We start from the raw sequence: 72,089 nt of genomic DNA on the forward strand, positions 1-72,089 counted from the left end.
AGCAAGATCTTCATGCTCTTGAACGATTGAGGTGCTCCGAAAAAAGAATCACGGAAGAATATAATGAAGGTTTAACTGAATTAAATGAGATGCTTTCAGACTCTGAACAATCTAGTGCTGTTGAGGTCACTTCAGACGACACTCCAACTGATGATGAAGAGCCTAAGCCAAAGAGGAGGAAAGTAGCTATTAATCATGTGGTTGATGACACTATGGCAAAGCAATACCAGCATGTTCGACTTACTTTGCGAAATGTTCGCAGTGAATTTTATGAAACCTTGGACAAACTAAAAAGTGTTTATCATATGTCTCAGTTCCAAGCAGAGGCAGCTATCGTGGAAACAGCAAACAAGATGTTTGGAAGAACTTGGAAGTTTCATGGTAGTGACCCGGATCAACTCGATTTGGACACTTTGCCGGACAGACATATTATAAGGAAAACCGGCAAAAGCATCGAAACAATGGCTCTTGATTCCATTGTTCAAGAAATTATGTTTTCTGAGAATAATGCAGCCATTACATATGCTAATGACGGATCAAAAAAACAAGGAGCTGGTTCTTTCATTGTACAGGGAATAATAATAAATGGAAAATATAGAGCACTGCCTACCTTGTCCATTGTTTCAGAAAGCAGAGCTAATTTGGCAGACTTGAAAATGAATACACTACGGATCCTCTCTGTGGCTAGTGATGTGGAGGCTAAAGATATATATGAAAAGATTGACTTTGTGTTGACTGATCAAACTTCACATAATTTTCAAGTGGACCACACAGTGGCTGAAAAGTTTCAAACAAAAAAACTACCTGATCATGTCTTCTGCAATGTTCATCCAAGCTTGATGTTCAATCGTGAAATAAGTAAGCACTGGGCAAGTTTGGAAAACGCAATTGGAAGAGACAAAATTTATGCAAACTTTCTTGTTAATGCAACCTCATCAGCAAGAAGTGTCACTGAACAAGCTCTTAATTGCATAACAAGGCTAATTAATCATGATTTTGATCACAAACCATGGAATAAAGCCAGAGACTTTGACCTTCACATTGCCCCAAGAAAAAATCTATCAGTAAGCCTCAAAGATGAAAGATTTAATCGTTTGACTTTGTCCTGCGCTATTGTATTGTATCATATGGAAGACGTAGCTGATTTTTTGCGTAAATTTTGTCATGTTTCAAATCAGCTAGCATGCATTGTTAGGTCTTTCCTTGACATCGAATTTTTAGAGGTTATGTTTTGTATTGGAGCTCTTCTGGGTTTACATCTGGTTGAACCTTTTTTGTCACTCACTCTGTCCCAAACTACCACATACTCTAAACTAACACCTGCATTCCATCAACTTTATGAGGATCTGAACAACACAAATCCTGAAAAGCTATTCGATCTTGATAACCCTGCATTCCAATTCGTGTCATCCGATCGTTTTCATGCCACAAAGTACAGCCCAGAAATATGTGCAAGCATTGCACAAGTGACATCCACATACAAAGCACAACTTAAAAGCATGTTACAAGTTCTTCTTCCAACTATCGCTGAAGCATTCCAGAGACAAAAAGGAAACATTTTTGGATTCGGAGATCATAACCCAAAGGCAAATATATCCTTAGCCCACATGGATCAGGAAAAACTGGAAAAAGTGCCTATCCACAACATTGACTCTGAGAGAAGTGTTGGGTTCATTAACTATGAACTATCTCGCAGAGGGGCCAGAGAACTACCAGCAGCCTCTTCATCACAAGTAAAAAATAAATCCCAAGATCTAATTGAAAGTATGCCTTCTGGATCTTTCAAACGTTATACCAAAAAAACTATCCTTATTCCCGAATTGCAGCTAGAGTGGAGAAAACTTCAAGATAACTTGCAGAAAACGATATCAGAAAACAAAATGTCCGCTAATATTGCACTAGACCAAAGACGCCAAAAAGATCTTGCAGCTCTCAAATCCTTAGGTGGACCGTTTACTTCACCAATGGAGCTCGACAATTACGCAAATTCAATTCAAGCAGAAAGGACCAAGACAGACAGATTGTACAGGGAAATACGTTACGCCAGGGACACATCGTTATCCATTCCCAAAACTAGCGATATTTTTAAGCTGAAAAAAGGACACAAGAAGCTTCCACTTCACACATACATAACAAACTTGAAACTATACCTTGAAAATATGGTATCAAAGACTGATGTGACAATGGAAGACTTCAGTGAAGCAATCACAACAATTGTGACTGAATCAAAAAAGTAGTGTTTAGTCACTGTTTACGTACCACAAACAGTAAAAATTTTGAAAAATTCCAAAACTTTCAACCCCTATGTTCAAGGGGGTAAACGTTATTTTTACGCGTTAAAAGTAAGATGGTTGGTGTTTTTACATGTTTCTCCATATTTTTAGGGGGTTAGAGCATAACTTTTGGTCTAAGTCCCCCCCCTACTTAAATGTACCAAATGTAACTGAACTTTTAAAGCCAGGATTGGACTCGTTACCCATTTAAGAACTCACCGTTAGCTTTTATTTTATTGCGAAGGCCATCATCCTCGAAGACGAGGGATAGTCATTACCAGGCGCGGATTTATAGGAGGCCCAAGGGGCCCGCCCCCCCCCCCCCCCCCGAAATTTTGTGAGGAGTTGTTGAAATTGTATGTTTCTGCATCAAATGGTTTGATATGCTTCTAAACAGCTGATATTATTCCCACGGCGGACTTAACTTATCCCGGGGGGGGGGGGGAATAATTTTTTGGTATTATTATGGTTGAAATTACCCATCGATCAGACTCCGTTATTTTCTTTCATACAACTTCAAATACATTTTAATAGTAACATTTGTTGGAGCTGATTCAGCTGAAACCAACGCTGAACCAAATGACGTCAGTTGAAACAATCTGATACCTTGAATGGCTGTTTTATAGTTTTTTAGTCTTCATTGTAATTTCAATCAATTGCCGTAGGCTATATGCCTGTAAACATACAAATATCCAATTGGTCATGGACACTGCATACAGGGTTTTAAACCAGATTTCAAGTTTACTTTGCATGCTTAGCAATTTTTGTTCCAGCTAAATTTATTTTTAAACATTAACAATTGATGAAAATGGCTGTTTTAATGGCTATTTTGTAGCATATCGTATCGGCTTGGACAACTGGATAATTCTAATTGTCTAATTCGATAAATTAGAGCGAAATATCGGTAATTCTAATCTAATTCGGTAAAAACTTGTTTGCTCCAGTTGTAATTCTTATCCAATCTCCAGTTTTGCTAAAACTTTTTTGGCAAATGGAAGGATACTGCGCTCTTATCGACGTTATACAAAGAAAATGTAATAAAACGATCAAGATCAAAGTGTCATTCCATTTCTTGAGCAGCAAAGTCGTGAAAAATTCGATTAATTCATCAATTCACTGGCGTTACAATGTATATTATGACGTTTACAAGTAATTTTGGCGCTGTGATGGTGGAATAACACTTTGATTTCGAGTTGCCACATTGGCGTTTTTATCCAACAAAAAAGATATGTGCCAACTAATTCTAATCTAGCTTAAATTCTACACTAATTTGTGAAAACTTGGGTAACTCTAATCCTAGTCTAATTTGTAAAAGCTTACATTACTCTAATTCTAATTCTAATTTAATTTCGAAAGACTACAAAAATTTTAGTTGTCCAAGCCTGTATCGTATGTCGTAGCATCATTGTTCGTGACTGTTTTATCTTTTTCTTTCTTTTAACTGATTTTCAAATTTTCTGGCCCCCCAAAAAAAACTCCTAGATCCCCGCGCCTGGAAATCACATATCAAAAACCAAAACGTTTTTTGTAGGCTATAGTTTTTTTTCTCCGAACACCACCTTTACAGATTTACCTCATATTTTTACTTTTAAATGTTCTAAGGCAGGAGTGTCCAAAGTCGACCCGAGTAGCTTCCTTGTTTCAGCTGCTTTGATAGTCAGTCATGCTGACTGAGCAAAACATAGGAAATAAGGCTGGTTATCAATTTTAACAGCTTCCAGTCTCTGATAGTATGGCAAAACATTTTATAATCTAAGATTTGTTGAATTTAGAAGTATCAATGGACTTAAAGATGTTGATGAAAGCTTTGCACAATAAGCTATAAGTTGATATTTGCCCTGTGTGGCCCCAATCTACCAAATCCACAACATGCGTGTACTGCAAATACGAAATCTTCTGTCTGGTATACTGCTTGTCTCTTATTGTCATCTTTTTCTCAGTTATTTTGGTTTATATACAAAGCATCCATTGGATACAACGGAATTAATCAAGAAAATTGAAATTCGACGTTTCAATGCAAAAAATAAAACTAAAAAATTTGATTTCGTCCATCGTCTGAGGAACACCCATTTTGCGGTGAGTTGAGTTATCGTTTTTCTTTCTCTTAGGTTTGCTGATTCAACTTTGCGATAAAAACTAACCTTGTGAAGTGTAGCCTCTACATCGAATAAATGGAGAGGTTGAAGCTTTCATCAAGCAAAGAAAATAACAAACTCAGGGAAAGATCATTTCTTGAGAATAGGGATTTTCAGTTAAATGATTTTTATATTTATTGATATATTTATTCTAGAATCGAATAAAATCTGATGTTGCAATCTCTCAACCAACAAACGTTCCAGTAGTGACAGACAAATACGAGCATCTTATCGATTGGACTTTTCCTTTGAAATTTTCTGTGAAATCTCCTAAACCTGCTTTTAAGCTGGGTAAGCTGAAAGGATCAGCTGATTTTATCATAGGAATTCCATCAGTAAAGGTAAACTTAAAATACTATTCAGCCGATATTGCAGTCACATATTATATTTACAGCCTTTCTTACGTACTGACTACTGAGTGAAGGCTACAGTTATTACTTAGCCGTAAAACACTGTCATACCACTGTTACAAAAAGTGCAATACTTATTGCACCTTAAGAACATCAAAACTCAGCTGCAACGATGTTTTTAGTCATCTGTTACGAAAATAATCAAGAAGCGTTTCTCATGCATAGAGATAAACCACCAAAACGACAAGCAAATAAAAAGTATGCTTCAAACAAGCTTTGTATTGTCCAGATTCGTGACGTTTTATTATTTGTATGATATGATTTTGGTTAGACGGACAACTTTGTAAGAAATCATATTTCATCACAATAGTATACGTATTTTTATAAGTTATTCAGTAAAATCATTTTTTATAGGCACGTTTAACCATAAATTTATTAAAAACTAATTCAAACCTGCATTCAAAAAATGACAAAACTACGTTAGGCTATATAATTTTTTTTTAAATTCCAAAAAGTTTGGATTTAAGTTTGTAACCAAGTAGGCTACTGTAAGACTATCTGTAAGCTTTTACAAAATGTAGTTGTAGTTTATTGTATAGCTAATGAGTTAGATTTAAACGCATTGTTGGCCTTCTTGTCCCTCAGCAAAATACCCGCAGCGTAAACATAAACTCAGGTGAGTGGCGTTACGGATATAAGTTTTCAAGTGGTTTTCATTGTATTTCTCACACGTCACACGAAAACCCCTAATTGTGAAGACGACTCAGTGCATGCTCAATTGCTCATCTTCATTTACTTTAACCGAAATTTGATATGGTCTACTTTAACAGTTTACATTTTGAGTTTAGCATAGGGCCGCTTGTTTTTACCAATCCACCATTTTGTTGTGTTTTAGTACGCTAGTGCTAGGAAACCCATGTAAAAACGCTTAATTAGCTTCAAAGCTATTAAGTTCAAGCTCTAACTCAAACCTTATCAAGTTGTAATTTTGATGCTATAGCTTTAAATCCATCAACCATTCATTTACTGGCTCTGACTTTAGATAAAATTCATTCGTTTTCCGATTTAGCCAATTAGCTATAGGCTATAGCCATATTTAGCCTAGATAAAGTGAGGAAAATACTTACCGCAAATGTGACTATAAGACGGCATATTTTACTCTACTTTACTCTACTTATTTTACTTACTGGAGTTTTTTATTTGGATAAATCATAAGAAAATGATATTTTAACTTACGGTTATTTCCAGCGCTAATAGATTACTTGGTTACCGCGGTAAACCAACACTATTCACTGAATAGAATAAATAGAAAGAAATTTTAATTCCTTGTTTTCGAAACCTACCTTATTTTACTTGCAGTTCATGCTTCTCCATCTTCCTTGCTAATTCTATGGTCATGTGTAATGGTTTACTGGTTACCGCTGTGCCATATTTGAAACAGAAAAGCATTAATCCTTTGTTATTTGCTGCACTATGTGCAACCAGCTTCTCCGCAATATGAAAAAACTCATTTGTTTTGTTATTGTCAGCTTTTGTAGCCTGTTTTCAAATCAAAATGAATAATGTCTTTTAGAAGGCTAATTTTTTTTACACAATCGTGACAAAACTACTACAAATGTACTGCACTTTACACTCTAGTTACTCTACCGTAGACTACTACCTACTGTATATCAAGCCAAATATTTAAGATTATTGCAATTTTGTCAACACCATAATAATTCTATTTAGAGAGATCGTGGTGATTATTTGATGGATACACTCCATTCTTTGGTTAACAATCGTAGATCTAAAACTGCGTCGTTCAAGATTGTTATTTTTCTTGGAGAAGTAAATCTCACTTACGTGAAAGAAAGAAGCCAGCAAGTATACAATTCCTTCACAACAGAGTTTGACAAGGGAAGAATGCAGGTGTGAGATTTTTTGCCTTAGAGCAGAGGTCACCAAACTACGGCCCGCGGGCCGGAACCGACCCGCGAACTGATTTCATCCGGCCCGCCACGTGCTGCGGAAACAAGAGCTGCGCTACAACTGTTAAAGAAAAAAGTGAAAAAGTTTTTTGTTAAAATTGTTCGTTCTTATAGGTCGTTGTTGTAGCCTATGTTGAATTTGTAGTTGGTGTTCAGCTTACATGTTGGTGTTCTGTTTTTATTATTAGGCCACCACAAGTGGGGACAGCCCAGGCCAAATTTGGAAAGATGTAGGCCTAATGTTTTTTCAAGAGCACGATGCTCTGTAGTGTATCACAGCAGGGGATAACTTTTCCAGCAACATTTCGATTTTCATCACAACTTTGCTATTCCACCGCTGACTTTGTTATTTATTGTGCTGAATTCAAGTCAATGGAGATTCTAAATAGTTAGATTCTAAATAGTTATTTTCGCAATTTGTATCCGGCCCGCAGCTGTTAATCTTGCAGCAATCCGGCTCTCAGAGAAAAAAGTTTGGTGACCCCTGCCTTAGAGCAATGGATTTTAATTGTAGTCACAAGAGTCGCATGCGGTCTTTGCAAATTAATATCTTGGCACACATGTATTTAAGTTTTATCGATTTCATCTTCATGTCTGGTTAAACGTAGCCTACTGTACGGTAATTATTCAGATTTTTACATACTAATAGCCTATACGTATAGGGCTATAGGCAATCGAAGACCTGAATTGCAGAACTGCTTTAGTCACATTTTGTGGAAATTTAGTTATCAGTAGGGCAACCAAAAGTCAATAAAGTCAAAATTTTTTTGCCTTGTTCAAAGTTTATAAAACGTCCACAAACTAAATTTCAGGCTGACACGAAGAGAGGTTTCAAAGTTATTAAGTAAAAAAAAAGTCAAAATTCATGGTTAGGTCAAAATTTTCTTTTAACGTAGTTTTTCTTCTCTCTATTGATAGTTTATTAAATCTACACAGATACTGATTTTTTGTTGCAATTTCTGTTGCTATTCTGACGTAATAATCGATTTGTTGCAATTTCTGAGGTAATAATCTTGTTTCGCCCACTACTGACGATTGAATATTAGCCAGCTACCCGGCTGTTGATGAGTTGGTTGCCAGGGTTAAAGCAGTGACTATTAATAACAGGTCAAGAAGAGCTAGTTTAACTTCCATTGGCCAACCTCCACAGCCAAATGTAACTAGATGGGCCTTTGGTTGAAAGCTGCTTTCTATTATTCAAGAAGTCTACCAAAAGTAAGAAATATTGTGGAAGACTTCCATGATGGTGGATTGGTGGTGTCTTGCTGCGGCGTGCTCAAGATGCTGTAAAAGCTCCCAATTTAGCTACTCACTTTGTAGAAATAGAGGAGCAGTACAGTGCACTGTTTGATATAATTCAGAAGATGGAAAACAGCCGTTACACCATTCAAGAAGCTTACCAGAAAATGAGGTCTCTTAACTTTGGTGTTGATGGCTGCCAAATTGGAAAATATATTCAAGCAAGAATCTTAAGGAGTGGCATCAAGTGCATTGTGAAAATGGGACGAGATGATATTTCACCACATTTTTATAGCCGGCTGAGGAATTCCCAAGCAACTTCTGTATCAGTAGAGAGAAGCTTCCCTATTTTAGGAAAAATTTTGGCGAGAGACAGAAACTTCAAAGGCGATAATGTGAAACATTACTTGATGTTGAAGTATAATAGTGCAGAACCCCCTCAGTAATTTCGGGATATTTGGACACTCCATATTTATCTTTTGCAGTTTTTTGAGTGACTTTCATTACCTGTTCGTTAGCTGTGGTGTCGTTGAGTCTTCCACATTTTTCTCATATTTCAATAGAAAAGAAGCTATCCTTACCTAACGGTTTGATTTCTAAATTTCACGTTTGAGTTGCAAACGAAGAAAGTTATTGGCCAAAATTAAGTCAAAATTTGTAAATTATAAAGTCAAAATTTCAAGTTTTTAGGTCAAAAAATTGGTTGCCCTAGTTATCAGCAAAACATTTTGTATGGTGGACGGTGATCAATGCTTGTCCTCGTGCAAAATTTGATATAGAAATCTGCTTAATTTCGTTAAAGCACACGCTGGTGTTTGCATAAAAACAAAAGATTAAACAACCTTGAAAAAACTTTAACTTGTTTTATCTCAAAGGTCGTATTTTGAAGTTTGTGTAATATTGTTGTTCAACTCAGGTTTTCAATTGTTGTTGAAATTACTTCAATTCGTAGCAATGTGTTATGACTGTGGCCTGGTTGTAACGCATTTTGTCTTTGATATTTTATTTTAAGTTTAATCGCCTGATAATTTCTTCAAGGCTTTTTGTGCCGTCGACCGCATGGTCGAGTTGATACTTTTTGTTTATTTGGCTGTGTAGCCTAGTAGCCTAGCCAAACAAGGAAACCAACCGCAGATAGACCAACAGTGTTGCAGCTTTATTCTACAATATACCCTAACAGAAAACATCTGTATAACGTAGTCACGTATATTACAGTACATTGCAGGGTTTCCAAAGATGCGGTCCGCAAACCATTTGTGGTCCGTGACGACTACGCAGGTGGTCCGTAACGATAGAACAAAAAATATAAACAAATTCACACGTATATTGTATTACATTGCACAGAAAGGCTACGTGCACTGTCAAAATAATTAATTGCCAATATAAATACAACTAAGTTATTGGTCCAGAGTTACCATGGACTCTGACATATGAGTTTGCCTGTCACAAATAGCTCTGAGAATTGATAAAGTGTGCAATAAAATACAGCCCCATCCGTAATTTATAAACCGAATGTGGAACTCGCATTGGAATGCTTCCCTTCACTTCTTCGTATTTTATTGATTATCCTTCCAGGCTGGTTGAACGGAATAGTTGATGTAAAATATGATTGGGCAGTAACGTAAACAGGGAGGTCTAGGAGGTACTTTTGAATCCGACCCGGCATGATTTTAGGGTCCAGTAACCTTTCTAACAGTCCCGGGAATTAAAGAAACCACTGCGTATTGTTTGGATATAATGCATCTTCTTAGAAATGTCTTGATTTGGGACCCGAAGATTTTCTTGCTACCTGGCCCAAATTATTCTCTCAACGGTCCTGTGATTGGGGCATACGCAAAAACAAATTCACTAATAGTGATAGGCTACATTGTACTAATAAGTTTGAGAAACCCTATAGGCTAATGCAGTAGGCTACTTCACATCTCTAAATTGAGTACAGTCTACTGGCAACACTTTAACAAAGTTAAGCATTTTTGTAAAAGTATATACCAAAAGTTTAACAAACAAATAAAGCATGCAAAAAAGCTTGTGAAAAATACTTGAATGGCGAGTGCACTTCAATCGAAAAATTGTATAATCTCAGTCCAAGAGAAACACATCAAAGAATCAAGACGTTAACTGCAGGGCACAATTCTACGTCAAAGTCAGGATTTTTTAAGAGTAAAACAGGTGAAATACTAATGGAAGAAAATGAAATAGGCCTACAACAGGAGTATTTATCTGATTTATATGATGATCCAGATCGAACTGTAAAACCTTTCAAATTTCGTGAAGCATTGTCAGGACCAAAGATTCTAAAAAGTGAAATTGAACATACCATAAAACATACTAAATTGAATAAGGCTGCGGGGCCAGAAGAGATCAGTAGGCTACTGGGATGCTAAAAACACTGGAACATGTAGGTGTGGATGCATTGCATGCACTCTTCAATAACATAGCCTATATGATTCCGGAGAGATGCCTTTGCCTACCGATATGTGGTCACAGTGGAAAACCATATATCTCCGTGGGAAACTTGCAACATAAAATTCCCAAATTCTTCGTCTGTATGCGATGACACCGAAGAAACATACTTCTGAAAGCCTCTTCACGAATTGTATTTCAGAAAGCACAGCAACACTGGCTGTTACAAAAATAGAGCAACACGGTACGCTCTAACAAAAAACAACTTGTCACCACAAAACAGATTTCTGGATAAAAGACAGAAATTTCGTCTAATTGGTAAGCACAAGCAAAACAGTTTTAATATTCGACCAACCTTTCCAGCGACAATTCTAAAATGATGAAACTCTTTGAGATATTTCAAAGGCACATAACTTGCGTCTGTGACGTAACAGTCGATATGTATTGTGAAGCAATTCCACAGGTGTTAAAAAGAAATGATGCAATGTTCACAGGTGTTACAAAAGAATGATGAAATCTCTGCTCATTTTTTAGCAATATTCCATGACGTAAGACGCCAGGTTAAGTAGACTTGAACGGTTTTATGTGACGTTTGATTGGGGAACGATTGTCCGTAACAAGATGAACAAATCAATTTTATAGCATTACCTAAAAAAGAGGAGAACAAAGGAATGTGAAAACCACCGCACAATCAGCTTGACATCACATATTACAAAAATTCTACTACGCATTATCATGAACCGAGTCAAGAACAAATTCAACAATGAAATTGCTGAAGAACAATACGGATTCATTCCAGACCGCGGTACAAGAAATGCTGTAGCCTAGTCCAGTGGCGGATTCAGAACGTAATTTATGGGTGGGCCTAGGAAATATCTTGGTGGGCCTTCACCAGTAATGCCACGGCGGTCCAGGCATACAACAACGTAGTGTTACCGGAGCTTCTACACAAGGCAGGAGTCTCCTAAGTTTCGAGTTAAAAAGTCGATTATGTCATCATAATCCGAACTGTCAAATGAGTTGTCTTTCAAAAGACAAAAGTGTCAAGTTGTTAAGGCGTCAAGTCAGCATGGATAATCTCAAGCGCGTTTGGATCCTGTTTGCAGGGCGTAGCAACAAAGACCGTGGCCCTCTCCGAACATAAGTCCGGGGCCCCTTCCAACGCAGAAACTGAAATGTGGTATTTATTTTACACAACATGCAGGGTTCATATTATGCATACGCAGTAGAGGGCACAGTTCCGCTAACCGCTAATTGCGAAGCTAACGCTTTGGTTAGCGCGGTGGTTCCCAACCGGGGGGGAATTCCCCACTAGGGGGGAGTTTTGCAATTTTAAGGGGAAAATTTTGTTTTAGGATTGTAAACCTTTTTAAGCCTAGTAAGTTGGCCTAGACTAGAGCGTTAAGAGGAAATTATTATTAGATTAACTCCCGATTATTTAAGCAACTGTGTGCTGACATGGCTGCAGACCATCACGTAGACCTACTTCTGTTTCATGCAAATACTCGATGGCTTTCAAGAGGAAACGTAACTAAGCGAGTGTTTGAGCTTAAATTATTTTTTGACCTTTAAATAAACCTGGAATTTGTTTCATTGCTGTATGATGACAGATGGATTAGATTCCTTGCTTGTTTGGTTGAGGTCCATTGAATAAACTAAACGTATTCAATCAATATACGGTATTCAATCGTCATCTCCGTTTAAACCAGATTGCGCATCGACATGGGTTATCTGTATCCATGAGCCATTGACATGATATTGATACCATGTGAATTTACAAACTGTACTGCTTCCATGCTGGCTCAAGGCAGGTTGGAAGAGAATGGTTCATTTATGCCAGTGTCAATAGAAGATTGTCTTAGGTGCTAGAAGGCTCTGCTGTTCTGGTCGCGGGGTGACTACGTTTTGTCTGGCCTCTACTTTTCGACCAGTCTGGCTTGGGTGGCTCTTCCAGGAGCAGATGCCAATACCACTCAGCATTTAAAGATGCTTTGGAAGCTTTCACCAGCAAGCTTGATAATTGAAAGAGAAAAGTTAGAATGAACGATGGAACATGTTACCATCATGTTTAAAGAATTATCATCGGTGCTGGTTGTTGACAGCAAAGAACAAGTTCTTCCAGAGTTGGAAAAAGAATTGATTTTGTAACATCTTACAGCATTAGAACTGGAATTCATTCGATATTTTCCTGAAATTTATGACGATGAGCTTGATTTAATACGAAATTCATTCATATTGTTGATGGAAAAACTTCCCGATAAATTGCAGGATGAATTTTTAAAACTTAAATCCGATTCTCGCGCAAGAGACTTATTCAGAGAAAAATCAATCACTGGATTTTGGTCATTAATGTGTACTCGTGTAATTCCTATCCCAAAGTGGCAGAGAAAGCTATGCCTATTCGAAGTATTCTTCCGTTTGCTTCCACTTATCTATGCGGATCAGGTTTTTTAACTCTTGCAAATGAAAACAAACAGAGAAACAGATTGGACGTGGAGAATGATATTCGTTGTGCTCTTCCAACACTCTTCCACCACATTCGTGAGTTATCGAAACAAAAAATCGCAAGCTTCACACAGACTGATGCACTGACTTGTATTCTGAATTTGAATAAAATACTTTTCAGAAACGTTCTTCATTAATTAAATTATTTAAGTATGAAAAAAAATATTAAAGCCTAAAAAGCTTATTACTAGTGAAAGTTTAGTTTATCCTCCAAGACTTAGATTAAAGTATTAATGTAAACGAGTTTTTAACAAACTAAATTTATAGGGGGAAATTTAGATTTGAATATCGACTAAAAGGGTCTACCGGATAAAAAAAAATTGGGAACCACTGGGTTAGCGGATTAGCATTTTAGCTAATGTTTAGAAATTTTAACGGACTCGTTAGCGAAAGTAAATTTATTGGAAATCCGCTGATTTCTTTGTTGAAAGTTAATTTTTACATTATCTGCGCCCACCACTGTGTGTACATAGGTCTACAGTGACAGTGTTTACATATATTCCATATAATTACGCAAAGCGCTTCTTTCGAGCCTTGTTCTGCGCAAATTGTAGTGGGTCATAGTCCAGGGATTTGGCAATCTTGTTTTCGATGGTAATTGCAACAGCAGAGAGCCTGTCATCTGTCACGGTTAAGCGCAGAATATTCTTGATCAGTTTCATTTTGCTGATCGTCCGTTCAGCACTGGCGACATAGTAACTGGTGTGGTCGGTCAGAAGAATTCTGATGCAAATGCAAAGATTCGGATATATCTCCTGAAGGCTGTTCTTGTACGTTAAAAAAATGCTTGCCGTGACAAGTCCTCTCTCTTTCTCGATGACATAAATAAAAGGATTCAATTCCATCATTAGTTCGTTAGTATAAATGTCTCCCATTTTTCTTTTATTTTTTTTGCAGTGATTGTCCAGTTTCATTAGTGAATGGAATAATTTCCTGGCACCTAGTGAATAGAATAATTTCCTGGCAACAAGACTTCAACAATCGGAAAACTTCACTCTGCCAATCTCGGTAACCGGCCCTGCGTCAAGAGCCTCTACAAGTATATGAAACTACTAGGAATAACCAATCAAGGCTTTGTCAGTCCGAGGATAAAGATTCAAAACCAACCAACCCAACCATTTTCTCTGAGACGCTTCTTCAGGCTGCTAGCGTTGTACAGAAATTCAAACAACTTGTACTACCACTCCACGAGTTGGTTAAAGCGCAAGAAACAGAAGACATGGCCTGATCAGTGAGAACAAGAAAAAATTGGATTTGAATTTTTCTTCAGCAGAAAGACGACTCGAATCATCAGCACATTCGTAACCAAACATTCTCTTCCTACGTCGTACCATGTTTTTTTTTAAACACCTGCTCAATACCAATAAGCTCTGCTATTTCGCGTGCATTTGTGACCACGTGGTTAGCCTATATCCTGTATTTCGATAGTCTTCCAAAAACTTCGGCGGATGGGCCCTCATTCGTTGCGGCGCCCCCTCCGATCGGAGGGTTCGGAGGGCGGTTGCTACGCCTCTGCCTGTTTGTTGCGGAGAAAAGTCTCTCAACGCTGCAGGACGTGGAAGACAGTGTTATGATGGTCTTTAAAACCCTGTTCCTGTTCGGGAAAATGTCAGTAGGGCAGCTGTCCAGTAGGCTACTTCCATTAATGTGGGAAAGTTTTCCCTATCCATTTTCCGTCTAATGTGTTGAATCAATACAGCATGTTCAGCATCTGCGATCTCAATGCCATACAGTGCACATGGACCATTTAGAATATTTTTTTCGCCAAAGTGGCAGATCCAGGTGCGAAAGAGGCCGCTGCTCTCATTAATCTATACGTGTCGTCCATAAACTCCGTTATCTGCCGGTCAAGAATAAAGTTCCACAACGCCCTTAAATCTTCATTGCTCTTGACAGCCGACGTTTTTCCCAGCGTTGTGGTGACAACAAACTTGTGAAACTTCGAAGGCAGCTTGCGTTCACGAGAAGCAGTCACGTCCACGCCTTTTGTGTAAATTGTTTATGGGCTGTTAAAGTGGTATCATGCTGTGAAATATCATGCCACAGACTATTCAGTGCCACTTGGTTGTTCTAGTGTTAAACATTAGTATGTTTTTTTTTTCATGAATCTAATTTTGAGTGGGCCCACTGTCAATCTGGTTGGGCCTGTACCAATCAGGCCCACCCGGTAGATCCGCCCCTGTAGCCTACTTGTATTAAAAAATATCGCACAAAAATCATTTGAAATGAAGAAAGATTTGTACATCGATTTCATTGAAGAAAGCTTTCGACCGAGTGAAACATACCAAATTACTGGAAATGCCAGATAACATTGGAATTGACGAAAAGAGTCTACGTATTATTCAAAACCTTTACGTTTGTCGTCGTGTGAGCCTCTGGGGCCGAGGGTCTATCCTTTTACCACCCCAGATTCACGATGTTCCCGGACTACACTGGAAGACTGCTAGAGAGCAGCCAGTCTTTGGTTTCATCATCCATGACACGCAGACCTTCCGCTTCATTAGGTGGCTTGAAGAAGGAGCAGTCATTGATGATGTGGTCTGCGGTCTGTCCTCGGCACCACTTCACAGGAGGAGGAGGAAGAGGCCATTCTCCATGACGCATGGTTGAGCGGAAAAGCCCGACGCCCGTACGGAGACGATTGAGGTGCACCCATGCCTGTCTTGGCAGTGATAGACCAATGGGGCGTGTGACGGCGATGAACGAATAGAGTCTGGTGGCGGTTGACTTCCACCCAGAACTATATTTATGGTCCGCCCAAGCAGCCGCAGAGATGTCCTGTACATCAGCCTCGTTCATGAGGTTTTCGTAGATCAAAATGCCAATAAAGCTCAATCACAACATCAGCGATTTGGATATCAACCAAGAGAGGCGTTAGACAAGGATGCGTACTCTCTCCAAGCCTTTTTTCATCATACAGTGAGGTCATCCTCCGATGTCTTGAAGATAAAGCTGGCGTAAATATTGGGGAAACTAACTTGAATAATCTGAGGTATGCTGATGACACTGTCTTGGTGGCTGATTTGGAAAAAAAACTACAAAATTTGTTAACCAAAGTAAATGAAAGAAGTAAAGAATTTGTTAACAGTCTGATTAACAGTCTCATCGCTTGACACGGACATTGACAAGCTCAGTGGAATATGCAAATCTGTGAAGCATTGGGTATATTTTCTGAAAGTTTTTATTGCACCAAAACGATAGTATATCTTCAGGTGTCATAGATTTTGGGAATTTTGTAGTTATTGCTGTTAACAGCTTAACTCACTGGCATCAATGCTTGACTGGCTGGCAATGCCTGCTTGATTGCACCAACCTATTGCAAAATTTGCAACAAGCTCTTGCGACGACTTTGCAAATGCAAGTCCGTATTTCCAGAAGAGCTCATCAAACATGTGGTTTTAATGCATCAGAGCGACTTTGTCGTTGATTATCTTTATTAAAAAAAAAGAAAAACTTCCAAAACTTTTAAAAAACTATAAGAACCCGTAAAAGCTGCGCCACAGACGACTACCTACTTCGCCCAGTGACGATCGGTGAGGGAAAGCTCCTTATACTAGGTTTAACTGCTTATTATTTTCATTACGTCTATTTTAACTTGAAAATTACTGTATTCGTAACTAGAATTACTCGTAACGCTTGTGAGTAGTCTAAGTCCTCACCAAACCGCATGTCTTGCCTATAAATGTCAATTAACGCAAACGCTCCTGTCAGAAACAACCACTGAGGCTCCAGGGCAGCAACTTTCACAGTTGCTTTCCCCACGTTCAAAAACGTCAAAAAACGCCTTCGTTTTATCCAATCCTCACTCATTTTGCAAAACGTCACCAGCTGCTTAGCCAATCAGATGTGTTATGGTTAGAGTTGCTTTCCCAGTGACGTCAATGCGTACATTCGCTAGACTAACTCGTCATACGCACAGAATGGTCTCTCGTCACGGTACACGCACAGCATCATAAAGGCGAAAAGATTGTTGCTGTTTTTTGATGTCTCTTCGCCATGTACTTTAGCCTACTGTACTAGCTGTCATAGTCATGCCTTTGCCCTTTTTACAGCGTTGATATAACGTTACTTCGCCAATGAACGTTCAGGTGCGGATGCAATATTTAGTTCGTTAAGTATCTAATCTATACGAAGGAGGCAAACTTATCCAGCTTTTTGTACAAATTGCTTGCGGTTGTAATGTTTAGGCCTAAGTGTTAGTTTTTGTAGTGTAGGCCTAACTGAATATCTGAGAATGAACATTCATGACGAATTAAATATTTAGACAACTATTATTCCATGTCTGACACTGGATTTTGGTCCTGCAACGTTAAAATTAAGATTGTTCATGACTTCTAAACATTAAATGGATGTATGATTACGACATAGGCGAAGCACAATTTGACAGATTTTTATTTTTGATTTGTTTTGGAAGTGCTCTCAGAGCTCACCAAATTGGAAGTGTTTTTCAAAAATTTCTGGAGGAGGCCCCCAGACGCCCCGCTTCAGCTTCACTGGGACGCCGAGTGCCGAAGTCGACAACAACATTTTTTCCTTGTACATTTTTACTAACAAAAAAGAATTTCATAAATGCAAACGTTTTGTAAAGAAAACGTTGAGCTTGTTCAGCTCAATAGCTCAGTTGGTTAGCGCGTGATTTCTGGAATGAAGAAGCTTCAAGATCAAGCGGCACTGGTTCGAATCTCGGGGTGTGCGCTGGAGCAACGCATTTCAGGACTGCTCTTCATTCAGCGGCACCTAATGGATGAAATAACTCCCCGGCAACAACACTTCAACAATCGGAAACTTCACTCTGTCAATCTCGGTAACCGGCCCTGCGTCAAAAGCCTCTACAACTATGCGAAACTACCAGGAATAATCCATCAAGGCTTTGTCAGTCCGAAAATAAAGATTCAAAACCAAACCAAACATATTTGTGTGAGCAGACGTTCTCGGTAATGAACTTAAACTAGAACCGCTTGAGATCAAAACTGAGCCACTGCTGCATGCGTGATGAATTATGCTTGCTCACCACAAACCTCGAACCAAATTTGACCTAGGTGATGGGTATTGAAATCGATAGCCACTTTAACAAGTCGAAATTCTGCCACTGAAATTGACTAGAATGAAACCGCCAACCAATCATAAGCTACGGTTTAGTGACGTAAAAAATGGCGAAAAGAAGATCATAGAAAGCAAATTAAGTGATGGATTTTTTGTCAGCTGGTTGGCTTAGGGGTTAGGGTTAGAGCTAGAAAGTAGTCATTTCATTGACGCGTGTTCGATTCTCACCACTGCTATTGCTCTTTTTCTTCTGTAATTACCAAATAAAGTTCAAAACAAGCATTAACTCTCTGGATGAGTGCTAGAAGGGTCACAATTGGACGGTAGCCTCTTATAACACGTTCTGATTGGTTGGCGGTTGCATTGTAGTCAATTTCAGTGGCAGAATTTCGACTTGTTAAAGTGGCTACCGTTACGTAATATTTGAACGTTCCCCTAGTGCTAAGTTATGTTGACTAAGGAATTTATTAGAAGCAAGCTTGCACGCCACTGTCATATTTTGTACAAACTAAAAACAATTCAATTTTCCAACAGCTGTCCTGAGTCTTATTTCCAGCATTAGTTAACGTCATTTTCGCAGTCTATCCCACACAGGCACAAGTCGGTGCAGGTCAAGCAGGGAGGTCAAGTTGTTCCTTTGACACGAACATCTCTGGGTGAGCAGTTGGTTTTGCATTGGCATCGGTCTAGCTGAATAATGGCTTGTGGTGCAGGTAGAATCTTTGTGGTGATAGGTGAAATCCCACTTTCATGCTGATGGTAGCCATGCCGAAGTGGATCAAGGAGCTGTTGCCACATGACAGTGGCTTGGCACCAGACACGACTCTGAACTCGCACGCGTTCAACGTGCTCCTCTAATGCACCAATTGTTGGAGGCAAGTTTTGATTCTCCGCCAAGTTCTTGCAAAACAGGTGCCATCTCAGTTCTGGAATGTTGTTTATGTGGACACCCTTCGGGCAGTAGGCTACATCGCGCAGACAAAGTTGGCCAGCATTTTTTTCACATTCTGAGGTAGTCTGCCATCTTCAGGTAACTGTACTATTAGTGAACTGATCGTTTCCATTCCAGCCTTCAAGTACTGTTGGAATTGGAACCACTTGGTTTTTTCAAATCCTGAAAATCTGCCAACATTATGAGCTACACTGAAAGTATGGAATAAGGGTAATGCTTTCGCCTTCTCTTGTCCTAGAGCTCTCCATATTGGTGCGATCACCAGTGTACCTGATAGCATGGAAATGGACGAGTGTTTGCAGAGTTGGTCGTAGTTTGCAACAGCAAGGACAAGAACGTCTGTGTCCAGACTGAAGAAGACTAACTGCGCACCAGGACTCCGATGTGATGCTGATGCTGCGAGGCAGATCATCAAGGTGTCAGCTTCTTTGTGATTGTTCACTTCAAACATGATGTTCCGATTGCTTCTGGTGTAGCCTGACACTGAAGTTATCACCAGCTTTGGAGAATGCTTGTTGTATCCGATTACTTCTTCAAAAGATACTGTGTCAAATCTGCTTTCGTTTGGTAATGGGACAAGAACCTACTCAGCTCAAGAACCTACTCAGTGATATGTGCTTGATTCTGGTGTCATCCATGATTTGGTATTGGACGGGATCTTTCTCTTTTCGTCGTCTTGCTCTGGTTTTCTGTTTCAAAGAGTCAGACTTGTACGTTTCGAACACGAGAATAATCTCGTCAAACTCTGCTATCAACGTCATGAGCTTGTCATGGAAGTGCTGGCTAAGATCTTTGACTGTCGTGATGGCCCCGTATTCTTTGTCTTCTTCTGGAAGATCACCATTCTATTGACAATGGCAATTTTCTGACTCATGTGCGATGCCACTGGTAACAGTTCTGTATTAGCAGTGTCAGCTCTCTGTCCACCCGATGTTTCAACCAGATGCTGCAGGGAATGGATGAGCTTTGATTTATCAGTGCACGGTAAAACTGATCCATCTGGAGCAAATAGTGCTCTCGGTGTGAAGGTGAACTCATAGTTACCGATAGCGTTTTTCTGGTCAATGTCCCGGCTTGATCTGGATAGGACCATGAAGTGTCCATAGTTGTTTCTTTCAGATCGACCGACTAGTCACGAACCTTGACTGTTTGCTTTTTGTTTTTTGACATGTAGGCCTACATAGGGTTGTTCTGCTTCTTAACTGGTTACCATAAGCTGACATCACCATTAATGCGTTCTGCAACATACTCTTTGTAGAGCTGTTGTCCCTGCTCATCGACGGTCAGGATCTGTTTGACATTTTCTTGTGGAACACATGCGTGTGTGATGAAGTTATACAACTCATCACCTTCAACTGCGAATGGATTTCCGTGACTCAGTATGGTAGCTTTTATCTTGTCAACAGCTTCATGCTCTTTCCTGACAATGGCTGGTTGTACTGTACTTCAGAGTGACTTTTTTTGGAAGAAATGCAAATTAGTCCAGAGCTGACTTTCATCATCTTGTTGAACTGCTCGCATGCACGATCTGCACCAATGGACACAAATGGGATCTCACCCTTGGTAACAGACACATTGCCTTCTTGAAGTTCACACCAAGTCTTCAACCACACCAAGTGGTTGATCTTCAGTTCATGCATATCTGCAATATACCGTGGCCAAAGGCGCTTGTACTTTATCCGATCTAGGGCTTATTCAGTTCCTCACCAGCTTGCAAATGGAGATTGAGATCTGCATTCCGAGATGCCTCGACAAAGAATAAGATCGTTTCCACACGGTGAACATAGTTCATCATTGACTTGAACATCACATTTGAGAACTTCTCCGTTTCCCATGCTTTCGATTGCTGCATCACAGATTCATCTATGAGGATTTGTTCCGGATGGTCATGAGCAGTCGAGATAGATTCAGGACTAATGTTTTTGTTATCAGATAACGATTTACATGCCTCCTGGACCTTATCTGATGATCTTGAGCAGATAATCTTCAGATGTGGCTTCTCTGTGAAAAACTGATCCAAGGCCAGTTCATACAAAGCTATGTAAGTGTGGATGTGTCATCCCTGGGATGTGTGAACGAAGTGTTCTCTTGTAGTGTGCACACTTGAGAATTTATCTTGTGGTCGCAGATCCATACACATCGGCTTCGATCCAGGCATCAACAATCCCAGAGTTCTCTATGGAAGTTCCGAGAACTCTTAGTGCAGCCATCACAACATACAGCTCACCCAGTCTGGAAACAATTTCTCTTATCATGTCGACCCGTGCGTCTAGCAACTGCACTGCCTTTTCGTAGAGGGCCATGTCGAAGGTTATCACAGTTGGGTACCCTGACTAACGACTAACATGTTCAGCTGGGATACTTGTAGAATCACAGTCAGCACAGTAGGCCACTCGTGAGCAACTTCAGGTGACAGGGGCAGTGCATAACGTGAGTGAGTGGTTGGCAAGATGAGATGAGTGACTTGTTTCCTGCCCATCCGGGATCTTGCTCTGTTCATCATTTTCTGTTGCTCTGGACAAAGTAGATGCTGTGACCCACCCTAACTGGCTCAGTTCATGTGACTGAGCAACACCTGTTGTGTTGGCCTCAAACCTCCGAGCTCAGTTGTCAAGTTCTGATTTTGTCTTGGCACATGGCTTAATGGGCACATGATATGGAAGGATTGATAAGTTTTTAGCTGCAGTGAGTTGGAGCATTGGTGCGACTAGTTCTCCTGGAACATTTGTTTTCTGATGCACTGCAGTGATTGTTCCATGTGTGGTGCCTTTCCAGTAGGCGGACAACAAATACGAATAAATACTTTTTATGTCATTATTTTCATTTTTTGTACTTAATTACGGACAAATACTTTTTTGTAGGCGGAAAATTACGACGTCACTGTATATAAGTAGTAATGTAACGAAATATAATTTCGGCGGCCATTTTGAAAACTATTATGGCGGATAATTGCAAAGTGGTTAACGCTTGGCATCTAGGTATGCTTCTAATGGATTTCTTGACCCTTAAAACATAGAATTAGCATGTTTAATAAAGTTTCTAAGTTTATTAGGAGCCAAGATATAGCAAAATTTATATTTTGCGGCGGCCATTTTGAAAATTCAAAATGGCGTTCATGCGGACATATCTGCAAATGATTTGATAGATTTGCTAGATCTTCAAAAATTTTGAATGAAATTACATAACGAACCTGACTATTTCTTCCTTCACATCAACACAGCTATCTTTTATGAAATTTCTGGATATTTTAATGTATATTGGAAAAGCAGATAACTTATCATACCCCTTGATATGTAACTTATAATAGCCTGACAATTTGCGTAAACCTGCGTATTGCTTTGTTGTATAAAAAAGATTTTAAATAACACAATGTTACCATACAGCCTAATGCACCTTTCTTCGAGCAAAACAAGATTTTTCAAGGACTTCCGCATTATCATGTTTGGCCCCTCTGGGAAAAAGTTTGGAAACCCCTGCCATAGATAGATGCATGACAAACAACAACTAATTGGATTATTTTGTTAGTTTGTTGTATTGTTTCTTGCATAATGTCATTTAATCCCATTTTTCATTTTTTTTTCTTCAATTTCGAGTTTGCAGTTTTGTTGTTTATAGATGATATTTTAGATTATCAGTCCTCCAAAAGAATATTATCCCGACTGGAATGTAGCAATCACAAATACCCTGGGAGATTCTTTGGAGCGAGTAAAGTGGAGATCAAAGGAAAACTTAGACGCTGTGTTTATTATGATGTACATCTATCAATTGTCAACAAAATATTACCTAATGTTGGAAGATGACGTAAAGAGTGATGTTGGTTACGATGAGGTGATGGAACAAGTGAGTAAAAGCCATGAAAATAATACGTTTTTATGTGTTTAATAATTTATTCTTTTTGTTCAAACTTTGTAACCACGTCACGCTGTGCCGTGTGAGCACTATTGCTTTTCCCCAGAAATTCACTGGCGAGTCCCTATGTTATAGTGACCGTGTTTAAAATTTTTTGTGATAAAGTCGCTTCATGGGTCTGTTCAGAAATGGGGTGTAAAAGCATTACAATTGGAGAGCAATCTCTTTCAATGTAAAAGAAAAATTTCACTTCTATTGCGCTGGCCAACAGAAAAATGTTTCAAAGGTGCGGGATGTGAGAGTTGTAGTATATTTTGAGGCCTCTGATTCCAAAAATGCACTTGTTTTCTCAAATTGGCCCTACTCTTTGCGATACAGCAAATAATTTTTTTGCAGTTGCGAATTGCAAGTTTTCATAGACTAAACGTCGTCTCATTCATTCCATGAACTCACAGCAACAAGCCCAGTTACATATATTTGTGTCACCAAACCTTAAACAGCAGATCATCTTCTTGTGGGCCCTCTAGCTCATCGCTCAGTGCAGTAAGTATGGGACCTTTCAGTATAGGCTACCACTCCGTCGCAAAAAAATGTGTCAATCTGTGGTACATCAATTAAATTTAGAAGACTTCATAGAAGAGCTGTCTTCTTAAACAGTTTTCACGTACTTTTTTAGTCTACTAAATGTCCTTTCACAACCGACTTGTATAACCAAAAGAGTAAAGCTTAGCCTAATTTGTATGCCTGGTACAAGGATGGCCTGGTAGGCTATAGCTTATAAGAGAATAACTTATGCAAGCTACATATAGGCCCAAGCCTACACATGTTCAAAAATTTGACCAACCCACATTTAAAAATTCAACTGACCTACAGGGAAAGTTCCCGAACTCCTGGTAAGCCATACCGTCCCTTTTTCTTCATGTGATTACTTTTTTTGATTACCGCAGTGTCTGGCTAAACTTTCTGAGATTTTTTGACTTTTGCTGCCTCGTAATGATATAAAACTAAAAGCTTTTTGTTGCCGCCTTGGGGAAGCAGTAGAAAATGAGAAAAAGAAAGTTGAAACACGTTCAATCAGACTGTTAACAACTAACAAGTGGTTAACAGTTGCTTTACTAAACTTTAATTAATTTATGAATCAACGTTTGATGATGTAAAAGCCCATTGTGTCACAGTCACTGTAACATTCCCCGCCTTGGGGAAGCAGTAGAAAATGAGAAAAAGAAAGTTGAAAACGCTCAATCAGACTGTTAACAACTAACAAATGGTTAACAGTTGCTTTACTAAACTTTACTTTACTTAAATATAATTTACACTTATAAAAGGCAGCAATTCTGTGAACAGAAAACATAAGATACATTTTGGGCAGAAGAAATGCCAAGATATTTGAGAAACTTTTTGTGAAAACTTTCATGGGAGTGCTGCAGCACACACGAGCGAGCCGCCCGTGGACGACATATGAATTGGCTGCACAGACTTCAACATCAACAATATGTTAACGCAGTAACACATTTATTCTGAGTCAACTAAAAAGCAACAGCCCCGTTATTAGCTCGAATTGACTATCAGTCGCTAACTACTTGCTGTAGCCTAAACGCTAAACTAGGGGTTTCCAACCTTTTTTGCTGCTCGTACCCCTTTGTCAGGTCAGAGCATTCTTCGTACCCCCAAGAAATTTTTCATTGGATTTTTCAGATATATATTGCTAAATTAAATTGCTATTATAGTTCAAGTAAACGTTAAATCGGTATTTTACACAAAAATGCAAAAATCACAAAAAGAAATTAAATGTCAGTTATTTTGTTTGTCACTTCTCAGTGAGATATTTGTTGTTGTTTCATTGATAAAATTCGCTCAAACGATGGTTTGATTTTACTCAAGGCAACACATAAATCATCTTCCAGTTGCAGACGATTTCTTTTCTTATTCTTGATATACAACATTCATGGTTGAAAGCCACTTTCATAGTGATAAGTTGTTGAGAAGGAAATTAACACTGTCATGACTTCCATAGCAAGACTTGGGAAGGTTTCATAGCAACACATCAAAAATCTTCTAACTTTGATTTGTCAAAAAGCAGTTTCAATTTTTGGCAGCTTTTCATTACGATGATGTTCTTCTTCAAATTATCCTCATCCGACATTTTTGTTACATCAAAAGAAATGGATTTATAATCCAATGCTGGAAATAATTCAACAGCATAAAAGTAACCATCGAAAGAATCAACCAGCATCTTTAAATGGGAAATAACTTCATTTTTGACATTTTGCACCAAAGAGTTATTTGCAATTTTATCAAAAGGAAAATTAGTAAGGTTTACATTTTCAATTCTGCGAGACCACAGCGATAGTTTTAGCTTGAATTATTTCACAATCTGTAACCACATTTATCTGTTGACTTTGAAGCGGCAGGTTTAGCTCGTTTAGGATATCCATGACATCAGAAATATAAGCCACGCTTTGAACGAATTCATCACTTTCAAATAACGCAGCCAGATTAGAATTTCGACGTTGTAAATACAACCTGATTGTTTCTCGAAGTTCAAAAATTTGTGACATCACTCGACCTCGAGATAGCCACCTTACCTCGGTGTGGTACAGCAGAATGTCGTGTTGATTTCCAATTTAGCCACAAAAAGATTGAAAAATTCTGTGACTCGTGTCATTATCAAATCTGTTTGAAAAGCTGCTCTGTGGCCAAAGGATCTTCGTACCCCTTGATGTTCAATCTCGTACCCCCAAGGGGTACGAGTACCTCCGGTTGGGAAACCCTGCGCTAAACTGATCTTTACATGCACTGGACTGGACAAAATAAAACTCAATGAACAAAGAGACGTAGTAACAATTAACAAACTCAAATGCGATTATGACGCAATCATCACACCTCGAGGTAAGACAGCAGGGGTTGCCACAGGAATTCGAATTTAGCTGGTGACACATAGAAAAGGAGGAGGACAAAAACGGCATAACAGTCACCAAAAGTTTGAAAAATCTAGAAAATTCGGCAAAACGTGACAAATCAGGTCGTATCTGTAGGTAGCCATGATACTAACTAATTCTTCTGCATAGTCTGCAGTCTGCTCTTTTGGTAGATAGATAGTTGTTTATTGGCCGCTGCGAAAAAGATGTACAATAAATCAAAACACAATGTACAGTAAAACTGTTGAAAAGATTACAATAAAAAAACGAATAAAAAGGATGATAGCATCGCAGCAGCGGGAGGCTGCGAAGTGACCGTTCAAGGTCTTCAAGTCAAGCAGACACCATTAACTCATCAATGATAATTATAATTGGATATTTGAGACAAAGAAATAATAATAAATAAATAACGGTGAAGCTGTCCAAAATGATAAGAAATTAAAAAAACAAAAAAAAAACAGTTCAGGTAGGCCAAACCTAGCCTATTGCAAGTCTGATTAGTAGGTTAATTTAGCATTTGCCTAATATGAGTCAATAATTTTCTTTTTGTACATTCTTTTAAAAGTTGTGAAGAAGCATTTGCGAATTTCAACTGATATATTATTCCAAATTTTTGCACCAGAGTATTTTATAGAGTGTTGTAGTTTAGTGGTTGTGTATCAATAATAATAGTAATTTAGGTTGGTCGAGTTCAGAGTAGTAAAGTTGTGAATTTCGTAGCATTTTTTAAAGTAGTTTTGAAAAGTGCCGGGTAATAAATTAAAACTAAACTGGTACATAAATTTATCAATTTCAAAGTTGTACAGATCTTTTAACTTTAGGATATTGAGTTGTGTATAAAAGGGTGTGACATGGTCAGCCCATTTGCCTTTCGCAACAGCATTGACTGCCTTAATTTGCAAAACACCAAGCTTTCCCATATGTGTTTTGTATGACGACCCCCAAATAGTCAGTCCGTATATTAGGTAAGGATAAGGATGCACCAGAGAATAGTACAGCTGAAGCATAGCTTTGGTTGATAAACAATGTTTCAACTTAGAGAGTATGCCAACAGATTTGGAGAGTTTGGAAGATAGAGCATCAATATGAGGAAGAAAAAAGAGATTGTTGTCAATGAAGATACCAAGGTGTTTAGCAGTGTCAACGTTTTTTAGTTGGGTATTGCCGTAAAAGACTTCTACATTAGTAGATATTTGGTTAGTCTTGGGTGCAATTATTAAAAAGTTAGACTTAGAAGCATTTATGGTGAGTGAATTGGCAGTGATCCAACGCTGGATTCCTTTCAGTTCAAGATTAATTAAACTTTGAAGACTTAGTAAATTATCGGCTTTAATGACAAGACAAGTGTCATCAGCAAATAATCTAGGAACACAAGAAACACAGTTAGATAGATCATTTATGTATAGTAAAAAGAGAAGTGGTCCTAATATGGACCCTTGAGGGACACCAAATTTTATTTCTTTTAATGTAGAATTTTCTTGTCCTACAGACACAAATTGTTTACGGTTTTTCAAGTAAGAAGTAAGTAAGGCATTGGCAACTCCTCGAATGCAATAATGATCGAGTTTATGCAAGAGTTTTTCATGATGAACTGTGTCAAAGGCTTTTTTAAGATCTAGTAAAACAAGTCAAGTCAATTCATTGTTCCGCATTTGCTCATATGAAGAGAAAATAATGTCCAGAGCTTAATTATAAACAATGTCAATCGGTTAAACATTAACTTTTCTAGAATATTTGAAAAGCATGAGAGTAGAAAATTTGGTCTATAATTATTAGTTTCAAGCTTGCTTCCAGATTTATCAATTGGAATGACTTTAGCAATTTTGAGAATATCTGGAAATATGCCATTTGAAAATGCATGGTCGAAAAGGATGGATAGAGGCAAAGCTAAGATACTCGAAGAGATTCGAAGGAAATAAGGCGAGATACCATCACTCCCTGCTGATTTATTTAATTTTAGATGGTGGATTTCTTCTATTAGCCTATTTCGTAGACGTTTGGTGGTTCAAAGAAAACAGAAGAGGAAATTCGATTGTTTAAAAATTCTATCAAATTATTTGTTTTATCAGTTTCGACTCGTTCTGCGAGGTGGCTTTCAATATTGGCAAAAAAGGAATTGAAACTCTCAGCTATTATTTTTGGATCGCTTTCCAGTTTATCATCACTGCGAACACAATCAACATTTTGGGTTGTTTTATTTTTGTTGGGCAAATGAGAATCTAAAATACTCCAAATTTTTTTGGGTTCATTACTGTTAATGTCCAGTTGATTTTGAAAATACTGCTTTTTTGCTATACTTTTAATCTTTATTAGTTTATTTGAATATTTTTTGTAAACGTATTTTCCTGTTACGCCTCCTATGACAAAGTGAGTTTTGTACATCCTTTGTTGTTTCGTATGGAGACAAGCAATCCTCGAGTCAGCCAAAGTTTACTTTTCAATTTAGCTTGATTACCAGAAAGTTGTTGTGGGGCATGTTTATCAATTATGCTAGTGATTATTTGCTGTATTTAAATTAGACTATGAACTCTTTAATTCAATATTTTACAACTATGAAATCATCCGGTATGTAGCCTTCCTACATTGATTACGAAAAAATTCAGATTGTGTAATCACTCAGTAAGAAAGTTTCAAATAAATAAAAGCCTATTGTACTACTATTTTCATTGTTGGAAAAACAATCAGAAGAGCATAGTATTCTGTACGATTTTGCAAAACTGTTGCGCTTTTGGTGCAACGCACTTTCGTGTTTAGTAGGTAGCCTAGTCAAGCCTGAGAGTGTTCATCAGCCGTTTCAGGGGTGTCATTGTCTTTTTCTTGTAAGCATGACCTTGAGAAATTAGTCAACGAAGTAGTAAGAGATGTGGTTCCATCCCCTCGTGGGTACAGACAGCGGGTACAGGCGAGTGCAGACGGGTATTGGCATCGTTACCGGGGACAGACGGCGGGTACAGACGGTAGGTGTAGACATGTGCAGATACGAAAGTATTGGTTTAATTTTTTAAATGCGATAAACAATGATAGTTTTTGAAATGCGTTTTCTGCAGCAAGGATATGTACTAATTTTTTGTTCACAAGTTCGACAACAACATAAATGTCCGCACGGTAAAAGTATAATATTGGTTCGTTTATCTAAGCAGACAACTCAAAGTTCAAGTATTCACATCTGTCAAGAATGATCATTTACATGTTTAAACCAAGGGTCTTCTCTTTGCTACCATCCATTTGTTCGTATCGTGTAGACTAGAAGGTTTTGTTAGGAATAAGTGTCGGAATATCTCGCTAGCACTGCGTAATTCGAGACTTCCCGTGGTGTAAGCTCTTAGACTACGAACGAATCTGAGTGTTTTAATTACGGCTATGATACAATTCATTAAATGCTTGAGCAGGGAAACAACCTACGGTATGTTTGCGGTTATCTAAAGTTATGGGATAGCTTTATGTCATCGTTTCTGTTTCATGATGCTGCACATTGAATGTTTTAATCGCATCTCGCAGGCGTTTCATAATTATCTTGCCTTAATTTCTGTCATTAAAATTACATTACATATATTACATTACATTATATACATTACATATGAGAGCTTGTAAATGATGTGATTTTAACTATTTTTTATCTTCGCTTCCAAGTACTGCCATAATTATTATTCCAATACAAGTCCTAAACACACCTAAAGCATATACTTGAAGATCATAAAGGTTTATTAACGTTATTTATATTTCTTGCTCAACCAACATAAAATATCAACCTCACAAAATATTAGCTAATGTAGTGTTGCTGATTTAAACTGCAGATCTTTTGGTTCTAGACATAGAGCATCACGATTTAAATACCATAAACGAATGTTTGTTTTTCTTCTCGTACAATACGTAGTGGGAGCTGATCGCGTGTAAGTTAGCAAACTGTCTGTATGTATATGTTTTGTATATGTTCTGTATGTGTCTGTATGTTTGTTAATTTTTTATCGGTTTGGTTGCAGCCATGTTTTTTCTTAAAGCTGTTTGCTTGCAGGAGTGGAGTTTTCACTATTGATTCTGGTGGATACTGTATAGGTCTATTGGTTCGATTCCAGGTCTTTCCGAATACTGTGTTGCATTCTTATGGGGAGTGGATCTTTCGAGTTTCATAACTTGTCATTGATTGGTGAGATCTTTTGGTGGTTTTATTAGTATATGAGATTTCACTGTTGTTTGGGATGTTTAAGTTGATTGAACATTTCGTTGTACTTTGATGAATCTTTTAATCAGTGAAATGGTTTTAGTTCATTGTAAGGCAAAACCTATCACTTGACTAAAAAAAAAAAAAAACTTAATAAATTCTGCATTTTATCATCTTGAACAGTAATAAATATTGCATTTTATCATCTTTTCGGTTTATGTTGGTTTCAGTAAACCTTTATTTCACCAGGTCTTCGTTTCGCTGTAACAGCGGTTTCAGCTAAAACTTTATGGGAAGGTTTGATAAATGTAACTAGCCTGGAATAATAGCTTGATCAAAACAACGTAACTTTAGGTTTATCATACAGGAATAACAGTTATGATTGTGTGTTATGATGCTTATTACAATTAAACCACTCTATGATAATGACATGACGATACAACTCAATACACATCCACTAAATTCAGACATGTAGAACCTCCTGTTTTAGTTGTGTTCAGTTTAAACCCATGTATCTTATCATTGATAGTAATTTTGATAAATATAGCTAACTTGGAAATTATTTTTTGTTGATATAGTATCGCTTAAAGATTGTAAGAATAATGGCTTGGTTAAAACAACGTAACTTTAGGCTTATCATGCAGGAACAAAATTTTACCTTTTTATTTTAGATGATGCTAATACCAGCTAAACAATCAACATTTCTTTTATACAATGAGAACACCCAAATGAACAGCTATAGAACAAATTATTGCAACATATACTTCTACAATCTGAGGACTGGAAAAAAAAATCAACAAACCTAGCGCAATCTACATCACAAATTGTTACCTTAAGACAAGCATGAAAAAACACAAACTCCAGCAGAATGAGAGCGCACAAATTTTGCAACACGTAATGACACCTGCTGATAAAAACACACAAACAAATCTCCAAACACAGATTTTAACGTTACAAATTATGCAACATTAAGTTTGCATCCCGTTAGTTAATGTTTTTTTTTGATTTATCAATCATACAAACTGAATGTTTGTAGCTTGTTAAAAATATTTTTGGTTGTTGGTTTATGCAATTAAAAGTTTGTGATTTGTTAAAACTATTTTTCAGTTTAATAAAAGTTATGTTTGTGATAAATTTTTCATGTGTAGCCTATGTTTTCAGAGGTAAACTTTCAGATTACAATTTGTTAAAACTATTTTTTTTGTATTTTCAGTTTGTAAGTTATGGAACTTATAAGTTTGTAGTTTGTTAAAACTATTTTTTAAGTTGTAAATTATGGAACTTAAACGTTTGTTAAAACTAATTTTTAGTTGTAAATTATAAAACATAAAGTTTGCACCTCGTTAGTTAATGTTTTTTTTTTATTTATCAATCATACAAACTGAAAGTTTGTAACTTGTTAAAAATATTTTTGGTTGTTGGTTTGTGCAATTAAAAGTTTGTGATTTGTAAAACTATTTTTCAGTTTAATAAAACTTAAGTTTGTGATTAATTTTTCGTGTATATGCTATTACAACAAAATTTTCAGTTAACAATTTGTCAAAACTACTTTTTAGTTTGTAGAACAAAACTTAACTTTTTTTTATTTAAAATGATTTTTCGTCTGTATGGTGTTAGAATAAAACTTTTTAGTTTACGATTTGTTTACTTTTTAGTTTGTAAAACAAAACTTAACTATTTTTTTTTTATTTAAAATAATTTTTCGTGTGTATGTTATTAGAATAAAACTTTATGATTTATTAAAATTATTTTTTCAGTTTTGTAAGTTGCAGAACTAACATTTTTAATTTCTTAATTTTTTTTCGTGCTAATGTTTTAAAAAGTTTTAGTTTACAGTTTGTTGAAATAATTTTGTTTTCAGTTTTAAATTATAGAACTTAAAAGTTTGTAGTTTGTTAAAATTCTTTTTTAGTTGTTGGTTTTTGCAATGAAAAGTTTATGATGTATTAAAATTATTTTTTCAGTTTTGTAAGTTACAGAACTAACATTTTTAATTTCTTAAAATAATGTTTTTTTTTCGTGTTAATGTTTTAAAAAAGTTTTAGCGTACAGTTTGTTGAAATAATTCTTTTATTTCTCTCAAGAATAATACATCTGCTTATTTATTCTTTTTTTTGAAGATGAGGTATTTCCAGCAACAATAAGCTTACTCCCAGCAACCTTAAGCGTATTTCCAGCAACTTAAAGCACACTTATGATTTGCAAACTCTTAAATTGTTTTTATAATCTTAATCTAAAAATCATACAACACTTTTGATGTGTCACATGAGACTTTTAAATGACAACACTGTTTACTTAGGGGTTCACCTCCATTCGGTTCTGAAGGTTTTATTGTTGAGCTGTTGGATTCGTGATCGATCCCACGCTTACATTTGTAAAACGGATTCGTGTCTTGTTTATACTATGATCACAAGTATTTTTTTTTCACATTTTCAACCCCTGTTATTTTTGTTAAACACATGCATGGTTTACTTTGTAGATGCTAAAATTTTTATACTATTAGTTTTATCAAGCATATTACTTAAAGTGATTTATATTTTCTACATGCTACAACTGCAATTTAATTTCACATTTATTCTTAGCGATTTAAAGATTACTTATGTATATTCTTCCTATTCCAGAAGCACAATTCATCTGTGAAGATAATGATTACCTATAACTTACTGTTTTGAAGTAACAACACAATATTTTTGCATCGTGGTAAGTTGTATTACATAAATCAGTCTTAATGCTGTTTTATTAAAAACGTCTTTGGTAAGCTACATATGCGTTGCATTTTGCAAACCGCAGAACCACTGCACAAGATTGTTTAAGAAACAGAGGAAGTCACGGAGTTGCATTGTTTTGATGAAAGGCTTTGAAGGGTAAAACTTTTGTAGTATTGACGTAAATTTACCATTCAAGGGTTGGTAGCTTATGAGTTTATAACACAAGATTCACTTTAGTTATAACTTAAGATTCACTTTAGTTTCCTTGTTGACTTGCATAAGTAACTAATCAATGTTGTTTTATGAACTTTCATAACAGGTTGCTGTTTCGTTAGGGTTCTTCAGTTTTATAAAGCTCAGTGCTTAAACTGTTTTGTAATTATATCTAACCTAATATGTAACCTCTAACAGATATACCAAACTATTTTATCACATTGAAAGATGTTTTTCTAGTAACCCATTGTTTTATACGTTCTATATGCCTCTAACTTTATGTAATGATTTTTCCACATCTACTTATAACCTAATGTCAGTGAGGTAGGGTAGGCTATATTTAAGCCAACAACTTTCTATGAGTATCAATCTACAACTAAATTTTTTCACTTTATTACTGGGTGAAAGCACACAAACAGATCTTCGAAACAAAAGATTATTTTATACCAGTGCTAATACATTGTCTTGTATTGCATCCGAACTTCAAAATTTATCTGTTACACTGATTGATTTGTATAAAAACGAACCCATAGTTCCTTAATTCCTGTCAAATTCGTTTAACGAAGTGTATCTTACAACTTAATCGCTTCCCTTAATTGGATAACACCCTTTAATAAACTGCTAGCATCTCCTGTTTGAATAGCTTAGGCACCTGCTATAGCACATAATTTCATGATCACGAGTTTTCACAGTCGAATTATGACTTAAGCGTCTTTGTTTTATCATAGTCAAAACATTTTTTAAATGAAATTGCAATAAACTGTTTTATGTTGTTTAAAACAGACATAATGTAACAATTTGTAGTTTGGTCATGCGCACTGAGTACTAAGTTAAGGTGTTGATCTTAAGAACCAATGAACTAGCGTCCGCGTGGGGTTGAATCCCACATCTAGTATTTCGATTTTGGGTTGATGTTTAGCATTTAATTCTGTTTGTTTTGTTTCTTAACCTCACCTCAGTTGCTTGTACACACGGTTGTGATTTTTCTTAATCACAACAAGATTCACTTTTTCACATAAAAATCTAAAAATTTGCCAATAAAGTCACCCTTTGTTTGCTCAGATTGCAACATAAATAGATGAAAAATCTCTTTACCTTTGATCTATTTTACTATTTTCTGGCAAGCATTCAGGTTTTGGCAACACTTTTGCAACAACTTGTTAGGTTTTTACTTATTTTCTAGCTACAATTTACTTATCACGGGTTTACTTATAATAAAAACGGCGGATAAAAATAAAGAAACTCAAGTTAGAATGGTGTTACCTTTGTGATTTGCGATAAGTTTGTGCCTACAAAATGTCAATTTTGAAACTGAACCAAAGTTAAACACATATAACGATAACATTTTACTTGTTTGTATACAGAAATACCAAAAGTATTAATTATTTCCAACCATATAACACCACCCATTCGTTTAGAATCGACAAAACCAATTTTTTTAAACAAGTCTGAACACGATTTATATGAAATTAGCGGTTTATTTTAAATCGATCACAATATCGTTTCAAATTGATTTTGTGGCAATTAAGGTTTTATTTTAGTTTTCGTTAAATGTTTATTTACTTACATCATGTAAAGGTACAATTTTTTTTTTCATTTTACTGTGTTAATTTTTGGTAAATTTTTGTTAATATCTCAGCATTTTGTGTAACTTTAAGTGTATGTTAAGATCTATACAAAAATCAAGCAATCTGATACATTTCATGGTAACTTTTGAACAGGTCTAAACCGGTTTTGATGAAAATATGCTTGAAAACACATGATGATGCTTTATTAAATGATCCACGTGCATCACCACGAGCCAAATCAGTTGCAATAATTTTGTTTCACGACATCAAAAAGCTTTGTGTTCGTAGATTTTAATAATTGTTTGGTCTGTAATTGACTTAACCGGTTTGTTTGCCATCAACTTACGTTTAAACATAAGAAAATTACTTGAACGCTCTACTTGGATACATAGTACCATAGCATTTACGCGTGATGATTACTTTTAACAACTGCAAACCAATGACGCCAATTTATTCAACAGATCCATTAAGTAAAGATTTGTTTATCATTATCCGCATTCCGCATATATTTCTATTGTCGTTTCACCATTGAATCAGTTCCTTGGACTTTCTTTTGTCGTATGTTGTGTAATGTTTAATTCTTAAAAATATGTTATTTGAACAATTTTCCGCTTTTATGCTTATCTTTATCTCAAACAGATTGCTTGCGAAGACCGTATATTTTAATAGTTTCCATATTTTAGTAAAGATTTCCATGTTTCATTTAACTCTTTTATCTTGTTCCTACATCTAAACTTATTGTTTGGTTCCTCCTGAACTGTCTTTTGGTCACATGTTCCTGGTGCTTCATCTTTATTACCCTATCACACTTAGAATACACTGGTTTGTGGCTAGTCTATGTAATACTGACGTATACACTTTGTACTAGTTTTTACTTCCAGACAGTAGATTCATCCTCTTTATCTTCACTTAATCTTACAGTACAACTGCTTTAATTTTTTCCAAACACCTCTTCTTTAATCTTTTTCTGATCATATTGGATCAAAACTTAATAAGTTTACCAACTAGTTTTTTCTGTCTTTAGATATCCATCGTATTTTACCACCACTCGTATGTTTTTTTTCAAAGATATTAATCCAAAGGTAAAGATTTAATTTTGTGTAACATTTTAAAAATAACCTCAAACGATTATTTAAGACATGTACAAAATATCATAAAATTATCTTTTAACCTAAAAACAAGAAAGAAAAAGAAATGTATATCTATGCAATACTTTTGACTAAACACAGATGCAAAATTGTTAAATCACTCAGTTTTGATGATCACTGTCTGTTACACAATAACAATCTATCTTTTGCTTGATAAAAACGTTTTTTCTTTTAGATAAGTCACATATCTGTACACACCTTTCCACAGTGATTGTCTAACAAAGTGGTGCTCCTTCCACAACACTTACTCGAGATGTTTGTGGTGACGTACTTGTATTTAATATGATTATGTTACGCTAACTGTAAGCTATCAAACAAATTCTAAGACAATGTAAAACTTTCACCAAAGCACATTTGCAGAAAAACATATTATAACTAGATTATCCTATAAAATTATATCTTTCTATAATACTCTTATTATATATATAGCATATTATACCTATTAAAATTATATAGAATATATTAAAGTATTTTTCTATATAGGCTAGTATATTCTAGTTTTTCTTGACAAATGTGCTTTGGTGAAAGTTTTACATTGTCTTAGAATTTGTTTGATATCTTACAGTTAGCATAACATAATCATATTAAATACAACTACGTCACCACAAACATCTCGAGTAAGTGTTGTGGAAGGAGCACCACTTTGTTAGACAATCACTGTGGAAAGGTGTGTACACTGTACAGATATGTGACTTATCTAAAAGAAAAAACGTTTTTATCAAGCAAAAGATAGATTGTTATTGTGTAACAGACAGTGATCATCAAAACTGAGTGATTTAACATTTTTGCATCTGTGTTTAGTGAAAAGTATTGCATAGATATACATTTCTTTTTCTTTTTTGTTTTTAAGTTGAAAGATAATTTTATGACATTTTGTACATGTCTTAAATAATCGTTTGAGGTTATTTTTAAAATGTTACACAAAATTAAATCTTTACCTTTGGATTAATATCTTTGAAAAAAAACATACGAGTGGTGGTAAAATACGATGGATATGTAAAGACAGAAAAAACTAGTTGGTAAACTTATTAAGTTTTGATCCAACATGATCAGAGAAAGACCAAAGAAGAGGTGTTTGGAAAAAATTAAAGCAGTTGTACTGTAAGATTAAGTGAAGATAAAGAGGATGAATCTACTGTCTGGAAGTAAAAACTAGTACAAAGTGTATACGTCAGTATTACATAGACTAGCCACAAACCAGTGTATTCTAAGTGTGATAGGGTAATAAAGATGAAGCACCAGGAACATGTGACCAAAAGACAGTTCAGGAGGAACCAAACAATAAGTTTAGATGTAGGAACAAGATAAAAGAGTTAAATGAAACATGGAAATCTTTACTAAAATATGGAAACTATTAAAATATACGGTCTTCACAAGCAATCTGTTTGAGATGAAGATAAGCATAAAAGCGGAAAATTGTTCAAATAACATATTTTTAAGAATTAAACATTACACAACATACGACAAAAGAAAGTCCAAGGAACTGATTCAATGGTGAAATGACAATAGAAATATATGCGGAATGCGGATAATGATAAACAAATCTTTACTTAATGGATCTGTTGAATAAATTGGCGTCATTGGTTTGCAGTTGTTAAAAGTAATCATCACGCGTAAATGCTATGGTACTATGTATCCAAGTAGAGCGTTCAAGTAATTTTCTTATGTTTAAACGTAAGTTGATGGCAAACAAACCGGTTAAGTCAATTACAGACCAAACAATTATTAAAATCTACGAACACAAAGCTTTTTGATGTCGTGAAACAAAATTATTGCAACTGATTTGGCTCGTGGTGATGCACGTGGGTCATTTAATAAAGCATCATCATGTGTTTTCAAGCATATTTTCATCAAAACCGGTTTAGACCTGTTCAAAAGTTACCATGAAATGTATCAGATTGCTTGATTTTTGTATAGATCTTAACATACACTTAAAGTTACACAAAATGCTGAGATATTAACAAAAATTTACCAAAAATTAACACAGTAAAATGAAAAAAAAAATTGTACCTTTACATGATGTAAATAAATAAACATTTACAGAAAACTAAAAACCTTAACTGCCACAAAATCAATTTGAAACGACATTGTGATCGATTTAAAATACACCGCTAATTTCATATAAATCGTGTTCAGACTTGTTTAAAAAAATTGGTTTTGTCGATTCTAAACGAATGGGTGGTGTTATATGGTTGGAAATAATTAATACTTTTGGTATTTCTGTATACAAACAAGTAAAATGTTATCGTTATATGTGTTTAACTTTGGTTCAGTTTCAAAATTGACATTTTGTAGGCACAAACTTATCGCAAATCACAAAGGTAACACCATTCTAACTTGAGTTTCTTTATTTTTATCCGCCGTTTTTATTATAAGTAAACCCGTGATAAGTAAATTGTAGCTAGAAAATAAGTAAAAACCTAACAAGTTGTTGCAAAAGTGTTGCCAAAACCTGAATGCTTGCCAGAAAATAGTAAAATAGATCAAAGGTAAAGAGATTTTTCATCTATTTATGTTGCAATCTGAGCAAACAAAGGGTGACTTTATTGGCAAATTTTTAGATTTTTATGTGAAAAAGTGAATCTTGTTGTGATTAAGAAAAATCACAACCGTGTGTACAAGCAACTGAGGTGAGGTTAAGAAACAAAACAAACAGAATTAAATGCTAAACATCAACCCAAAATCGAAATACTAGATGTGGGATTCAACCCCACGCGGACGCTAGTTCATTGGTTCTTAAGATCAACACCTTAACTTAGTACTCAGTGCGCATGACCAAACTACAAATTGTTACATTATGTCTGTTTTAAACAACATAAAACAGTTTATTGCAATTTCATTTAAAAAATGTTTTGACTATGATAAAACAAAGACGCTTAAGTCATAATTCGACTGTGAAAACTCGTGATCATGAAATTATGTGCTATAGCAGGTGCCTAAGCTATTCAAACAGGAGATGCTAGCAGTTTATTAAAGGGTGTTATCCAATTAAGGGAAGCGATTAAGTTGTAAGATACACTTCGTTAAACGAGTTTGATAGGAATTAAGGAACTATGGGTTCGTTTTTATACAAATCAATCAGTGTAACAGATAAATTTTGAAGTTCGGATGCAATACAAGACAATGTATTAGCACTGGTATAAAATAATCTTTTGTTTCGAAGATCTGTTTGTGTGCTTTCACCCAGTAATAAAGTGAAAAAATTTAGTTGTAGATTGATACTCATAGAAAGTTGTTGGCTTAAATATAGCCTACCCTACCTCACTGACATTAGGTTATAAGTAGATGTGGAAAAATCATTACATAAAGTTAGAGGCATATAGAACGTATAAAACAATGGGTTACTAGAAAAACATCTTTCAATGTGATAAAATAGTTTGGTATATCTGTTAGAGGTTACATATTAGGTTAGATATAATTACAAAACAGTTTAAGCACTGAGCTTTATAAAACTGAAGAACCCTAACGAAACAGCAACTTGTTATGAAAGTTCATAAAACAACATTGATTAGTTACTTATGCAAGTCAACAAGGAAACTAAAGTGAATCTTAAGTTATAACTAAAGTGAATCTTGTGTTATAAACTCATAAGCTACCAACCCTTGAATGGTAAATTTACGTCAATACTACAAAAGTTTTACCCTTCAAAGCCTTTCATCAAAACAATGCAACTCCGTGACTTCCTCTGTTTCTTAAACAATCTTGTGCAGTGGTTCTGCGGTTTGCAAAATGCAACGCATATGTAGCTTACCAAAGACGTTTTTAATAAAACAGCATTAAGACTGATTTATGTAATACAACTTACCACGATGCAAAAATATTGTGTTGTTACTTCAAAACAGTAAGTTATAGGTAATCATTATCTTCACAGATGAATTGTGCTTCTGGAATAGGAAGAATATACATAAGTAATCTTTAAATCGCTAAGAATAAATGTGAAATTAAATTGCAGTTGTAGCAGGTAGAAAATATAAATCACTTTAAGTAATATGCTTGATAAAACTAATAGTATAAAAATTTTAGCATCTACAAAGTAAACCATGCATGTGTTTAACAAAAATAACAGGGGTTGAAAATGTGAAAAAAAAATACTTGTGATCATAGTATAAACAAGACACTAATCCGTTTTACAAATGTAAGCGTGGGATCGATCACGAATCCAACAGCTCAACAATAAAACCTTCAGAACCGAATGGAGGTGAACCCCTAAGTAAACAGTGTTGTCATTTAAAAGTCTCACGTGACACATCAAAAGTGTTGTATGATTTTTAGATTAAGATTATAAAAACAATTTAAGAGTTTGCAAATCATAAGTGTGCTTTAAGTTGCTGGAAATACGCTTAAGGTTGCTGGGAGTAAGCTTATGGTTGCTGGAAATACCTCATCTTCAAAAAAAAGAATAAATAAGCAGATGTATTATTCTTGAGAGAAATAAAAAAATTATTTCAACAAACTGTACGCTAAAACTTTTTTAAAACATTAACACGAAAAAAAAACATTATTTTAAGAAATTAAAAATGTTAGTTCTGTAACTTACAAAACTGAAAAAATAATTTTAATACATCATAAACTTTTCATTGCAAAAACCAACAACTAAAAAAGAATTTTAACAAACTACAAACTTTTAAGTTCTATAATTTAAAACTGAAAACAAAATTATTTCAACAAACTGTAAACTAAAACTTTTTAAAACATTAGCACGAAAAAAAATTAAGAAATTAAAAATGTTAGTTCTGCAACTTACAAAACTGAAAAAATAATTTTAATAAATCATAAAGTTTTATTCTAATAACATACACACGAAAAATTATTTTAAATAAAAAAAAAAATAGTTAAGTTTTGTTTTACAAACTAAAAAGTAAACAAATCGTAAACTAAAAAGTTTTATTCTAACACCATACAGACGAAAAATCATTTTAAATAAAAAAAAGTTAAGTTTTGTTCTACAAACTAAAAAGTAGTTTTGACAAATTGTTAACTGAAAATTTTGTTGTAATAGCATATACACGAAAAATTAATCACAAACTTAAGTTTTATTAAACTGAAAAATAGTTTTACAAATCACAAACTTTTAATTGCACAAACCAACAACCAAAAATATTTTTAACAAGTTACAAACTTTCAGTTTGTATGATTAATAAATAAAAAAAAAACATTAACTAACGAGGTGCAAACTTTATGTTTTATAATTTACAACTAAAAATTAGTTTTAACAAACGTTTAAGTTCCATAATTTACAACTTAAAAAATAGTTTTAACAAACTACAAACTTATAAGTTCCATAACTTACAAACTGAAAATACAAAAAAAATAGTTTTAACAAATTGTAATCTGAAAGTTTACCTCTGAAAACATAGGCTACACATGAAAAATTTATCACAAACATAACTTTTATTAAACTGAAAAATAGTTTTAACAAATCACAAACTTTTAATTGCATAAACCAACAACCAAAAATATTTTTAACAAGCTACAAACATTCAGTTTGTATGATTGATAAATCAAAAAAAAACATTAACTAACGGGATGCAAACTTAATGTTGCATAATTTGTAACGTTAAAATCTGTGTTTGGAGATTTGTTTGTGTGTTTTTATCAGTAGGTGTCATTACGTGTTGCAAAATTTGTGCTCTCATTCTGCTGGAGTTTGTGTTTTTTCATGCTTGTCTTAAGGTAACAATTTGTGATGTAGATTGCGCTAGGTTTGTTGATTTTTTTTTCCAGTCCTCAGATTGTAGAAGTATATGTTGCAATAATTTGTTCTATAGCTGTTCATTTGGGTGTTCTCATTGTATAAAAGAAATGTTGATTGTTTAGCTGGTATTAGCATCATCTAAAATAAAAAGGTAAAATTTTGTTCCTGCATGATAAGCCTAAAGTTACGTTGTTTTAACCAAGCCATTATTCTTACAATCTTTAAGCGATACTATATCAACAAAAAATAATTTCCAAGTTAGCTATATTTATCAAAATTACTATCAATGATAAGATACATGGGTTTAAACTGAACACAACTAAAACAGGAGGTTCTACATGTCTTAATTTAGTGGCTGTGTATTGAGTTGTATCGTCATGTCATTATCATAGAGTGGTTTAATTGTAATAAGCATCATAACACACAATCATAACTGTTATTCCTGTATGATAAACCTAAAGTTACGTTGTTTTGATCAAGATATTATTCCAGGCTAGTTACATTTATCAAACCTTCCCATAAAGTTTTAGCTGAAACCGCTGTTACAGCGAAACGAAGACCTGGTGAAATAAAGGTTTACTGAAACCAACATAAACCGAAAAGATGATAAAATGCAATATTTATTACTGTTCAAGATGATAAAATGCAGAATTTATTAAGTTTTTTTTTTTTTTTAGTCAAGTGATAGGTTTTGCCTTACAATGAACTAAAACCATTTCACTGATTAAAAGATTCATCAAAGTACAACGAAATGTTCAATCAACTTAAACATCCCAAACAACAGTGAAACCTCATATACCAATAAAATCACCAAAAGATCCCACCAATCAATGACAAGTAATGAAACTCGAAAGATCCACTCCCCATAAGAATGCAACACAGTATTCGGAAAGACCTGGAATCGAACCAATAGACCTATCCAGTATCCACCAGAATCAATAGTGAAAACTCCACTCCTGCAAGCAAACAGCTTCACGAAAAAACATGGCTGCAACCAAACCGATAAAAAATTAACAAACATACAGACACATACAGAACATATACAAAACATATACATACAGACAGTTTGCTAACTTACACGCGATCAGCTCCCACTACGTATTGTACGAGAAGAAAAACAAACATTCGTTTATGGTATTTAAATCGTGATGCTCTATGTCTAGAACCAAAAGATCTGCAGTTTAAATCAGCAACGCTACATTAGCTAATATTTTGTACACAATGAAGGTACACCCCTTCATTTTCTTTGAATTTTGATATTTTATGTTGGTTGAGCAAGAAATATAAATAACGTTAATAAACCTTTATGATCTTCAAGTATATGCTTTAGGTGTGTTTAAGACTTGTATTGAAATACTAATTATGGCAGTACTTCGAAGCGAAGATAAAAAATAGTTAAAATCACATCATTTACAAGCTCTCATATGTAATGTATATATAATGTAATGTAATAAATCAAATGTAGTTATTACTATCTGAAGCCTTTACAAATTGTTTCACCTAACGGATCATCAGAAGGTCTTATTCAAATAGATTCTATTTGAATAAGACCTTCTGATGATCCGTTAGGTGAAACAATTTGTAAAGGCTTCAGATAGTAATAACTACATTTGATTTAATTCGCTCTGCTTTGCCTTTTTGCTTGGCATTGAGCACTTTTTGTAGTATTAATAGTTTTCATTGTTTTAATGTAATGTAATATATGTAATGTAATTTTAATGACAGAAATTAAGGCATGATAATTATGAAACGCCTGCGAGATGCGATTAAAACATTCAATGTGCAGCATCATGAAACAGAAACGATGACATAAAGCTATCCCGTAACTTTAAATAACCGCAAACATGCCGTAGGTTGTTTCCCTGCTCAAGCGTTTAATGAATTGTATCATAGCCGTGATTAAAACACTCAGATTCGTTCGTAGTCTAAGAGCTTACACCACGGGAAGTCTCAAATTACGCAGTGCTAGCGAGATATTCCGACACTTATTCCCAACAAAACCTTCTAGTCTACACGATACGAGCAAATGGATGGTAGCAAAGAGAAGACCCTTGGTTTAAACATGTAAATGATCATTCTTGACAGATGTGAATACTTGAACTTTGTGTTGTCTGCTTAGATAAACGAACCAATATTATACTTTTACCGTGCGGACATTTACGTTGTTGTCGAACTTGTGAACAAAAAATTAGTACATGTCCTTGCTGCAGAAAATGCATTTCAAAAACTATCATTGTTTATCGCATTTAAAAAATTAAACCAATACTTTCGTATCTGCACATGTCTGTACCCGCCGTCTGTCCCCGGTAACGACGCCAATACCCGTCTGTACCCGCCGTCTGTACCCACGAGGGGATGGAACCACATCTCTTACTACTCACAGACCATTTTTTTGACTGGTCTACTGTTTTTCATCTACCAATGAAGAAAAATGTCGGCTCGTTTTGATGACAAAATCAAAAACTAGCTGTTTTCAAATACTTTCTCTGATGCAAGTCCCAAAAGCTTACTCGAAAAAGACACTGCAGGCCTATAAGCTTTTGATCTCCCATCTATTTTTGCCTCGTGTGTTTGCTGAATTTATGTAATCAACGTTTCGCTATTTCTACATTGCAGAATACCAAGCGATTGGAAAGCTCTGATTGGTTCTTCATTTCTTACTGCGGTTGGTGTTCTATTGGAAAGCTGTTCAGAAAAGAAAGTATTCCCTCATTTGCTGGTTTTGTTCATAATTTTTGGAATAAAAAGCCAATCGATTGGTTACAGGTAGGATACTGCATATCCAACAGCTACTGTAATGGCAATTTTATGATGAAGGCCAAACTAATCTAATAAAATTAATGATAAACTTCCTGTCCAAATGCGTATAATGTAGAGTAGACTTTAATATTACAATCTGTTTTTAAAATATTTTTCAACTAAAGGATAAACAGAAAGAGTTGTCCGATTTTATTTTGCGGGTTGATCTCATCAAAGAGTCTGTTATATTGGGGGTTTTGTGACGTCATCTAACCTTGTAGCAAAGTTTGTTTCAGTTAGTTGGAACTCTTTTAAACAAGTTCTTTTATATTTAAAATATGTAATTTTACAATAATAACGACACGAAATGTGAATAAGGATTTCTTAGAATAACATGATACAGATCAAAATAAAAATAGCCTTATGCCCAACTAAGCCTCTGAGTCTGCAAACGGCTTATGTAGACCATACCTGCAACACCAGGGCTGTGGATTTGGGCGAAAAATATACGACTCCGACTCCTCGATTTATAAGTGGCCGACCAACTTCGACGGTAGCCACTTTAACAAGTCGAAATTCTGCCACTGAAATTGACTAGAATGAAACCGCCATCAATCATAAGCTACGGTTTAAGTGACGTACAAAATGACGAAAAGAAGATCATAAAAGCAAATTAAGTGATGGATTTTTTGTCAGCTGGTTGGCTTAGGGGTTAGGGTTAGGGCTAGAAAGTAGTCATTTCATTGACGTGTGTTTGATTCTCACCACTGCTATTGCTCTTTTTCTTCTGTAATTACCAAATAAAGTTCAAAACAAGCATTAACTCTCTGGATGAGTGCTAGAAGGGTCACAATTGGACGGTAGCCTCTTATAACACGTTCTGATTGGTTGGCGGTTGCATTGTAGTCAATTTCAGTGGCAGAATTTCGACTTGTTAAAGTGGCTACCAACTTCGACGGCGGCTTCAGTGTTACCAGATTTTTTAGAGTTGTCAGACTTTTTTTTAAATGTTTGTCCCTTTTTTTTTTTAATTTAATTTCACTAAGTTGCGATCAATATTGAAATAGCGACTTACACAATACAAAGAACAAGAATCAATGTTTTGAAAAAAGATTGCAAAAATGTTATTAAGATTCAAAGAAAATGAAGGGGTGTAGCCTACTAGCAAACCGACAAACTTTTACTTGAAAGGGTACTGTTATTTTTTATTCACTTGTTAAAAAATATTATTGTTTGTTGTTTTGTATTCAACCGGAGTGGATCTTTTTTTAACGACTTCGGACATGCCAAAATCCTTCCGTATCCGGCTCTCTAACTCCACAGCCTGTAACCCTGCCTGTAACCCGCGATGCACAGATTACGATGACGATGATGTTTGCGGTAATTAACTGAGCTTGTCAATTAAGGTCATCATAATCTTGATCAAAACAGCTTTTGTCAATAAGGTTTACATAGAATCTAAGTATTAGGCTACTCTTATATCCGAGCCCAGAATAATTTTAGGATCCTGAAACGTTTGCAAGAGGGAGTGGGGAATTGAAGACAACACCGTGTATTCCCTTTTGCTGTAAGGCGTTTGCATCCAAGCCATTTTATTAAACAACTCCTTTTACTGTTTGTTTTGCCATGTCTAGTGTTTAACATCCCGGGATCTCAGTGGTACCGAGCCCAGAGTGTCCGATATCTTCTTATCCAATGCGCTATTTTTTTAGGGGGATTACACAAGAACAGCGTATTGTACGAATGACGGAGATGAACTAAGATGCCAAAAAGAATTTGAAAAGAGATTACCAGCAATAGAACCATATGTTTTTCATCATGTTGGAAAGTAGGTGTTTCATGATTGCATGACCACAGCTGTGGTTGTAGAATTATCTCGGCCAAAATAGTTTAACTTGTAAATTGTAATTGCCTAAGCCATGCAGTTTACTAGTCGGTGTCCTTTTTTAACAAAAGAGCCATGCTGCTATGGCTTTCAGCAGATAGGCTATGACCAGCAAGAAGCCACAAACGTAATATAGCCTACATATTTCGTGGTGTTTCCGTAAATATACATGAGAATACAGTTTTTCTGCTTTCTTAAGAAACAATTCTGTCATAAACATTCTGTCATAAAAAATGAAAGGCTTTTTGAGCTTTACAGTTTTCGAGCTGCCGCAAAACTACCAGCTCTGATGTGACAAGCATGAGGATTTTATCTATTTATTAAAAGCTTTCTTACTGTGCTCCGCTTTTTCCATTATTTCCATAACTGCTTTCTTCTGCTCATCTTCAGTGGGGTAGCCTATTTCGCAGCAAATGGCATGCCTGTTCTGAAAATGGCTTAGTAGGCTACGTCTCATTTTTTGTTGTTTTCGAATTTTTCCCACATGTTACAGTTATGCCAACATCATTTCATTGAACACAACGTTATCTGTCAATGCTCTGTTAAATGATAAAGGTTAGCACATGACAGCTTAGATTTAGGAAAAAAAGAAAAGCATAAGCCGTAAGGAATAAAAGAATGTTTCTTCCTTGCTGCTTAATAATCTCTTTCCGTAATGTTAGTCTCCTTGTATTCTCTCGTTTTCGTAAACGATGCACTTTTTATAGCCTACTTCACAAAATATGGACATTTTTGTCTGACCTAAATAAAAAATAATTCGTTATATTTAGAAGTTTTCAAAAACATGGAATAATTATTTAATCAGCTTTTGCTTCTACTACTATTCGTTGAAGACAAAATTCTTTATGATGTATTTTATTCGTTTTTTATTAAATTTGATTGGCAATTTGCATTCACGGAGAATACACTACTGTGCGATATGTAGGCTATCAGAGATGTGCGTATACGCCGCAAATTCTACGCCGCATACTTGCAGCGTAGATTTTTTGTTTACGCTAATGCTTGCGGCCACATTTTTTTGAATAGTTTGCGCTTGAGGCTACGCCGTAAAGTTTTCGCGGATTTTTAGCGCATAGCGTCAACGCATACTTCTTAATATTTTTTTTTGTTACAACACGCCAATACCTTCCAGCGCTACAGTTGAAAGAATGTTTTCAATGGGCAAAGACATATTGGAACCAAAACACAGCAAAATGTCAGATGAACACCTTCAGATGCTTGTTTAGGTTTTCTTCGTGGAAATTCAAAATAAAACTTGTTTGTAACGAGTGGTTTATACCGTGTGAATGTTTGGCACCTAGCAAAAAAAATAAGTTTACGCTAGTGTATGCGCTGACGCTGACGCTGCCAACTTTTTTTACAAGTTACGTTGACGCATACGGCGTATGGTTTTTCGAACGTTTGCGTTTACGCTGACGGCGTCAATATTTTTTGTATGCGCGTACATCACTCTAGGCTATGTAGCTCATTGATCTGGTTTTATTTAGTTGCACTATAGACTATCACTGCGAAACTATTAGTAAGACTATTACTGCGAAAATACAAGAAAAATAAGGTTTTATTTAGTTTTAATTAAGTGCTTATTACAACTACCGAATGCTAGATTTTCATCACGATTGCCATGTAGCCTAAAATTTTCACCAAAAAACGATAGAATGGTCTAATTTTATTTACTGTGTCTGATAGCTAGAAAATCATTCCAACATTTTTTGTACCAATGTTTAATGTTCTGTGGTACTACTTAAGTGCTGGACCATGAGTAATGCATTTGTTTATTATTTTTCTGAAAAATTCCAAATGTCAGACTAATACTGTTCGAATACTTCCAAGATTACCTGGCAACTCTGGTCTTGATTTCAATTTTGTGAAGCTGCGGTGATGCACGTTATCATTAACTTTCTAATGTATTTCAGATTTTCATCCCTTAAAGGTAAAGTTCTACCGATATATGACTGAACGAAGAATTACTTACAGATCTATAAGAACACTAGCACATTTAGTATCAAAAGAAGTGCCTAAAGACATGTGGAATGGAAAGCATATTTTTATCCAACAACACCAAATCGATCTAGCTGTTTTCAATTTTTTTTATGATAGATGCTTTTCAATGCCACCAGGTCTAACAATGATTGTACGTATGTCACGGTCTTTGTAGCTGTCAGCTCAAGGCTGAACGCTCAACCCTTTCACAAAAATGAAAAAAAACTGCATCAAAAAAGGGAACAACACGAAAATACTAAGTTAGTAAAATTATCGAGGAAAGAGGTAGTTTTTCCGTGAAAAGGAGGATTTGCCTAAAAAAATTAATATGAATGCAAACGCACTGTCGGAAAAAAATACGTGTTGGTGTTCTTTTCAAGTTTTCTGTTTCGCTGGACAGTTTCCATATCAGGATCAAAGAAGCCTTGACTCCTCTACGCTACGGTACTGCCTTTATTATAGCGAGCATTGTGTGTCGCAAACTAATAACTATATCAATGAACCTCTATCTCATCTTTAAAAACTAAAACACAATACATTTGCATTTGGGTAGTCGACCGTGGAAAGAATGGAGCGGTAGACTGGTACAATGCGGCCAGAACCCATACCAAGCTTCACAACACGATTAGATAATAATTTTCCAATTTCGGTTATTTTGTGCTGATGTACATAAAAGCGATGCAAAATTTCTGGTTGTCGTGCAATAATTGTTTTGTTTCGCAAAATCATGAAGGGATATTCTAAACTGCCCTTTTCGTCTACAGTAATATTTCTAATTTACAAGACAAACTTAAGTTAAAGCTGAACTACAATTAACCCTATTCGAAGGGTTGCCATACCGTCCTTATTTTGAAGGGTCAGGTCTTGGAAAACTTAAATGTCCTTATTTCTAAGAAATGTCCTTATTTTCGACTTGCGTCCTTATTTTGTCTTATTTTCATCAATTACAGAACTTCGATCGTTTTCCTCTGGTATCAGGTGTTGCATAATATTCTAAAATTAGTCTAATTAGTTTCTTCTAGTCATCAGATTCTTCAACGCCAAAGCGTGAGTGCGTCTTCTTGACCTGCGATTAATGCCAGGCAAGACCTCGGCACAAATCTCGAACTTTATTCTTTCCTCAATTCAAGAAAATGACCTAGACATGAAACAGCTGTCATCCTTTTGTGCCGATAATGCACCAGTGAATTTTAGAGGATCACAGCATAGTGGAAAACACAACTTCTTCTCTCGTCTCAAAGAGCAAACATTGCATCTGATCCCAGTCGGCTGCCCTGCTCATATTTTGCATAAAATGCAGCAGAGAAGGGATCAGAGCGCCTCACACTTGACATAGAAACAATAGTAGCCTACTGAAGATTGGTAGCCACTTCAAATGCCAAACTGGTAGAACGATGAGGCTCAGGCATTTCTGTGAGGAGCTTAATATCAACTACTCGACTCTACCAACACACACGCCGACTCGATAGACCACACTTGATGCTGTATTCGAGCGAATGATCGATCTCTGGAAACCACTTAAAGCGCATTTTCTTTCGCTAAAACATCCACCAAGAATATTGGAGGATTTCTTTAAATCAGAAGAGTCACTGATCATCCTATCATTCCTCCACAGCGCTTTATTGCTCTTCAATAAACCACTGTTACTCCTGCAAAAGTTAACTGCATCTGCATTGTTTCCAGAACTGGCAAAGATAATTGAATTTTTCAAGATCAAAATATTGCAACGCCAGTGTAAGTTACAGGGTTTTTCGGGGCAACAATAGACGAACTACTAAGAACAGTCGATGAAGAGCATGCTAAGGTTCTCAAAGCGAGCTTCCAGGAGTTCTACACCATTATTTTGGAATATATCAACAAGCGGTATCAATTTGAGAACCATCCAACGCACATCAACTGGATGTTGCTGAAACATCAAGCAATCGAGTACGAGGAAGTCAAGGGGTTGTCGAAGAAAGTTGATCCACTAATGGCAATGAAAGATGAGCTGTTCGATGAGGTCTCGGCTGTTAACGCTCTGCTCAAGAAGATTCCAGATGATGTGTTCAGCAAGGATGAACTCGAGGTCAAGTGGATGAAGATTTTTACCGGAAACAACTCTTTTCCACTGCTCTACATGCTGGTTAGCATCATTTTCTCCTTTCCGGTCAGCAATGCGTTTGTGGAAAGAGTGTTCTCTCTTGGTTCGGCGCAGTGGACCAAGGAAAAGAACAGACTTAGTGAAATGACAATCAAATCCCAGCTACAAGTTAGTAAAGATAAACCTATGATACCTGAGCTGCCGTGAGATCCATGAAGCAATTTCTAATAACAAGGAGTTGCTGGAGCAGATTGTTTCTGGCAAAAAGTATGGAATGTGATATGACACGGCTCGTATAAATACAAAGTATGTCTAAAAACGTTTTTTAAATGTTGATCTAATTTTTCGGTTGTCCTTATTTTTGGGTCCATGTCGATGGCAACCCTGCCTATTCGGGTGGACGGGTTCCGTCCATACCTAATTACTTTCACCGATTACATAAAAGCTACTGGCTCAAATAAACTGAAGTTTTACTATTTTTCCTAAAAATTATTCATCTTTGGTTTAGTAATAAAAAGACATTTTTGTGTAGTATAGTTTTTTGGTTGTCAGCAGTTTTTGACACCCTACTCCCAAAATTGTCTGCAAAACTAGTATAAAATTAATCAGCATGAAATTGAAGAGGGATTTACTCCACCGCTGGATTTTGCGTCAGCAGTTGTCGGAAGAAAATAGGTCACGACGTCAAATCTTCGCTCTGCTTGATATCAGATGTGTTGCAATGTAGGCCTATTGTTCAGAAAAATCAGTGAAGCATAACAAGTGGACTGGCATTTATGAACAAAATAATGATCTTGTGGGAATTGTGTTTTCGCTAACAAAAGTGCATGAAGTTTAGTACTGAACTTTGTCACAATCAACAATTTCCCTATGTAAAAAATTAGGCTACGGAACTAAAATAACCCTCCACATTTTATAATAAATAAAATGGTTGATAAAATAATATAAAAATATAACGTTGGTATAATAAATAAATACAAAGATTAAATGTAACCATAATTTTACTGCATATTTTGAATTTATTTTTATGGCTTTACGGAGGTCAAAAAGAAGACTTTTATGTCATGTCAAACTTGTCATTTTTTGACTTGTCTTCAAGTATGCTCTGTACATTTTAGTTTACACAAAAAAAGAAAATGTTAGTTTCATTAGCTGTTGGAGCTTCGTTCACCAAAAATAACAGAGGTTGAAACTTCATCTCTAAACCAATATCAGCTTTATGTTCACAAACTAACGCAATTGCTTTGGCTGCGAAAGGTTTGGTTTATTCGCGATCAAATTTGTTACGTAATCTTTTTTTTGTTGCTGAATTAATCTCACCTTAAATTTCCAAACGTTAACGTAGGCCTACACTGTATAGGCCTAAATGTAATTATGAAAAGCTCGATTGGAACACTCTAATCAAAAAGTTTTAGGAGTAATGATTGACTGCAGACTTTTCACTGCTCAGTCAACTAAAACATCATCAGGGAGAGATAACTTATATTTCCAACGCAGATTGGCTACATTTAGCAACGTCGTATCAAATGGCAAACATTCTTGCATAGCAATAAATAGAGTTTCACTTTTAGCAGCATGATGGTTGATTTCGTCTTCACAAATGCAAATGCATTTGTGAAGAGGAGTTCTTGCATAAATTTCTTTAAAATAAATTTGGTTTGAACAAAAGATGATATCTTTCTTCAATTGCGTTTTTTAGTTTCCAATACATCACTACCTGTTTTCAATTGTTATATTTGCTGATAAATCATATATCCAGTGGTTTATGGTTGCCTACTATTCAACACACAACTTATAAAAAGTGCGCTAAACCAGCTTTCGATTTTGTTTTGTTCGACAATCTACAATGGGACAGAGCACATTACTAGGTTTAGAAGTATGCAGCCTACTTGTTTTGAACTTTTGCAAAAAACAAAGTTGCACGTCTAGTGATTATACAAAGTGATCAAGCCAAGTGTAGACAAATATTTATTGAAATAACAATACATCCAAACAGGAAAAAATTTACACATATAAAGAAAAATACAAAGAAAAGTATAAATAAACAAAATGTACTCTTATTTTTCAATATATCCTCCCTTTGCCTTCACCAAACGCCTTAGTCCGTTGTGCACTTGACTGCATGAGGCACGTATGGTGTCTGATGATATTTTTTCCCAACAAGTGCGCAATTTTGCCTTCAGAGCTGTAACACTTGAATGATTTGAAGAATAGGCTTCACTCTCCAAGATACTCCATATTGCGAAGTCAGTTGGGTTTAAATCAGGAGAAGATGGAGGCCATAATTCCTTTGGCCAAAACTCTTCCATATTCTCCTTACACCAGTCCTGGACAAGATTTGCTGTGTGGGACCTAGCCCCATCTTGTTGCAGAGTTATTCCGTCTTCTGCAAATGTTGCATTGATCCAGGGAATCAATTTCTCCCTCAACATTTTCAAATAAGCATGTTGATTAATTTTTACTCCCTCTTCAATAAAGAAGAGGGGATTTTCTTCACCAGTTGAAGTTACCCCAACCCAAACCATTCCAGGGGCTGGTTTCTGTCTCCGGAATATCAGCCTTTCATTCAGTGGGATATTTTCTTTATTCTGCATAAATACGGTCATTCTGATGATTATGCACAGCCTGGACGATGAATAACTTTTCGTCTGTCCAAAGAATTGGTGGCTGCGTGCCTCATGCAGTCAAGTGCACAACAGAAAAAGGCGTTTGGTGAAAGCAAAGGGAGTACGAATGAAAAATAAGAGTACATTTTGTTTATTTATACTTTTTTTTGTATTTTTCTTTATATGTGTAAATTTTTTCCTGTTTGGATGTATTGTTATTTCAAGAAACATTTGTCTACACTTGGCTTGATCACCCTTGTAGTAGAAACGAAGCTGATGCACAAACGAAAAGGATTGTAAAACTGATAGCACAACTAAAGGTACACACAGTTTTGCACAATTATTTTTAAAAAAAAAGTCGACACGCCCATGCATCTTTGAAGAGCAAATATTTGACATAACAATGACATTTTTGATAGTATTTCTACAATTTTCAAACTAGTAAAAACCCAAATTCAGATAAATTTCAAAGTTTTTTTGCTGAATAACATTTAGCAACGCTGAATCAACATGAAGTAAACTTTCTAACAAATACGTTTATTTTTATTTTTGCCATTTAGCGATAATGCAGAAAAAGATTAAAAATATTGATCCGAAACTAAACAAATTTGCATCGATGGAACCAATTTCTTTTTGACTAATATTTTTGCTAAAGTAACATTGTTTTACGTTGAAAGACCGTCTCAAACTGTTGTCGTACTGATTGCTTCAGGCTGTGGAAAGTTTACGTAATTCACTCATCACCAATTTCTTAATTTAATTTTGTGTTTTTGTTACCACACAAATCTATACTTCAAATTTGAAGTAAGTTTCATTGTGAAGCATGGATTGAACCAAACTGCTCGAAAAGTGTTTTGAGTGATTTTAGACTGCATCCTTTCACAGTATTCAGTCAACCGAAACACCCTTATTGTTTTCATGTGCTTGGGACATTTCGTTTTTCTCACAAAGCAGATTGGCTACATTGACCAACGTAGTATAAACAATGGAATGATGAGCATTTTAGAATGAACGCAAAAACTGATAATTACTCACAGAAACACTCAAAATCAGTAATTGACTATGAAACCATATCAATTAAATTCAAACTAATAATTCTCTTCATAATTCATGCATGTTCCCACACAAGTCTAAAACAATTACATTTCAAGTAGGCTAACTTATTCCTTACGAAGTCGCAAGTAGATTGAAGTCACAAGAAAATCAATAGCCAACGCAATAACTAAGCATTATCTGAAAGTTGAAATATTACTTGTAAATGTAGCGTAGTAATTAATGTTTTATACTAAACAACAAATGTTTTTCGAAGCATAATATTGGTTGGTGAGAAGTTTTGTGCTGGTTATCTGGAAAATTTTATCATCTTGTACAAGCAAGTTAGCAAACATTTGTATTGTTTTGTGCCTTCCAAGATTTACTGCGTGACCTACATGACTATTGACTACTGACCATTTCGGATTACATGCACGGCTGGACCGTGCGTGCCTTTAACGAAGAGATTAGCGATTTCAAGGAGATTATGGCGGAGACATCAGACAAATTTTAAAAAAATGACCAAAAAAGCAATAATAAAAAACCGATAGAGTATGTGTGTCCACTTAAAATTTTAACCAGTTTGTAAATAATTTTGCTCTAACTTTGCGAAAAAAGCAACCTCGTATCGTTTAATATCAAAAGTTATTAGAAAATGAAAGTGTGGATGGAATAAGTCCACACGTCAGGCCATTACCTCACAAAAATCGCCTAGTCCGAATGGGGTTAAACCAGAGGTGGGCAAACTTTTTATCTCGAGGGCCTCATTTAGAATCTGAATTTGTTCTAGGGCCGCAGTATAGCCTAGTATAATTAGCCTAAGATTATAAGCCAAAACATCAAATCTAAAATAGTTCAAACACAAGCTTTTATTTATTTTTAAAGTGACGAAAGAAACGGAGATTTTATATACAGTACATGTATTACATAAAAGATACAAAAAAGGTTTGTCTCAATTATTTATTTGAATACAACCCACATAAAGATAACACTTTGGCAGACGCACTTTGAGCGAATTAAACAGAATACATCTGTGAGCGAATTAACATAATCAGGAAAACTGTCTCAGTCGCAGCATTTTTCTCTACCAACACCACGAGAGGTTGGCCTTGATCCAAGACTAAAATGAAAGTCTCATGATGCGACAGGCCGAAGACAGAAATTTCGATTGTGACGAAGGCCTAATCGACTGTTTAGCAATGACTGCTTTGACACTAATACAGTATAATAGCCATGCATTCATGCAAGATCACAATGTGGCTGTGGAAACAAACTAGGCTACTACAATGCGACAAAAATACTATAATTTATCTTTATCAAGATGAACTATATGAAGAAAAAGTTTAATTAAGTCATTGTAGTAATTAAAATTTTCAAGCAATTTTAGGATTATTTTATTATATATTTGCTTCAGGCTTTCGCGGGCCGCATGCGGCCCGCGGGCCGTAGTTTGCCCACCTTTGGGTTAAACCATAACAATTTATGGTAAGGTAGGTTTAAGTGTACTACATTTACAGTTACGCTTTCATTTTAAATAATAATTATTTGCCTTTTTTTGCACAATAAATATATTGGTTGTCCAGTGTCCACCCCATAACTCTATTGTTCAAGCGCCTGTTTTGTGAACAAAGAAACAGAAAGATCAAGCTACGACTGAGGGTATGAGATGGAATAGAAAGGAAGGTGTTTTTTCCATTCTAAAATTTTCTTCCATTCCATCTCAAAAATTTCTTCCATTTTCCATCTGAAAATTCGTAGCCAAATTTCAGCTAAAATTTTACAGCAATATTTTTTTGAGAATTAGGCCTAAGTACCGTTTGGTGTCAGAAGTTATCTTTCCACTGCAAGAAGAATCCAGGGCTGTGGAGTCTACTCCGTCTTCTCTATACTACTCCGTCTTCTCGGTTGATAACTGGCTGACTCCGGCTGCGTAGCCGAATGATGAGAACGTCTGCGCGACGTTCGAAAGAACGTGGGTTCGACACAGCTCCAAACAATTATACACTAATAATATCATGGGAAACAGATCACATGAGCTGTAAACTACAGGCATTGGACAAACAATTATAACACACATAAAAGGAACGATGAGCCACAGGCGATGGCGGTTGAGAGATGGATTACTAGGCTACGTTTGATTCTTAATGCTTCCATGATCTTAGTCTGAAAATCAGATCTGCCTCGAGAGATGATCATTGGTCGATCGAGACATTGTCAGTACACGTTTCACAAGAGGCGATGTGCTCTTCAATTGCACTTTTAGTTGTTAGATTTGGGTTTAAGTGCTCCCCGGCCATTGTCAACAAATGTCTGGTTGACATACCGATGTATGTCTGGTTTGCGTCAGGCAAACAACTAAATTTATACACAACCTTCGAAGAAAGAGCAAAAAGGGTAGGCGACTTCCGTTGAAAATATTGGTGCACTTTATATGTTTTATGCACAGGATGAATGTCACGTGAAAATTTATTTTTTATAAGTTAAGTTTAGCTATAGGGTCTTACTCGCAAAGCTGCAAACACAAGCGCTCATTTCAAGAAATGCATTTCCTCACTTTCCTACAGTCAATTTTTTTGCAAGTTTTCTTAGAATTGGCTCATACAAATAAGTTTACAATTGAGTTAAGACAGAGGTCACCAAATGGAGGCCCGCCACGCTGTATCGCTGCAGCCCACGGAAGGCATCAGCATACAAGTATAACCAAAAATACTTTTCTTGAGGAGTTAAAGAGCACGAAGGCAAAAAATACTTTCCGGGAAGCATATTTTCGCTTTGCATACGATTCCACCGACCGACCAATCAGATTATAGTTCTAGGTGGGGGTTGCTTAAAGTTATTCCAATGCGATGTCCAGCCACACTGTCCCAGTGGTTGATTAAAACGTCTGTTTTCGAATTTAGAAATTGTCTGTGAGCATAGGGTTGCTTATTTTAAGTTTGCAAATGTCATGTAAACCCTAGTGTGCGTTTCACTGTTATTGTGTTTCACGAGCAGTGTTCTCTTTATGCAAGTTTTTGTTGGCAAAATAGGTCGGTGTGCCAACTCAATTTATAATAAATTGGCAAAATATTATGTATAAATTTAAAGACTTTTTCTGATTGTATTATGAAACTATTTAGCTTAGTAGGCTAGGCCTACTGCAAATTTTTTTTTATTTTAATTTTTTTAATATGGAACGCTTTACGATTTTGCGTATCATCCTTGCGCAGGGGCCATGCTAATCCTCTCTGTAACTTATCGTTCCAATTTTAGTATGTACTGCCGAAGCAAGTACTGCAAAATGTTGTTAATCAACAAATTCTTGCCACGCTGATAAGCATCGCAAGTGACAGTTGTCTATAATAAAAGAAAGACGGTCTTAGAGACTCTCACAAAAAGGATGAAAAACCAACTCATTGCTTTTTTAGGGGGAAGACTGTTCAAGAATTACGATAGAATTACGATTTTTTGTTGATTTCCACAAGCGTTTGTTTTATGGTGCCTGGTTTCTTTTTCCCTGTTATTGGAGCCTATTTTTCGCTGATATGTTTGCAGGTCACTATTGTTGCCTGTATTGGGATGTGTCAAACACTTCCTTGTTTACTGAAATTGTTAATTGCAACATATCTTTTGTGAAGCGAAATGACAACACCACTCTTGCTTGGCGATGAATATTCTGATGAAACCACTCGCCTCGCTATAAGTGCGCAAAACAAGTGACCTCGTTTATTAGGTATTGTGAAAAAAGTCAAAAGTGTTGTAAAAGCAGCTTGGCCTGGCAGTAGCTTTGTTCGATTAATTTTGTTGCTGCGGTATTCTAACATAAATATGAACAACATGTAACGCTGCATACTGGGTACGAAATGCGTTCTTTTCTAGCATAAGAGTCAACCCACCTAACATTTTATTAGTGCGCCCGCCACAGCTCTCCTTAGTGCCAAAGTGGCCAGTATGCAAAAAAGGTTGGTGACCCCTGAGTTAAGAGATTGGAATTAGCTCATGCAAAGCGAGTTTCAAGTATAGGCCTTCGCAGTAAAGAAAAAGAAAAGGAGATTACAGTGTAGCAACCAAGCCAAATTTCAAACTGATAATTTTATTTCGGATTCAACCACGTTTTCATGTGTTGTTGCTTCAACCTTTTTCTGTACTTCAAGCTATGTTTTAGCATAGGTTGTTTTTCGATATGATGTTCAGAAATAAAAACAAACTGAACAGTGTTTCATTTTACAAAAAAAAGGTAAAGATTGTTGGCTAACCTACACCGATTACATATAGCCTACATAACCTACTTTGTCTATAACATTAACAACACACTAACACAGCTAGGTGTTTTAATAGAGCCCCGCCAAATAAAATGCTAGGAGTGTAACCAGGGGGAGGGGGCAATTGCCTCCCTTAAAATTTCTTGCTCACCTGTAAAATGGCAAATAATAAAACGTTAATCAGAGAAAACGGTTTTCGATTAAATTTCGTAAATTATCTCATAGTGTAGTAGCCTACCCTACAGTACGGTAGCTCCCCTAATTTAACCAAATTCGGTTAAACCGTCACCTACGGGATAAACACATCCGTTATTCTTGATCCAGCTAAAAACAATAACTTAGTTAGCCTATATACGGTATGTCACAATTGATGATGTTTTATCTTGATCCAGCATACTTGTTCTTTAGAAACGCCATTTGCGTCTCTTTTCCTTTAATTATAACCAAACTAGAACCAGCAAGTGGAATTCGTATAACCAGGGGCACAGTCATAAAGTCATATAACCAATTGTACTCCCCTACCCTCCCCCCTTCCGGAAATGATTTTATAGGCCTACAGTATGTATATATGCAACCGACTAACAAACTTATAAGATATTGAAACGCTGTAGAAAAGTTTGTTAAAAAAGTTGTCCTATTTCTTTGATCAAAATCACGCGGTATTTAGGCTAGTCATATAACACTTTCGCTGCTGACAGTAGGCTATGTAAGAATTTTCCAACCCCATTGTTTCGCTTTCTTGTTCCATTATCTTAGATTCCTAGTAATAACTCAAGTCTCAAGTTGTTAAGTTCTTTTGCTGTACATAATGCTTGGTTGTGTTTAATTTGCTTGTTATTTATTGAACCAGGTGCAATGCCAAATACAGTATCTGCAGTGGTTCAAGTAAAAGTATCGTGCATTTAGTTAAATATGTAGCCTATTAGCCTATACAGCCTACCTAATTCCAGTCATATTGTTTCCAGTGCGTGCGTTTATTCGTTTTTTCAATTATATTTTTGAGAGACCCTTCAAACGGCTACTTATTTGCTCTTTCGGAAATTCTGTGCTGGTTATCTTGCGCATGACCACTCCAAAAAAGCCTTCCAAAGACAAGAAAGTTATTCTTTTATCGTTGATTAAAATTTAACGTTACTGCAACCTAAATTTTAAACAATTTATATCGTTTTATGTTATGACGTCACTGAAAACGTTGCCCCTCCTGGAAAAGTCTTGCCTTTTCCTTGCCCCTCCCCCTCTGTGAAAATTGATCTGGTTACGCCACTGTTCTAGAGCCAGTGAGAGAGGTACAACCGCAATTAAATTGGATGACTGTAATGACTACTGACTAGGGCCTTATATTTTCATTAATTATCGCTCTTTGATGCCCTCCCTTTCATTTGATTGATTGGTTTTGTTTAAATTCAATTCAATTCAATTCAATTTATTTTTCTTTGTCAGAACGCAAAAAGAAATGATATTGTAAAAAAGAAATACAGTAACAAAACCAACAAAAGGAAAAGGTGGCAAAACCTTAATGGTTTAAGACGTGCATAAAAAGATCTAATATTGCGGTATTTGCATCGATAAGTATAGTTAAGCACGGCCACCAAACCTGATACTGTAAAACAAGTAGCCTAGATGAATTAGTTAAGAATCAGTCGCCTCCTCGTTGCTGAAACAATTGAAGCGCCAATTCTTAAAGCAATGAGAACACGACTGAACCTAACAACATCACAAAAACAAACTAACACACACATATTGTAATTAGGTAATGGACTATCAAAACATGGATTATTTACAGATTTTATACAGAAATAAAGTGTTCGCAGCAACGATATTAAGTAGCCTATAGATTGCAGAACAAATACACAATATGGCAGCTCATTATCAAGATAAAATAGTTAAAAAAGCTTTGTTTTTTTAAATTAATTTCTTGCACATGTAAAAGCGTGTGAACGTGATATGACAACTGCCCATCTAGCCAATAGGCTACAAATCGGCAAAAACGTATCATGATGTGAACATTACAATTATGCTATGCATCTAGGCCACGCCTAGGCCTACTTCTGCAGCTAAAATTGTTTATGCTTGAGTAAATTGCAAATTTTCTTATTACTTGATTTAGGCTACTTAAGCAACAAGTAGTTTTCAGGTTTAATTATTACTTTATTAAAATAAAAATCCTTTACATGGATTGGTTTGACAACATCTAGGCCTACCATATTTCCATCTAAAAAGAGGACACGTTTCGCCAGAGAGTAAAATACAAGTAGAATGTTACGTATGAAGAATTTTTTACATCCTTTTGGATAATTATAGACGTATGCAGCAAAAGTTGCAGCAAAAAAAAAAAAAACAGACAAAGTTGGTTTGCTTCTCGGAAGCCGATTTGTTAGATTTGTGTGACAAAATGAAAATGTGATGTGATAATGTCATAAAAATGTGACAAATCAGGCAGTATCTGCAAGTACCCATGCCTTAACTTTTTTCAGAAAAAAAGGATCAGCTTTAACGAAAGCTGCACTCGACTGCCGAGAAACATCATAAAATTACTTGCACAAAATATAATTGAAGTTGTATGCAGCTGTTAATGAGATACTAAGGACAGGCTCAACTAAGAAAAGGCTGTTTCTTTTCTTGTACCATTGTGGCTGCATCATATAGATTAAAGTCATTCTACATTTGCACTCACGTAAGTTGTAAGTATCCATGCCACGATTTATTTGAAATAGGCTGTATGTCATGCATACTGCACTTTGGATTATTTTTCGATTTGCTTCACTTGACAAATTAGCCAAATTATTAAGTTGGTAATCAGCAACGTTTACAAGCGCTGAATCAACACAAAATAGATCTGGGTAAAATAATATTTTATTGTAAAAGTGTGAGAACCTTAAAATGTAAATATATCAAACTCTTTTGCAAATTTTTGCGTTTTTTAATGTTTCATTTCTTTGTGATTTACTCCATTGTTTAATTTTCTTATCTTTTTTAATTTGTCCAATTTTTCATTTTCATAAATTGATGGATCAGATCTCCTCAAATGAGGAAATTTCCTCACAAGTGGATTTGCAGTTCCACTCGCAGTCTCGCACTCATCGCTGACCATTATTTGGCTTTTAAGACAATCGCAAAGCAATGTAGTATGTTTCAATGAATGTTTCAATGTTTTTTTTTTAAATCTATAAATCAGAATGTTGTATTGGTACAGAAATGGTTGGAAATTGGGAAAAAAGCCTCATAACAATGAAATCCTGTTGAAAATATGAGCAAGAAAACTGAAAATGTAAAAAAGAGGACATTTGAGCATTTTTGGGTGTCCTCGGAGGACAATTTTTTTTTTTTCAAAAAAGAGGACAAATCCTCCTAAAAGAGGACATATGGTAGCCCTAGACAACATCTCCTCTCGGATCTCCTCTCTGCTCTTTAGCTCATGCGCCTGTGGTGGGCAAGTGAAGCCTTCGTTGGCTTCTGCGTTTATTGCAAACTGCAAATGGCTGTGCCCATTGCAAATATATGCTGTACACAAAGCAAACAAGCGCGTTGCAAGTTTTGCAGAAACCACTATTTCTTCTGGGAGCTGGGAGGAAATAATTACCTGAAATGAAAACAAAAAACAGAAAAATCTAATTTCACAAAGCACCGTAGAGACAATTTTTCTGAAACCTTGACTTTAGACAGCCGAATCCAACTGCAGGTTAATTGTACTCGGTCAACTAGTAGTCTATCGCAGAACACAATCGGTAGGCCTACCATTTTTGAAGTGTGGTATTACCCGCCCTCAAATCGATCTCAGATCTACCAGCACTAGAACCGAAGGCGATCCACCTCCCATTTGTCAACTGGAGATGGTAGTGAACAACCTCTAGCCACAAAACCAAGCAACTGCAAAACTGGAATGCCGACACTTTACTTTTTTTTATTGCTGTCACGTTCAAGTATTGATTTATGATGAAAGGGCATTTTGGTTTGCTGCTTGGAACGCAGTCAGCAAATCAATTCATTTTCAGATTGGTTTATCGTCTGCTGACATTTAATTTCAACCAATGTAAAAAGGACTGATTTGCAAGCAAAAAAAATTATAAACTGTATCAGAACAAATTAGACGAATGTTTTGGCGATGATGCCATTGACATTTCACAAAAACAGTCATAAGTGAGCGTACAAGAGTTTATAGATTACAACCTACTCTGAGCTGACAGCTCATTAACTGAGTATGGGACCTTTTACCTGAGCTGACAAAATGGTGAAAACACATTGATAGAGAATTTAATTCAAATTTTTTTGTAGGAATACAACAGTAATGATGGAGGTACAAATAGAGTACGGGAACAAAACCAACAAAATAAAAGGTGGCAAAATCACAGAAGTTTAAGACATGCGTACGATGTAGATTTACAGTAGAGGTTACGTAGATGAAAGCAAATTAGGTACGGTGACCAAACCTAACAGTTCAAAGTAGGCGTATTGTTGAAAGAACCAGTCCATTCCATATACCTAAAGCAAATGGAGGTGTGCCAGATGATGAAGCCTTGTGAGGACAACTGAATGAAATCTATATATTGTTAAAAATGTGATTAAAGAATTAAAATATTAAGCAGTTACAAATTAAACAGGGAGAACTGTTTAGCTTACAGGAAGTGGTAAACAAGAAGGATAAATGATGTTTGTGGTCGTTTGAGACGAGTAGCCAACTGAATAGTCTAATATGGTTCTAGGGGGGATGGGGCGATCGCCTCCCGTTGAAACATAGAAAAGTAATTACCTTAAGTAATATGCATTACCATTGTGCAAAGGAACACACTTCAGGCTTCGCCTGGAACTGTCTATAAATAAGCGCCATTCACTTAAATCATTATGAAGAAACTCCTAGTTGGACCAGAAGGCCTGGAATATCATTGCAGTAATTAACTGCTTTGCCTCTGAAAAAAAAAGACATAAACATTTCATGGTGTATTTTTAAGGTCGGCCTACACATCATTGTATTTTGTTGAAATTGCTTTCCTGAGGTTACTTGTTAGATCTGCTCTTCAGTAGGTCGTGCATTTAGGCTATTTGTTAAAAGCTCGCTAAAGAAAATCCGAAAGAAAATCGTAACATGAAAACTTAATTGCAACAAGCAATATTTAAAAAGTCATAGAAGAGAGTAAATTAAAGGAAAAGCAGCACACTAGCCTGTTACAAGCCCATTTGTGATCAACCCCAGACAGCAAATCAACCGCTTTTTATATTGATTCAACGTCTGCAAACGTTAAATTGTTGGAAAAATTAACTTGTGTACAACGGCTTTAAATAGAAATAAAACAAATTCTCACAGAAAACAAATCTTGTTGAAGCAATACTCAGCCAAAAAAGAATGAAACTTGAGCTCGCAGAAGTTTTACAATACATTCGCTTCCTTCGATTTAAATTGGCGCTGAGAGCAGGACAGTGGCTACACGGAAACACAGTGGCCTATACATGAACAAACGTAAACAGTAACACTGTTTCGTTTGTTCATGTATAGGCTATTTTATATCTATAGTATATAGCAGTGACGATCGGTGAGGGAAAGCAAGGAAAGCAGTGCTTACCTTAGCAAAAACTATGCAAAATATAATGACTGAATTCTAGGTTTAACTTATTATTTTTATCACGTCTATTTTAACTTGAAAATTACTGTATTCGTGACTAGAATTACTCGTAACGCTTGTGAGTCTAAGTCCTCACCAAACCGCATGTCTTGCCTATAAATGCCAATTGACGCAAATGCTTCTGTCAGAAACAATCACTGAGGCTCCAGGTAAGCAACTATCAAACTTGCTTCCCCAGATTCAAAAATGTCAAAAAACGTCTTCGTTTTAACCAATCCTCACCCGTTTTGCAAAACGTTACCAGCTGCTTAGCCAATCAGATGTGTTATGGTTATGGTAGGTTAGTTGTGCTTTCCCAGTGACGTCAATGCGTACATTCGCTAGAGCGACTAGACTAACTCGTCAGAATGGTATCTCGTCACGGTACACGCACATTGATTGATTGATTGATAACACTGGTCAACAAAAAATTTGTTGCATTTTCAAATTCACTTGATTTTGGGTAATTTTGGGGTGCTGAATCCGAATATGGCGTTATTTTTGGTCTAGAAGCTCTAGATTTTTTGCAAATTTTGATTGTTTCCTTTTTTTGAGTAAAAACTGAATATTTTTCAAACCAATTATATTTTGATGAATAGGAAAAAAAAAACATCTTTTACGACTGAAATAACTGCTTAACTGTTTTTTCTATAGCTTATTTCTATACTTACTGATAGAAATGCACCAAAATATTGGAAAAAAACATTACAAAATCATTCGAAAAGCGTCATGAACAAAATTTCAAAAACTATATAGGCTATATACATAAGAATTAAACGAATCATTTTCACGACTACAGTAGTAACCATAGCACTGCATGCACACCTATTGCAATTACAAGCATAAATAAGCTCCTTTAAAAGTTTTATGTTGTGAGAAAAGTTCACTGGCTGAAAATAGAAAGCGAAATCCACACTACATGCTGGGCAAAAAATAGCGTTTGAGGCTCTTGCGTTTGTAAGCTTTTTGGGGGCAGTCTCGTTTAATGGTCCAGCAGTAATCTGCCATCATGTGTCGATTCCATCGGCCTTGGTAACGTTCTTCTACTTTCATAAGATCCTGGTGGAACCGCTCTTCTTGTTCGTCACTGACAGCTCCAAGGTTTTCTCCAGATGACTGAATAAGAAATGAACTTTAATGCTCATTCTGCATCCTAAGTCGCAGAAAGTAAAGAGCATTTTGCTCACAAGAACCTCGTAATTGTGAGCCTTTTTGTTTCCAAGAAAGTCTTTAGTGACATCCACAAAGGACAACCATGCTGCTCTCTGGTTTTCGTCTTATCGGTGAACTGTTGGTTTCGCACAAGGCTTCGAATTTGTGGTCCATTGAAGACACCAGCTTTAATCTTTTCGTATGAAATGGAGGGAAATGTATGAACAATATATTGGAAGCAGTCGCTAGCAGGGCTTAAAGTTTGTTTGTTTGTTTGTTTATCTTTATCCTGCATTGCGGGAAAGCGGACTTGAGCGCTATGCATCGGTGTACGCCTTCCGACATACACCTGACCCACGCTGCAGCCGACGGCAGTGTCTGTTTCCGGTTGTCTTCTCTACTTATGACTTAAATTTGGTACTACCCATTACTCGAATTCGATCACTGGGTAGAGGCAATTGTCGTAAAGTTTCTTGCCCAGAGAAACAACAGCAAGTGCGGGTGGCTGGAGCTTTCACAAACTGTTTCATCAACCCTAACTTGATGGGAAAACAATTTTGTCTCTACTTACAATCGGATCGTTTAACATGTTTGGCATGCCGGCTTCAAGTGTTTCACGTATGGGCCAATGCTTTTGGGTCCAATGCTTGATTGTCATTAGCTCTGCTGTCCCACATGCAAAGATAACATGGAAACTTTGTGTATCCTTTTTGCTGACCAAGTAAGAAACCAACCATTTTCAGGTCAACACATAATATCCAATTGTGCTGATGATATTTCAGCAAGTCAATAACTAGCTTAATATCATCATATGATTATTTTAAGACAGTTGAATGACCAACTGGAACTCCTCCATATGCATTACCATTGTGCAAAGGAACACACTTCAGGCTTCGCCTGGAACTGTCTATAAATAAGCGCCATTCACTTAAATCATTATGAAGAAACTCCTAGTTGGACCAGAAGGCCTGGAATATCATTGCAGTAATTAACTGCTTTGCCTCTGAAAAAAAAAGACATAAACATTTCATCTCGTTTCCTGAAAAACGAAACCTTTGTGGAACGGTCCAATAGACCTACGTGTTTTTCACTAAGCCTTGATGCTAAAAGCTCAGCAGCTTGCTTGGATAAGTCCAAGTCTCGTACCAAGTCATTCAGTTCTGACTGGTTAAATTTCTGAATGGTTTCAGAACTAGAGCCTTCTGAGTCTGCATCTGCTTCTTTAGTATACTCGCATTCCATACTACCGTGGTAAATCTCAAGAGTCTGTTTCTTCATCATCGGAGGATGCAAAACCATTAAATACTGGAGGTGGAAACGTTTCAGAGTGAAAGACAGGTTGAATAGCGGAAGGAATATTTGGATAAGAAATATTTTGTCTGTTTTTCCTGCCAATGCCCTTGGTGTTAATCAAACAAAAGTAACAATCAGTGCAGTGGTCCTTCGGTTCACGCCACACCATAGGGACACCAAAAGGAAGTCCGTTACGTTTTTTTTCTTTGTCCAGTCTCTAAGCATTTCTTCGCAATTATGGCAGACAATATGTGGAGCCCATTTCTTCTCTTGATCTCCCAGAGGAACTTGAAAATAAGCTTTGTAGGCCTGCTTCACGAATAAATCGTAGGTTAACTGTAAATTAACTGTAAATCGAGGTTAACGGCCGTGGTAACTAGAACTAAATAGTTGGAATTTTGTTTTAAATTTCAGACCAAATGCTGCAAGCCTCAAAACATCCACTGGTGTATTGCATAAAAACTAGAGCTTGGAGAAAAAATCTGATTGCAGATTTGGAATCAGTGGCTAAAACTCATTCAGAATCGATCAAAAAATCTCTTGCAACAAAAAAAATTTTTTTTTTGTTGTTGACCAGTGTAATCAATCAATCAATCATTGACAATCATTGATTGATTGACAATCAATCAAAATCCTCACCCGTTTTGCAAAACGTCACCAGCTGCTTAGCCAATCAGATGTGTTATGGCTTTGGTAGGTTAGTTGTGCTTTCCCAGTGACGTCAATGCGTACATTCGCTAGAGCGACTAGACTAACTCGTCAGAATGGTATCTCGTCACGGTACACGCACAGCATCATAATGCCAAAACGCTTGTTGCTGTTTTTTGATGTCTCCTCGCCATCAGTGCTTCCACTTTGAAGGATTTTATCCCGAAATCGGGATTTTTCAACGCTTCGAAGGATAAAAAAGGGATTTGAAGAAAAAAAGGATTTTTTAGGGATTTTTAACAATTTTACAAGGAATTTTTGCCTTAAAAAGGGATTTGTTCTTTTTAGCAATTTTAAAGAAAATTTTATTCATATTCCCTTTCAAAAGTTCTAAAAACGACTGGAATAGCGATGATCAGCTGGTTTCCATCGTCACTCGCCATCTGGAACCCCTCTTACTCCCTGTCCCATCCTCGCCTTTCTATCGCTTGATTTCTTTTATCGCCACTTTGGGAATTGGACGTGATTGCAGACTGTAGTGAGAGAGTTAGTTCTCAATTCTTTGAGTTAAAATTAGGTAATCCGTTAATTTACAGTTGAGTAGCAATGACAAAGTTCACTGAGGTTCGACGTACAGTTAGGTATGATAAGCTTAGGCTAGTGATATGTTTAGAAAAGTTAGTTTTTGCCTATGCTAACTGATGGTGTCATAATAATAGAGGCTATGTAGTATGTATACAACATGTGTAGTGTACCGTACACAGTCAGACTGAGTCAGTATCATGAATAGGCCTATAAGTAGCCTATCCTGGAGTTTTTCGTCAGTCTCAAATGATTGTGAAGGCATTACTGACAAGGGGAAAAAAGAGATAGCCTAGCCAATAATGTTAAGTTAGCGGCTTAGCACATCAAGGAAAACTAAACTAAACACAAAAATAAATTTGTTAATGGATGGATAATTCGTTGAAACTGGACATTTACCACCTGTACATTTTTGCTGTTAGGGATAGGTTAGGAACTCCGGGTAGGAAAGATGAGAGTGGTAATTGGTAAATGATGTCCAGGACTCGAGGTGGTAAATGTCCCAGAACCTACTAACTGACAAGCAGTTTTTTGGCTGGACAGTGAACAAAGGAAGTAAACCATGTTATTGTAAAATATGGGCTGCTTTTGTGCAGCCTACTGTTCTAATAAAACAACGTTGCTTCGACATAGGGCCTACCGATGCTACTGAATAAAATCGAGATTAAAATAGTTTTAACTGAGATTATAATAACTTTAAAGTTGTATTAGCACTTTTTTTAACCTAAATAACGTTAAAAATAACCTCGCCTATGAAGGAAATTTTGAAAGATTTCCGACTGAGGAAAAAGGGATTTTTCAGGACAAAAAAGGAAATTGAAGAGGATTTATCAATTGTCAGAAGTGGAAGCACTGCTCGCCATGTACTTTAGCCTACTGTACTAGCTGTCATAGTCATGCCTTTGCCCTTTTTACAGCGTTGATATAACGTTACTTCGCCAATGAACGTTCAGGTGCGGATGCAATATTTAGTTTGTTAAGCTTCTATACGCAGGAGGCAAACTTATCCAGCTTTTTGTACAAATTGCTTGCGGTTGTAATGTTTAGGCCTAAGTGTTAGTTTTTGTAGTGTAGGCTTAACTGAATATCTGAGAATGAACATTCATGACGAATTAAACATTTAGACAACTATTATTCCATGTCTAACACAGGATTTTGGTCCTGCAACGTTAAAATTAAGATTGTTCATGACTTCTAAACATTAAATGGATGTATGATCACGACATAGGCGAAGCACAATTTGACAGATTTTTATTTTTGATTTGTTTTGGAAATGCTCTCAGAGCGCACCAAATTGGAAGTGTTTTTCAAAATTTCTGGGGGAGGCCCCCCCAGACCCCCCGCTGGAAGTGTTGCCTTCGGCAACACGCCTTCAGGCTTCGCCCGACGGTTACGCCCTTCGTGCCTACTACCTTGCTGCAGCATATTTCCAAGTTGCTTTCCCAACGGTTTAAGCCACCGAACGTCACTGGTATATAGCCTACATTCAATTCCACTCGTGCCAGTTCAACCACATTTCAAAAACATTTTATTCGATCTGCTAATCTAAAAATACTAGAAAAACTGGAATGCAAGTAATTTTTGTGTAAAACTACACAGTAGATCAGAAGTGTTCAAATGATTTCTACCATGTCCATGATCCACCACAGACAAACCTGACAACATGATGATCCACCATTATACGAATAGTAAACATATTAGACATGCTTTAATTTTTATGGTGCTTTATTTATGTGAATGTACCCTACAACATATTAACTTAATAACTTTGTAAAAGTTAAAAGTGAAGTATGCTACAGCTGCAAAATTGTTTCAGTGAGAAAAATGATGAGTTGGTTTAGATCTCACAATAGCATCGATTCGTGGCTTTTTGTCACTTAGCCCAGTGGTTCCCAACACGTTTTTAAAGCGACCCATTTAAAAAAAATTCAGTTCGGTAAAATCTTGGGACCCAAGCAAATTGTCGTAATATTTCAAAAGCCATACAAGATCGCGTTGCAAACAAACAGCACTACAAAAGCAGTAACTTTTCCGAAAATAATATGTTTATCAAATCCATGGATCAAATCACTAATGAGATGCTGTGCTCGCTTGCTGTCAGTGAGTTTTTGAAATCGAGGCGTTGTTTTGCTTAGGCATAGCCGCATGTCGGGTTCAACTTCCAGCCGGTTTCGCTGTTTAGCTTTCGGTGCACACATGGCGCTAAATCCAGTCTCATAAAGCCAAGTTGTTGCAAATGGAATCAGTTTTTGAATCGTTAATTTTGAAACTGTTGGATACACTTTGTACATGGAAGCCCAAAAGTGGATGTTTGCAGAATCTTTGGGGTATTTGTCTTTGAAGGACACAAAAGAAATACGATTTGCTGCTTCTGTCGTTATGTCCATAAACTGTTCTGCAACATGGATGTGAAGTTGAGGCAGATTATTTCTAGCAAATGGATCAATTATTAGAGATTTTCCATAATAGTGCACAAAATTTTTGGCAAGCTGTTCCAGATGTCTAATTATGGTTTGCTAATATCAACTAATTCCTTGCCACAAATATATTGCGTTAACCCCTTCGACAATTCTTTGAATCGAGATCCGCCATTTGAACACCACCGCAGTCATTAAACCCTTGACTTTTTGATAGAACCCCTGTGGTTCCGCATAATCTAGCCTACTTAGGCCTGACTATAGTTTGCCTACCCCTGACTATCATCGTTGTGCTGTTGGGGATAGGCAAACTTGTTCAATGAAAGAGTCACTTGCAGAAAACTACAAACACTAGGGAGTCGCAAGGAAAATCAGGAGTGTGAATTCAAATAGGATGAACAATGTTTTATATCAAGTATATATATATCAAGTTTTATATCAAGTAGCTTAATAGAAATAAAACCTAACAAACAAGATTTATCAACACTATTATCAATATTTCAATAATAGGTTTTTGTTTGATTTACTAATCTGTAAAAGTTTGGATGGTGAGCTGTAAAAGTTGTACAAATTAATGCTTCCAAGTGTTCATTAGTTTAGAGTTGCACGATATTTTGACTTTACAAGCTTCAATAGGGTACAGAGCATAAAATTCATAACAATATGTCGTGCTAAATACATAAATGACAAAATGAGTCATACACTGTGTGATAATTTATATAATACGCGAGTCAAGGCGCGTATGCCGACTTTAGGACTGGCTGAAGCTTGATGAAATGACTACTTCCGCGAGACAGGAAGCGATTTTTCTGTTGAAGAAAATAAATAACGCTGTAGGCCTATACAGTAGAAATTACAGAATATCACCATATTTCCACGGTAGCACGGTACAATCCATTTAAAACAGATGTTTAGCTGAGGCTACTCATGCCAGGTTCTTGCCATGACTTGAAACTTAAAGCTATTCCAGAAGCCACAACGCTGCAGGGGTTACAATACAGTTCAACAGTGTTTCTCAACCTTTTGTGGTTCATGACCCCTTTTAGGTGTTTAATACAGCCTGTGACCTCCTTCCTGCTATGTTTTCTATAGATATACAAATTAGCACAAAAATACATTTCAATAATATTTAATTTCAAAGAACTGCTGAATGTCACAACTTTTAATGCGACGGTTGACTCTGCAACTGCTTGGCCAAGTTCGAAATTAGTGGTTGTGTGTTTGATAACGCCAATCTCATATCATCTTCAACTTTCCTTCGATTTCTTGCCTTCGTTTTGATATGGACAAGAACTGAAAAACCACTTACGCAGCTAGGTATGTTGTGGCAAATAGAAATAATATTGGAAAACTAGTTCAGATAGTTGTGAATATGATTTACGCATAGCATACCAGAACTGAAAGAGTGGCATTTCATGAAAATCGTCATATGCGGAAGAATCATTTTGAAGATTATAAAATTGGTCTTCTAATTCATCTGGAATATCAGCAACATCCAAAGCAGTAGAGAAAGAATTTCGTACAAATGCGGCATCTCTTTCTTCGAGCTCAAGGAAATATCGTTCTACTTGAGCAAACCATGATAAATTGGCTTACAACCGAGCTTTCGTAACAGTGCAACCAATTAGTCACTTCCTACTACATTACTATAAAGGGATTGCTGCAAAGAGTTTTCATTTATCTGGAAGTTTTGCAATTTCGAAAACCTTTTATGAATATCTTTACGACCCCCAGGAAATGACCTTCGCGACCCCCTTGGTCGCGACCCCCAGGTTGAGAAACGCTGCAGTACAACAACATGTCAGTACGTCGAAGGCTTTCAGACGGCAGTCTATCTTACAACAACACGTACCAATTTTGCTGACCGCGCAGTTCCTAAATCTGCTTGAATTGAAATACGAATAAACCCACGCACTGGAAACAATATGACTGGAATTAGATATATACATATTTAACTAACTACACGATACTTTTACGTAAACAACAATATGTACAACAAAAGAACTAGGATCACGCCACGCGTATTAACACCAATTCTGCTTTACTTGTGCTTGCACGCCAACTAAGTCTAATTACAGTACAATCACGACAAAGAGATACTGCACATCTAAATCGAAACACATCTGAATTAGCTTAGCCAGTTACAGATCAAAACATGCAGCTCCTTAGAAGTACGTACAACCACCACGCTTAGCCCAAGCTGTATCAGACAAAAATTTACGTTTATGGCAACGAGGAGGTTCAATAATACTTTATATGACGTCACACACGGGTTGACCAATTTTGAACAACAAAGCGAAACAATGCGTTTGGAAAATTCTAACACACTGGTCTTTTTGAGCCTTGGGTACCAGGTATTCACTCTCTGGAACCTGTTTTCAAAACTCGGTTGTAGAGTGGCAATGACTAAATTTTTTGAGAGCGACATCTTCTTTCATTTCGGTCAGTTCCATTTCTACTGCAGACGTGTTTGAGAAAAACGGTTGGCAAATTGCAAAGCCATCACTGACCACATTAACGTTGAGTGGATTTACAAGAAATTTAAACCATGGTTTTAGCTCCTGCAAATCTTCAATCTGGCTTGGAACGTCTTCAGTAGTCTTCTGAAATTGGAACGTCTTCAGTACTTCAAATTTCAACTTCAAATTCAAATTTCAACTTCAAATTTCAACGTCTTCAGAACGTCTTCAGAACTGGCTTGGAACGTCTTCAGTA

The 72,089-nt window shown here is 36.1% G+C and overlaps 2 protein-coding genes and 1 non-coding gene across 4 annotated transcripts; 1 reads left to right on the top strand and 2 right to left on the bottom strand.

Annotated features, from left to right (window-relative positions):
• Positions 1 to 4,053: 4,053 nt before the first annotated feature.
• Positions 4,054 to 48,686, top strand: LOC145769397 (alpha-1,3-mannosyl-glycoprotein 4-beta-N-acetylglucosaminyltransferase A-like). Of its 2 annotated transcripts, XM_082581018.1 has the most exons (7): positions 4,054 to 4,349; positions 4,564 to 4,749; positions 6,487 to 6,666; positions 22,495 to 22,707; positions 43,742 to 43,891; positions 45,577 to 45,692; positions 47,663 to 48,686. In XM_082581018.1, the coding sequence occupies exons 1-7, from the start codon at positions 4,143 to 4,145 to the stop codon at positions 47,703 to 47,705; spliced, it is 1,095 nt and encodes a 364-aa protein (XP_082437144.1). In that variant the 5' UTR covers positions 4,054 to 4,142; the 3' UTR covers positions 47,706 to 48,686. The 2 variants fall into 2 exon arrangements, with proteins under 2 accessions (XP_082437144.1, XP_082437145.1); XM_082581019.1 differs by lacking the exon at positions 22,495 to 22,707.
• Positions 48,687 to 51,866: 3,180 nt separating this feature from the next.
• Positions 51,867 to 52,415, bottom strand: LOC145768918 (uncharacterized). Its single transcript, XM_082580521.1, has one exon. The coding sequence runs from the start codon at positions 52,413 to 52,415 to the stop codon at positions 51,867 to 51,869; it is 549 nt and encodes a 182-aa protein (XP_082436647.1).
• A 4,196-nt stretch (positions 52,416 to 56,611) lies between these two features.
• Positions 56,612 to 56,719, bottom strand: LOC145769715 (U6 spliceosomal RNA). The gene has a single exon (XR_014289042.1). It is a non-coding gene; the product is annotated as a U6 spliceosomal RNA (small nuclear RNA).
• Positions 56,720 to 72,089: the final 15,370 nt, after the last annotated feature.

Source organism: Aplidium turbinatum, chromosome 4 (genome assembly GCF_918807975.1).
Source record: "Aplidium turbinatum chromosome 4, kaAplTurb1.1, whole genome shotgun sequence".
Lineage (NCBI taxonomy): Eukaryota > Metazoa > Chordata > Ascidiacea > Aplousobranchia > Polyclinidae > Aplidium > Aplidium turbinatum.

Bases quoted from the DNA above. Each gene is read 5' to 3' on its own strand.
- LOC145769397 (XM_082581018.1), top strand. From the start codon at position 4,143: ATGCGTGTACTGCAAATACGAAATCTTCTGTCTGGTATACTGCTTGTC. The intron at 4,350-4,563 runs GTGAGTTGAGTT...TATTTATTCTAG, and splicing joins TGAGGAACACCCATTTTGCG to AATCGAATAAAATCTGATGT. The intron at 6,667-22,494 runs GTGTGAGATTTT...ATGATATTTTAG, and splicing joins TTGACAAGGGAAGAATGCAG to ATTATCAGTCCTCCAAAAGA.
- LOC145768918 (XM_082580521.1), bottom strand. From the start codon at position 52,415: ATGACCGTATTTATGCAGAATAAAGAAAATATCCCACTGAATGAAAGG.